The 64,320-nt window shown below is 31.1% G+C and overlaps 3 protein-coding genes and 4 long non-coding RNA genes across 9 annotated transcripts; 3 read left to right on the forward strand and 4 right to left on the reverse strand.

Moving 5' to 3' along the window:
- Positions 1-10,787: 10,787 nt before the first annotated feature.
- On the reverse strand, positions 10,788-17,614 carry LOC129914806 (IQ and ubiquitin-like domain-containing protein). Its single transcript, XM_055994210.1, has 11 exons — positions 17,203-17,614; positions 16,977-17,119; positions 16,802-16,914; positions 16,483-16,700; positions 16,226-16,382; positions 15,964-16,156; positions 15,670-15,833; positions 11,725-11,857; positions 11,528-11,640; positions 11,202-11,386; positions 10,788-11,132 (listed from the first exon to the last, which is right to left on the reverse strand). Exons 1-11 carry the CDS (start codon positions 17,547-17,549, stop codon positions 10,886-10,888), a joined length of 2,013 nt encoding a protein of 670 aa, XP_055850185.1. The 5' UTR covers positions 17,550-17,614; the 3' UTR covers positions 10,788-10,885.
- An 850-nt stretch (positions 17,615-18,464) lies between these two features.
- LOC129916995 (uncharacterized) lies at positions 18,465-19,999 on the forward strand. The gene is made up of 5 exons (XR_008772575.1): positions 18,465-18,802; positions 18,857-19,139; positions 19,195-19,602; positions 19,661-19,820; positions 19,882-19,999. It is a non-coding gene; the product is annotated as an uncharacterized LOC129916995 (long non-coding RNA).
- Positions 18,844-21,944, reverse strand: LOC129916994 (uncharacterized). Its single transcript, XR_008772574.1, has 5 exons — positions 21,711-21,944; positions 21,554-21,624; positions 20,909-21,502; positions 20,109-20,850; positions 18,844-20,000 (listed from the first exon to the last, which is right to left on the reverse strand). It is a non-coding gene; the product is annotated as an uncharacterized LOC129916994 (long non-coding RNA).
- Positions 21,945-25,727: 3,783 nt separating this feature from the next.
- On the reverse strand, positions 25,728-32,316 carry LOC129916996 (FAST kinase domain-containing protein 4). Of its 2 annotated transcripts, none has more exons than XM_055997296.1 (7): positions 32,228-32,316; positions 31,869-32,024; positions 31,038-31,805; positions 26,637-26,886; positions 26,289-26,563; positions 26,167-26,236; positions 25,728-26,103 (listed from the first exon to the last, which is right to left on the reverse strand). In XM_055997296.1, exons 2-7 carry the CDS (start codon positions 32,020-32,022, stop codon positions 25,890-25,892), a joined length of 1,731 nt encoding a protein of 576 aa, XP_055853271.1. In that variant the 5' UTR covers positions 32,023-32,024; positions 32,228-32,316; the 3' UTR covers positions 25,728-25,889. The 2 variants fall into 2 exon arrangements, with proteins under 2 accessions (XP_055853271.1, XP_055853270.1); XM_055997295.1 differs by having other exon boundaries at positions 32,266-32,284.
- A 3,806-nt stretch (positions 32,317-36,122) lies between these two features.
- Positions 36,123-36,573, reverse strand: LOC129916998 (uncharacterized). Its single transcript, XR_008772577.1, has 3 exons — positions 36,500-36,573; positions 36,329-36,418; positions 36,123-36,230 (listed from the first exon to the last, which is right to left on the reverse strand). It is a non-coding gene; the product is annotated as an uncharacterized LOC129916998 (long non-coding RNA).
- LOC129916997 (uncharacterized) lies at positions 36,136-36,772 on the forward strand. Its single transcript, XR_008772576.1, has 2 exons — positions 36,136-36,554; positions 36,620-36,772. It is a non-coding gene; the product is annotated as an uncharacterized LOC129916997 (long non-coding RNA).
- A 5,045-nt stretch (positions 36,773-41,817) lies between these two features.
- On the forward strand, positions 41,818-60,055 carry LOC129916999 (uncharacterized). Of its 2 annotated transcripts, none has more exons than XM_055997297.1 (7): positions 41,818-42,106; positions 53,410-53,611; positions 53,679-53,828; positions 53,895-54,102; positions 54,166-54,259; positions 54,323-55,074; positions 57,210-60,054. In XM_055997297.1, exons 1-7 carry the CDS (start codon positions 42,054-42,056, stop codon positions 59,942-59,944), a joined length of 4,194 nt encoding a protein of 1,397 aa, XP_055853272.1. In that variant the 5' UTR covers positions 41,818-42,053; the 3' UTR covers positions 59,945-60,054. The 2 variants fall into 2 exon arrangements, with proteins under 2 accessions (XP_055853272.1, XP_055853273.1); XM_055997298.1 differs by lacking the exon at positions 41,818-42,106 and adding an exon at positions 51,435-51,546 and having other exon boundaries at positions 57,210-60,055.
- Positions 60,056-64,320: the final 4,265 nt, after the last annotated feature.

Consider the following 64,320-nt stretch of genomic DNA (forward strand, 5'->3'; position numbering starts at 1 on the left):
TAAAAAAAGTGAATTAAATCATTTTCAAACTAAATAAGGCCGAATTAAAAATTTGGCTTAATTTGGTTAGGCCTTATTTTAAGTAATATTTTTTTATTCACTGGAGCCAATATTCAATTAAGATTTTTGGCAAAACTTTATTAAAATTCATCTAGGATCTATTGAATGGACATTCTCTAAAAATTATTGCACGGTGCAGTCAACTATATAATTATTTGCTATTTTCTAAAAGGAATTAAGTCCACTAAGTTTTGTTGCTTCACTTTCAGTTGAAATTATTGAGAGATTGAGTATTTTAATATTGATGATATTGTTAAATTTAGTTGAACAACTTGAATACAACTTTTAATTTTAAAGAGTTAAAAAATCAACAATTAATTTTTTTTAAATAAATCACTTAAACTCAATTTTTGACTTATTAATTTGTTAATAACAAAAACTTCCACTTACTTTTAAATAAACAAATAAAACTAAAATAAAATAAGAAATTCACTTTTAAAATTAATAACAAAATTTATAAAAAAAAATTAACAACTTTTTTAAAACGATCAGTCGAAAATCTTCAACGCGCGCTCCTTAAGACAATATAAACGTGCAACTTATATGCAGCTGCGACCAACTGCGAACACCTCGAACTTCGTCAAATAAATGATAGCACTGCTCTGCATTTTCATTTTTTACCAAACAAAACAAAAAATCTTTCAAAATCATCATCTCCTCCTCTCGATACTTCCGAGAGTCTGTAGTAAAAAAATACAAAAAAAAATTCAAAACAACAACAAAAAATAAGATTCAAAACCCCAACAGCAGCTCCATCTGAAGAAGGTGACTCTTGTAATGCTGCTCACCTTTCTTCTATTTGGTTTCTTTTTTTTTTCCATTTTTATTCATTAAGTTTTTTTTTTTTTGTTATAACTCTTCATTATTGTTTTTTTTTTTTTTTAGCATTAAGTCGTACAGACGCGAATTTTAAGCTTAGAGTGACGAACGGTTTGGTTTTGTTAGTTTGGCTGGCTTTGCTGGTACCATCTCTGAACTTGAATGGGGAAAAGATACATTTGCCTTTGTGTGATGATGATGATGGCGGAATGCCTGGTATGTATATTTGCGGTCGACCGATTATCACACATGAGCAAATCTACAGCACTCTGCTGCAAATGCACTGCAATGCACTGCACTGATTCCGGAAAGAGAGTTATCATCATGTATATGGCTGCCAATGCTTGTATACAGTATACGATCGACAGTCCTCCCCTGGTGGCCCCCAAAAGATCATAAGGGTAGACGCCTGAAGGGCATATTGTGTCCGAATTGCCCGCGCACTTGGGCAGCATCTTATTTTACTCTGAAGGTTGGTCATTGGGCCGGCTAATAGCAGACTATTGCTACCGCTATGTAAGTTGGTAGGAATACGGTTGGTAGAGTTGTCATCTCAGTTACTTAACGTAGGCAGAGGTTCTTGACAGCCAACGCGAAATATTATACTCGTAGTGTAGAGAGCTGTCAGTATGATATATAGCTATTTACTCTTTCGACTGATGCAACTGTCGATGGTTATTATGATGATGATGATTAGCTAACTATGACGAGTTAAACCAAGTGGTTAACCTGTCTTGTTGTTTATAGCTGCTTGTGGTTTTTTCAAGGTGTTTTAGACATTTTGCTTTTTTTTTTTTTGCTAAAAAAGAACAGCTTTAGGTGTAAACAAATTTTTAACTGTTTAAAATTCCATGTGTGCACTTTATCTTTCAATTATTTTGCTTTTCGGTACAAGATTCATTTCGCAAGTCGCACTCAAAGAAAATGAAAGAAGAAATATATTTATGCTAGGGACTTCACACAGTGTATTCCGTGCCATTTTTCTGAATGGATTATGATTGACAGTGACTCTCAACAGAAACTGAACAGTTTTACCAAAATTTCTTTTAAGTTAAAAGTTTATTTGAGTTCGATTCAGTTCTTTCAGTTTAGTTTATGCATTTCAATTCAGTCCAATTCCAGTATTACTTCAATAATCAGCTCAGCCCTCAATTAATTTCTTAGTTAAGCATCAGTTCACTTGTTTCCTGTTCAGTTCTTAATTTAGTTCTCAGTTCACTTCGCAGTTCAGTACACAGTTCAGTACTTATTTCAGTTCTCAATTAAGTTCAGTTCCTAGTTCAATTTCAAGTTCAGTTCCAGTTTAGTTCTTATTTCAGTTCACAGTTCAGTTCTTTCAGTTCATTAATCAGTTCAGGTCTTTGTTTAATTTTAACTTCTGCTTTTAATTCAGTACTTATTTGAGTTCTTTATCAGTTCACAGTTCAGTTCTTCAGTTCATTAATCAGTTCAGTTCTTTGTTCATTTTTAACTTCTGTTTTTAAATCAGTACTCATTTCAGTTCTTATGTCAGCTTTCAGTTCATTTCTCAATTCATGTATCAGCTGACTTCAGTTCTCAACTCAGTTCTCAGTTCAGTTCTCAGTTCAGTTCTTAGTTCAGTTCTCAGTTCAGCTCTCAGTTCAGTTCTCAGTTCAGTTCTCAGTTCAGTTTGGAGTTCAGTTCTCAGTTCAGTTCTCAGTTCAGTCCCCAGTTCAATTCTCAGTTCAGTTTTCAGTTCAGTTCTCAGTTCAGTTTTCAGTTCAGTTCTCAGTTCATTTCGCAGCTCAGTTCTCAGTTCGCAGTTTCAAGCTCAGTTCTCAATTCCCAGGTCAGTTTTTTATTTTAGTTCTCAGTTCAGTTGGTCAGTTCGCTATTCAGTTCAGTTTTCGCTTCTGCTTTCAATTGAATTCTCATTTTAGTTCACTTGTCAGTTTAGTTCTCACAAAAGTTTTCAGTTCAGTTCTCAGTTCATTTCGCAGGTCAGTTCTCAGTTCAGTTCATTCAAGTAGAGCTCAATTTGTGTGTTAATTTTCTTTTGTTGACGACTGTATCCAAATTTATATTAAAAATAAAATACTACTAAATTAGCCTTGAATATTCATTTATAAAAAAAATTCAAAAAACTGTAGGTATAAGCCCCTGACGGAAATTCAATTAGTGAAAACAATTGCGCTAACAGCAACAACATTTGTCATCTTCCCTATATGAGCGTATATTATGCATAAATTTAAACTTCTAACGTTTTATAGAAGATTATTTAAACTAGTGGCCCAGAGGCAACATCTGCTTGCAGTTGTTGAACATCAAGGTCTAGAATTGAAAAGTTTAAAAATAAACATAAGCAATATTTTGTTTCATGTTATTTTGTTTGTACATTTCAAAACATTAAAGTATTGTGTGTCAAATATAATGTTGTATTTTTGAACTTGACGATACTATTCATTGAATTAGTAGTATAATCAAGTATTTTGTAATAAATCATAATGTTTTGTTACTGCCAGATGGTTTATGACTACCTAAATAGCACAGCATGATGTCTTACATGTTATTTTATTTTTTTTTAGACAGACATTTGAGTAAATGATAGTTGATATTATAATTAAAGAACATTGCGCTTAAAATTAAAATCTTAAAGACTTAACTTAATCTCTTGGTACATGGAATTTATAAAATAAATGTTCTTGTATTTTTGTATGTATGAAATATTGGTTCATGTTACTGAAGCTTTTTTGTAGCCAACGGGTATAAGAACTATAAAGAGCAGTGTCTTAGATTACATGAATATCCATGTATTGAGAGTCAAGTGTCGTGTCTAAATGATACTTTAATGCTTAGCCATATATTTCTAATTCCTCACACCAAGTTCGTTGGAGATAATACCTTTAACCTGATCATGCTTACCAATTTAAGGTACATATTTCAAGCCTGGCTTAAAAAAAACTTTGCTTCAATCAATCACTCTACATGTTTCATTCACTAGACTCTATAATATTAACATGTAGGGGAAGTGGGGGCAAGACCGCCCCTTTTGTGTTTAATTGTCTTCAAAACCAATAAAAAACAACTTTTAATTAAAATAAAGTCTTTAATCATTAAGTTAATTGCTAGTGTAGGAACTCTCATCATTATAAAAAAAAAACGAAAAATATTAAACAAAAGATAATAAGTTTTGAAAAAACATCTAACAAAAAAAAAACGGCCCTACCCCCACGTGGCGGTAAAAGACCGCCCTATCAAATTTTGTTCGTAGAAAGACCGTTACTTTTGTTTTAAATGCAGTCTATTTGCAATAATAACACGCATATGGTATATTTTCATTAGTTTTCACTCAAGCACAAGCTTTATGGTGCCATTTGGTACACATTTTCCACTTAATTCAACAATATTTTGAATTGGATCTAGAAAACATTTGCAGGTAGAAGGTGCGAATACAGTCAAAGCAAAGTCCTTTTCTTAGCTTTTTGGAAGATTTAACGGTAAATTTCTTTTTTCACTTTTTTTAAGCTACCAGAGCTTCCAATTTCGCCCATGGGCGGTCTTGCCCCAGTCATATCATATCTGGTGTTCTGGATTTTTTTTTTTTTTTAATTTATCTATATGACTACTTCTTTCGCAGAAAATGCTTTTGAATGTTCACTTTCTATAATAAAAAAAGAAAAAGTTAAAAATTTTAATTTTTTCAGTGTTAAAAATACAGCTGGCTTTTCACATGAACGATAACAATTTGATGAAAAATCAAAAAATGTATCGTAACTCTTCGACGTCTCAACTGAACTTGCTAAAACTTACGGAAGTGATCGATCATGTCGATTGTTGTCATACAAAATAGTACAAAAACGGTCTTGTCCCCACTTCCCCTACAGTCTTACTTGAAACATGAAGTCTGATTTCTGTAACCCTTACAGAGGGAAGTCAAGAAGTTATAGCAGTGGCTAAGATATGAAATGAGTGCATAAATACTTCTATGAATCAAGATTCGTAATTCAAAGGGTGTTGGCTCCCATGTTATAGTTTTTGTATAGAAAGTTTATTGGCGCATTATACAAACAAAACAAAAACTTAACACCTTTAGGTATTCCAGATATTATTTTTTAAGAGCAATAATAGATAATCATTGACAGGATTGAGTTTTTTTACAGATCATCGCAACAATCATCAAATATCTATTGGCAATAGATTAGAACCTTCAGTTTCAACCTAAATTTATTTTGGAATACAAAATATGTGTTGAAGTATTCATTTACTTTTTCCCATATTAATTAATCATAAGATAGTTAAAAATATTAATAGATTTTGGTTATAAACTAGCCTTGACAAATATTCACTTTATTTATCAAAGAAAAGCTCATTAATCATCAAAAGATCATTAAAATGTAACGTTATAAGTTATAACTTAAACAAATACATAATAAATACTTGATTTTTTATAAGTAATAAAAGAACTTTGAGAATTAAAGAAAACCCTGAAATAATGTTAAAACAAATTTTATTGGCATAATTTCATTGTCCATCTTCTGAATGTTATAATGATTAATATATTTGATCACATGTTTTAATGATCACTTTGTTCTTGTGACAAGCTATAAGAATTAATAAAAAAAAGTTAAATATTCGGCCTTAAAACAAAGGTTTCTTAAAATTATTGTTGGAGTCATAAAAGCAAGTTCATATGTCTAGTAAATTGCTACTGTATTCTAATAACATTGTATCAATAAATCAAATAGGTAATTAAAAGTTATTCTTATTTTTTGACTACTGTACTTCTTTCAGAAAATTTTAAGTATTAGATTATTTTTTGTTAACCAAGCAAGTACAAAGTAATTACATATATTTCAAATACTGTATTCTGTATATGCAAAATATTCACCTTTGGCATTTATTTAAATAATATTCTTCCTATAATCCACAGAGTTACGAAGTGTTTCATTCGGAAAATTAGTCACTACAGTTTTACTACAGCCATAGGTACAATACTAGACCGCCATTTAAGAGCTTCGAAAAATTGGCGTTAGGGTTGGATTTGGAAAACTGAAAAAAAAATGATAAAAATGATCAATAGTGTATGGGGCATTCTATCGTAACGTACCAGAAATTCGTACATTGTTTTTTGTGTTTGGTGTTTGCAACTGATTTTATTTTAAGTGCCGTTACAGTTAATAGATCAATTTAGACATTTAGAAATAATCTTAAACCGTCCCTTCTATGTGATGAAGCGTTCACAAGTCTCAGTTGACAAATATAGTTACTGTCAATCTTAACTTTATTAGATGCATATGTTGCGTCACGTGCCCGACATTTAAGCAATCACGTTTAAGCGTTTGTATTTAGTTAAATAGTTCTTGAGAAATAGTTACTTGGCTCAAAAGAAGTTTTAGATAGCAAAAAAAAAACATCTATTACTCTTTTTTACTGACTTCCAAAAAAGAGGAGGTATTCAATTCGTCTGTATTTTTTTTTTTTTTTTTTTTTATGTTTGTTACCTCATCACTTTGGACGGAGCGAACCAATTTTGATAATTCTTTTTGTATTGGAAAGCTGGTGCCTGCAGTGTGGCATTTTTCATTTTCATTTTTGACTATAGGAACTATGAGAAAAACCAATAAACCCAGTTTTCGTACATGGAAGTCGGTTTTGTTTTTTTTTGATAAAAATGATTATTCCTTTAAATAAGGAATTACCACCTACAAATTGTTTCTTAACCAGGTAAAAGAAGTAGTATTAAATGTTTACTGGACTATTTTTTTAAGTGTACACCTAGGCGTATGCTTACTTTTTATTTAAGGCAACTTTTATGTCTAATTTTTCATTTCTCTCGAAAAAAAAACTTTTTTCACCTTGGATTTTTAAATAAAATCTTTAGGTTCTTGATATCTAAGCAACTGCGGCAAACTCTCAGGTATTGCATTTCAGTCATAAGGTATTGCGCTTTAACTTCCAAATCCTCCTTTCACTCAAGAAACGTCTTCTCACGTGAAAACACTATTTTACGTTTTCAACTGAATAATACCTATACCTGTTGCATTTGTCGCACTTGTCACATTTGTTGCAATTGAAGCATTTCGCTGGCTGAGAATTATAAATTTGTATATACAAATTACAAAAAATTAGTTTTATACACCAAAATTTTTGTAATTTCAACGGCTTTGAGGATAAATTTAAAAAATTAATGGCGACGATACTGGTAAAAAACTCATACAACTTTCATGATTTCACACAAATTTATTAATATAATAAGATTGCATGTTATTCAAATTGCAGCAACAACCCTTTTACTGATTTTTTTAATAAAATCAAAGCCTACCTTTTTTCACGATGAAAGTCACTTTTTTCGATATAAAATCCATTTATTACATGTGTAAGCTCTTTATAGCATAATTTTTAACAAACTTTTTCATAAAAAGGTTCTATGTGATTTATTTTAAATGCTCATAGAATCCTTTTTTGTAGTGAAATTAATGTTTTTCTCATGGTTTCATGACTTGTTTTTTTAACATAGTTTTATGACTTTATAAGATAGCATCAATACTTTACTACCGTATAACTATTTTATCCAAAAACATGCCTTAAAAAACTTTGAGATCGATTTTCTCAAAACTAAGGTGAGTTGACATACAATACTATTATTCTCAGCCAGCGATTTGTCGCATGTGTCTTACTTGTTAGATAGGAGCTAGGGTCGGAAAAAATAATTCAAGAATATTGATGATTAAAGTGTTCGCAGAATTTTACTATCTATAGCAGGTTCAAAGCCCCGTTAAATCCCCTTTTTGGGTTTTTTTGAAAACCGCATACAAAGTTTTTGAGGTTATGACACATTATTTGAACATATTTTTTAATGGTAAATTGAATGAGACCAATGATATACCGAGATGAATCATTTTTCAGTTAAACAAGTATAATTTAAGCGAAAAACTGTTAAAATACTGGCACGCTTATACAATTTTGCCCTGTGATTATATTTGTAGATAATTTGCCATTTCGTTTCGAGGACTAAGTAAAATTCCAAAACTATCGAATGACATTCTTGTTCTCTTGCAAAAAAGTTTCCCAATTTCAATAATTTTTTGACTACTTCTAAATTCTGAGATATAATTCTTAATGCAAGTTATTTTAACGTAAAAACAAAACAAAACTTTTCCTTGTACGAAAATTAAGCATTTAATCAGTTAAAAATCATTTCAATTACTCAATACTGATATCTACTCTGGGCAATAAAGTCTCAATATCTTCTTCTATCCATCAGCTTTTGGCAAAAAAAAAGTTAATTAAATCATTCACCTAGTTTCGACTATAAAAATGTTAATCGATCGATACAGATAAAACAAATAAATTAGATAATGAGAATTCAGAAAAGGCGAAAGTTAAAATATATAGCAGATCTCTCTCCGGAGTCTGGGATCACCATATAAGATTGTGCCAGTCAATCTTATGCCTGCTTCCGATAAAATAAAAACTACATTATTCCCATCAAGCATTTTTGTCATTAGTCACTATCATCTTTATTAGAATCTGCATAAAATAAAATTCACATCATCTCTGTTATAGATTTGATTCATTCGCAAAACTATAAAAGTAAAAAGTGAGAGTCTAATACATATTTATGCTGAATTGATGACGGCAGTAGCGGCGGTGCTTGAAGTGACACTGACTTTGAAGGGATAAGTAATAAAACTTTAAGTTTGCTCATTTAATGGAGTCATAAATTATTATGAAGACCAACAATGGAAAATTCAGCTCAAAGGTGACATAGCCTTTACAGCAGTGGTGTCGGTGTTTTAGGTTCAACAAACTGCAAAAAGCTAATTATAAATTCTTTTATTTAATTCAGATGAGTAACATGTAGTCAGCGGAGGGGCTCTTGGAAGCTTAGTCCCTCACAAAAATATAGTTCTTTCTCAATATAATTTTTTTCATTTATGTTAAATTTTTCTAAAATAAAATTTTTTGAAATTTTTGTGAATTTGAAACCAACCTTAACCAGAATTAAGTTAATTGGTTTAGTTGCTGTCGATTTTGGTTCATTATGGGTTATTTAGTTCAATCTCATTCTCAACATTCAAATAAACTAAGTTTCAGATCAATGCAATGGTTTAGTTATAAAAATACCTCGAGATATCTACGGCCCTGTGTACCTAAATATTTCTCGATTAAGCATTTATGTTTCAATATGTGTATTAACCAACACACACATTTTTTTGCCAAGCCGGAGGCTGATTTAATAGCTTTAAGTTATATAAATAAATTTTAAGTTTATTAAGAATTTATTGTTGCACTTTGTGTGATTCAGATTTTAGTTTTATTGATATAAAAATTAGGATTATAAAAGTTTATTGTCTGGTATTATTCTTGAATATGAAAGGAACATTTTTGTACAGAATTTTGTATTTTACTCTTCATTCTTGGGGTATTCCATGAGAAATTGAACCACAAAAATTTGTGCGTGATTTTTAAACTTAAAATCATTTACTTACGATAAGATTGCTCGAATAATTCCAACTTAACTAACCATGGTAAAATTCAAAGCCATAAAAATTGGAGGAGGAAGGGGGATTCGTAATATTAAAGCTGACACATATTCGAACATATTGAAAATTGAAGCGATCACCGTGAAAATCGGAAGACAGTTATTGAAACCATTTTTGTCTGTTTTGTCCAAAAGTTCTTTATGACAGTAAATAAAAAAAATAACAATTAAAGTATAGAAATGTTGTTGAGACGACGCCATATCAGTACTTTTTGTTTTAAGAGAGCAAAACAAGTTCAAAGTTTCAAACGACTCATCTCTGACTCGGTGATTGTCATTAAAAAATAAAAACAATTTTCTAAATTTTTTATTTTTTTTGTTATAAGAAAATTATTTTAAAACTGAAAAAAAATTATAAAGTTTAGAAAAAAAATTAAATATTATTTATTTTTAACATTATGGTCAGTACAAAATTTCGTTCAAATTGGCTTAGTCATTTACGAAAAAGTCAGAAATCTAGAAAACGGTTCCAATTTAGATAGCTAGTCAAACCTTTCCTTTTAGGTGATACAATAAGTTCCTCCCGTTAGTTTTAGTCAAATAAACAATTTTCCTTCTAGATAATCATTCAAAACTATTAAATACCAAGTTTGAGTTTTGACTCTTCATTAGTTTTGACTGCAGCTCGAAATAGAATTGCGAGCCCAACTTTGTTCGCATTCTCTATATTTTCATATTGATTCTTATATCGAATTAAAAATTGTAAATTAAACAGCAAAATTATTTGGAGACTTCATGATATTTTTTTGCTTGATAAAAAAAATGTTTCACATACGCCACAGTGACCCTACTAGTTTAAATGTAAAATTGATTCGAACAAATTCTATCGCTGATCAAATATTGTTGATATCGTCAGTTATGGTATAATATTCTCGTAGACCGGGAGCCCGAATGATGGTGTCGTTTCGTTGAATTTTTTTTTTTTTTTTATAAAGCAGTTCGTTTAGTTGAACACATTTCAAAGGAGAGTACAATTCATTGGTTTTTAAAAATTATTTTCGTCAAGATTTCGGATAAAGACAACCATGTTACACTCATTAACTTTGAGAAAAGTCACACATTTGACTGAAAGAATGACACAGTTCCCATGAAATTTGAAAACAGCAACACTAACGAATGTCATTTTTTGAATGGACTAATTCATAACCTATAATATAAGACTAACTTAGAAAAATAATGAACTTAGCTTCCCACACCAAATATAGAATATAGTTTGGTGGGTTCCACACTTTGTCTATTTTCTTTATAAATATTCATTTTGAAGCGGAGCGGGGGATACAAAAAATTGACTTACAATCATATCAAAATTGATAATCTGATCATTAAATGTGTTACGATCGTTACTAGAGGAATAATAGACAATAAAAAAGAAACACAGTTAAAAAAAACCCGTTGGTAGGAGTTTTATTTTATGATTCACACTTTATTAATTTAAAAGTTTATATCTAACTAAAAATGACACAACATTTCTCATTTGGACCATCAGAGTTAAATTTTGGTTCATACAACCTTATTCTTGATACCAACTTCCCACCATTGACCGCTTTCAACGAAATCATTTTCCACATCTTGAAGCTTCTTAAATGCGTTCTTAGCCAACATATGCCTATTTGTTATGTCCAGCATCATTTTTTCATCATAAACAGTTCGTAAGTCCTTCAAAGTGTTGTGATTTCTGGCTTCAGTTTCAGTCAAACATATACAATTCCATGGAGACCAATCATCGCTTTTAATCCATCTTGGTAGCCTTTTAATGAATCACATGATACCTATATAAGCTTAAAATTCTTTGAAGTATATTTTTAAATATACAAACCTCAAGTAATTAATGTCATTCTCTTTACTAAGGAACGAATGACGATGCCAAATTTTATCGACAATAAATCGAACATCATCTTCTTGAAGGATAAATGCATACGAAGCCAGTGATCGGTGTTTGCGTTCTTCACGTTGAATTGAACGTAAAATGGCCTTATAAACTGTGTTGTCAGCAACTGCAGTCTTAAGCAAAAAATAAAATCAGTTTAATTATATCTTTTTCTATATTTATAACAAAAAAACTAATAACAACCAATGACTAACGGTCTTGTGGAATGTTTTAAATTCATAATAAAATAAGAAGAAAAGTTGGTTTTTGCTTACCTTGAGAGAAAAACACAATTGACATGTGTCGACTGCATTTTGTCTGGTCCTCAGAGCAAATTCCGAAATTGATTTGACTTGCTTGCAACAATCGCACATACGCTTCTGAGCTTCTGGATTAAATTATGAGTGATAAATTAAGATTGTGAGTCATTATAAAATAATAAATGACGAGATTAAGAAGAAGGGGCTCTTACTTGCAGTTTTGCCTTCTTTGTTGAATTTAATTAAATCCAAGAAGATAATGAGAAAACGTTGTCTTAAAATACTCACATCGCAGTGTTTGGTGAATATCAGGAGGTTCTTTTCGCGGTCAATAAGGTCATGTAACTGAAAGAAAAAAAAAGATACCTCTTATATAATCTTAGAAATTAAAACTAAATCCTTAATTTTGAACGTGCAAAGGATTTGTTTTTCTATATTGTCTATTACTAGTACTACACTATTTGAGCGGGCCATCAAAGTATATATTATCAGAAATTGTTGTACAAAAATAACCAAGACTTTTCCGAAAATAACAGTTACTGACACTTTGAAGAAGACTTTATAATTTGCATTTTTCAAACGCTCCCAATCAAAAAATTCTAAGAATATCGTTCGTTTTCGTTTTATTCCCTTTTCGTTAAAAACGGATGCAATTTTCTCACAAATTGACTTCAAACATAAAAAAAATATTTGAACCGAAAGTTAAGACTTACAATTTTAAGATATTAATTTTTAATAAGCTACAAGTAAATTAAATAAATGGTGCTAACAATTTTGAAAAAAAAAATTAAGTAAAAAAATGTACCTACCTATCTGCCTTTTTTCAAAATTTTTCGGAATAAAATATTAATTTGTCTCTCTAACGGCCAATTTTTCAATTGTCAGTTAAACAGTCAGTTAGTACTTATTCCTAAGGATAGAGAAAAAATCAATTTTTCAAGAAGCAGATATATAGCTTATTCCTAAGAATAAAACTATCTGCTTCTTTCAGAGACAAATAAAAATTATTCTAAGGAATAATCTGAACAAAAATATTGTGTCAGTTGTCAAAGCTGTTTTGAAAGAATTTTGAAAAAAATACAGTGGACAACAAGAAAATAAAAACAATCATGAATAAAAATGACGTTCAATTTTAAAATTTTTGAATTTAACAATTTTTTTTTGTTATTCTGTAGAATAAATTATTCTTGATTGAAAACTTCAATGTTTTTATCTGATTGTTTATGAGCCTAATTACTTTATTCATCGAACAGTTAACTGACTGTTTATTAGAAGATTGAAAAATTGGCTCAGAGAAATAAAACTATCTGCTTCTTTCAGAGACGAATAAAAATTATTCTGAGGAATAATCTCAACAAAAATATTGTGTCAATAATTGTCAAAGCTGTTTTGAAGAAAATATCGATAAACAATACAACGGAACACAAGAAAATAAAAACAATTATGACGTTTAATTTTGAATTTGACATTTTTTTTTTGTTATTCTGTAGAATAGATTTTTCTTGATTGAAAAATTCAATGTTGTTATCTGATTGCTTATGAGCCTAATAACTTTATTCGTCGAACAGTTAACTGACTGTTTATTAGAAGATTGAAAAATCGGCACTAAAATAAATTGTTGACCAAATTTGTTGTTAGTTAAATTCAGAAGAAGAAAAAGTAAGATTTTAAAAAGTTTATTTGATTTTCTCTTGAACTTTAACAAATTAGATCTTTTCAACTTTTTGTATTCAACATTATTCAATTAAGACTATTGAATGGAGAAAAAATAACTTTCTAATTCAAATACACTAGCCCGGAAAAATTAAAGGAACAACAAATTCATGATTTTTTAGTGATTTTCGATATATGTACTTTCAGTGAAAAATGATTGTATTATGAAAAATACAAAAAGAATCACATTCTTTTATTCATACTATTTTAGTACCAAAATTCAAATTATGTTGATTTTTCAACATTTTATTAATAAATATTGCTTAAATTTTACATCAACCAAAGAAAAATTTAAAAATATTCAAAATTAGGCAAAATATATTTAAAAAAATATATATAAACAAATTTAGAAGAAGATTCAAACAAAAATAAACTTGAATCTTAATAAAAAATCTTTTTAAAAATACAAATCATTTTATCGGTACCTAAACATTTTCCCACTTCTAATGAAGGAAATTTAAAAAAATTTAAAATTTTGGTTTTGGGATATTTCTAATGCTTAAACAATTACGTCATTTAAAAAAAAGTAGTGTAAGAATGGAGTAAGAATCTAGCTTTCCCATGCTTTTTGTTCTATCGTTATTTTGTACAGCCTATCAAAAAATAACCTTTATAAAACTTTGGAAAAAAGTAAGTTTAAATAAAAAAAATTTATTTGAAAATGATTTTTTTTGTATAAAGTTTGAGGATATTTTTTTTATATGTACTTCATTCAATTAATTGATTTTAATTTTACAGAAGGAGAAGGGATATCACAAGAGTGTGGGTGTTGCCGTTCTGTTCAATTTTTTTTATGTTTATGATGGATAACTATCCCTCACTCACATTATAATTATTTGATTTATGATATAATTTAATTTATGAAACTTATGTCGTTTTCGATTGGAATCACTCAAGGATTCACTCATTCTGAAATCCAATAAAACAGTTTGAATCGCTTCCACTCAATTCTGTTTTTTTTTTTTTGTTTGTGTTTGTTTTTCTGTGAAATTTTAAATGTCAAACATGGCATACGACTTGGAAAATAATTAATATTTAAAGAAAATTGTACCTAATTTAAACCAATTAATGTCGAATTCGTTTTGGAAAATATTTTAAAAGCATAATTTATTTGTTTGAAAATAAATTAACAAATTAATTGCAGAAAACAAAAAAAATTTAATGAAAAACAGAAATAACAATGATTGAGTGTTTCTTTGACATGTAGTATAAATGTATTAGGGCTTCTTGATTTGATTCTGATTTGAAATCGAGAAGAGAATTTCTCTTCTAAGAAGCGTTCCAGCTGTCATTTTCAATCCAATAAAACGGTTTCAGAAGACTTCTGAATGCTTCCGGACGCTTCTGGACGTCCAATCGAAAACGACATTAGAAAAAGTTTTTAATTTTTTTTTTATTTTAAAAGTCGCGGTTGCCATAGGAGTATATAGGAGCTACATATCGTCGGCGTAAATCAAAATTGTTCTAAGTCCTTAAGAAATCCAATTTTGCTTTACGCCGACGATATATGTATTAAGTATGTTCAACTAGGATTTTTCTAGATCAGAACAGGACAGGACAGCACAGTTTCGTGAGAAACTTCAGAACAAGTTAGAACAGTCATTTAAAAGTCAGTTGTCAGAATAAATAAAAAATAAACAAATTGTAAATTATACGAATTTTTTGTTTATCGTTTCTCGTTTATTTTTTCTATTTTTTGTAATTTTACTGTGAAAAATATAATTAAAAATTATTTATTAGTTACAAAAACCACGAGCACCCGAGAAATATTAGCACAAATCAAAACAAAAACAAAAAATGACAGCTTTGATTTTGACACTTCTCACGAATCTGTTCTAACCTGATCTGATTCAAAAGCAAGAACAGGAAATCCTGTTCTAAATTGTTCTAGATTTGTCAATGAACAGCATACTAGAAGAGTTCAGCACAGAAAAAACCTCAATGAACAGCAAAAAGCTGTACTTTTCTGCCTAGAACAGTCCAGCACAGCGTCAGTGAACAGAGCTATTGTATATACCATTTTCGGGTGTTCGACTCATATAAAGTGTCTGACATGTTTTGAGTGATTACTACAAAGCCCAAAACAAATAAAAATATATATGATTTTTTTTTTGGATGATCGATGAATTTCAACTTGCTTTTTTTTCATATTCAATGACAAAATAGTTTGGTAATTTTATCTACAGGGAAAATTGAACACCAAAAATATTTGAAATTCTTTCTAAATAGTGGTTCACAATCGAGATTTTGGGAGTTTTTTAATCCATCAGAATAGAATAATCATTTTCCAATTCACCAAAATTCAATTTATTTCAATTCAATTATTTTTTAAATTGAACAAAATCCCGTTAATATTAACCTACTATGTTTTTGACTTACAAACAAAAAGTCAATATCCCAAGACAACATGGAACAAAAACCAAATCTTTATAATGATAACTTACCTCTGATACTTGCGGAAAATCTTTTTCGTCTTCCAAAAGCTTATCCACGGAATTAAGAAGACTTAACCTTTTCTCCTTTGGTAGATCTTTCTTGAGGTCTTTCAAAACCTCGGCTAAAAATCGAACACGTTGTGTACGTATAAGATCCATTTCAATAACTTTATCTGAAATTGATAGACATAAATTTACTAAACAAAAATCATAATAACAAATTGGTGTTTGGTTTTATGTTTGATGGCTTTTTTCTCTTCGAAGATTTAAAGATTATTGTAAAAATAAACAATAATTTAATACCTTTATACCCAATCCACTTAATAGGTTCCCCCATTTTTTGTAACAATTGATTTTCTCTAAAATCTTTCATTGCCTTCCTCACAACCGTGCGTTGTCGTTCGATGCCATTCAATAATTGAATTTCTTTATCCAATAATATATTAACCTCTGCCAGCCTTGGTGCACCTGAATACATTTTTGCAATTCGTTTCATCTATTTTAAATAAAAAAAAAATAAATAAACACCTCAAAGAAAACAACAAAAAGAAATTATATCTTTAACCTCTGCTTGCTTCCATTTCTCTACATGAGCATACAACAAACCAAAGTCTTCTTTGGTATGCGGAAAATTTTTCACTGCATTTTCACGGTAGATACGTTTTTTGACTTCGGTTTCGTTGAACTTCCGTTCCACTTCCAAGCGATCAGTGACAATACTCCTGAAAAAAATAAATAAATACAAATTTCAAGTTCGTTGCTCAGCTCTTTTGTTTTGCTTTTTTTAAATTGACTTCCAGCACGAATGAATCTACTTCTTACCGGTATTCAGCTGCACATCGCTTAATATAACGCCACAAAAGGTATCTGCGGAAATTCTTTTGAATTAATACAATTTTTGCCAATCGATCTTCACGTTTTATTTTTTGTGCATAAGTCTGATATTTTCTTGGAATTATTACAAAGTCTGTTGCTGCAGATACAAATATAATATTAGTAGCATCACCAAATGATTGTGTTGATTGATCAGCCGTTGTATCCTATAGAAAAGTGCATTGGTAGATTACATTGTTGCATATCGTCCTTGGATCATGAATCGATTGGATAGAATCGAATAAAGCTGAGTGCACCTGTTACTTACATTTAATTTCACTTTCAGTTCCCTGGTCTGTGTTATTCGTGTCGCTAGATCGTTGATTTTAAACTTCTGAAAGTTGGGCCCTGTGAGTGTGAATGCATCGTGGTATTCTATGCCTGAAATCATTTTATTAATTAAATCTGATTTAATGATGAATGCGATTACAGATTAGGGCTACCGGTTCGCTTGTCTCTATAACCACCGATGAATGGCTTCGTTATGGCTTGGTTTTCAATTTCTACAACAATATCTTTGCTGTTGCCATCGCTAGTATCCTCGGCTGGGATGTGCACGGTTATAAAATCAGGTAGTCGTGATTTGCTGTGGTGTATTTATTTTTATTGAGTATTGGAAATATGCAAATGGTACCCTCTTTTTTCACAAAAAAAAAAAAAATCACTTACTTATAATAAATGTCCAAATTTAAAATAGGTGTGTTCTCTTTGGCGTCTTTAATTTCATTTATACCCAAAGTCAATTCATATATTCCATAATCATTTCTTTCAGCATCATAAAGTTTTGAATCGTCGTTGAGAACTTTTCCACATTGGCAAATGATGAGTAATTTTGGATCAACTTCAAATTTTCTAGCAATATCTTTTTTAACTTCTTCAATTGTCATACAATTGGGATAAATTTGTGCGACAACTTGTGCATCGGAGATACTTAATTTAACAGTTATATTTTCAAATTCCACAATTTCATCCTCGCAACCACTTAAATGTGAGTCACAGTCTTTAGATGAAGTCATTTTACTTTATTTTTTTCGCACAATGATTTGACAAAACTTTTTAAATATGTATTTTCTTTTTAATTTTATTTGTTAAAATTTAGAAACTTTTTGATAGAGTTAAAGAATTTGAGCTGTGGTATTTTCTTCTTATTCTGTATATGTGTTATTTTTTCTAATAACTGAAATGCGTATCCTTGAGGATATTGATTTTATGCAAGAAATGCAAGGAAACACAAATTAGATACGGGTTAGGGAATAAACAACCGGTTTCTATGTTGCAATAAAAGAAGAAAGCACTCGAGTGAAAGAAGTAATAGAAATGCAAATGGGTGTGTGCTTGATATTTATAAGCGTTTTGAAAAGAAAATGTTTTAGGTCAAATAGAATATAGTGTAGTTAAATTAGCGAAAAGTTTTGTGGTGTTATTTTATGACTAAATTTGCAATTTTGCATAAGATGCTACGATATGCTTAACCCAAAAATAAAAATCTTTGCAATTTTTCACTAGCGGCTTCATGCAATTGTATATCAAATGTTATTCGATCTGAACTTTATTGACATTACTGCTTTAAGTCTTTAACTGATAAAGTGCCCGCTTTGTTTGATGAAAAGTATTTAATACTATAAGAGGCATCAATCGATCAATATAAAAACATTTTTTTTTTTTTAACTTTATAATCAACTCAATTTCTTAAAATTAAATTTGATAAGAAAATTTTTTGAATTTCTTATCAAATGATAAAAAAAAAAAGTTTTTATATTTTGAAATTTCGATGATTGAAAACGTCTTTTTCAAGACATTTTCCTTTTTTGAATTTTGAAATGTTTGAACATAACCAAGAAAACAAACAAGAATAAAAAGAAATCCATTAATAGGTGTGTTTTTTTGTTTATCTATATAGATTTTGTGCAAAAAAACGACATCGAGATTTTTGAAATGCGTGTAAAAGTTTGGCAGCACCGAACAAACTTTATTAGCTGTCTGTCAAAAAGTTTGCTTTTGCTTTTTTATTTAAAAAATTAAAAGTTAATAAAACAATAAAAAGCTCTAATAAAAATGAGAGAAAAAACAAACAAAAAAAATCGAATTGTTCCTGTTTTACCTATGATACCCAAGGAGATGACGAAGAGAGATCGCTGCCACACATCGACCACGGTTTCCATTCCAAACTACCACCAGGAATTGTACCACATAGTTTGTCCACTGGAAGGAAGGTGCATCAGCCATGACACCACTTGAACACAAAAAAAAACCTGAAGAGAAAAATAGAGTAAGTGAATTTTTTCTCTCTTCTCTTTACATCAATTAACATTTGTGCTTTCAGAACGGAAGAACAAAAACAGATGATCATCTTGTCGGAGGATTTTTAAAGGTTTGTTTTACGCGCTGGACGTGTCATCGAAAGGGCTCTATTTGAGAATGTCGACATTTACACAGACTACATATTGGAGGTGGTGATAATGAAGAGTCAAACGATGAGAGGACACAGGTTGCCATTGAATTGAGCTTTCTACGAAGACCGATGGTCTAAAAATCGATGCATCACTGCAATGGATTGGTCAACACATTTTCCTAAACTGGTTGTTGCTTCATATCCAAATAATGAGGTTTGCAATTGTATTTTTTCTACGATTCTATCTTAAACCCACTTACTTTTTTAAGGAGAGTCCCAATGAACAAGATAGTATTGTAATGGCCTGGAACACAAAATATAAAAAACAAACACCCGAAGATGAATTCCATTGTCAGAGTGCCGTTATGTCAACATGCTTTGCTAAATTCAATCAGAATATTATACTCGGTGGAACGTATTCCGGTCAGATTGTATTATGGGATAATCGAGTGTAAAAGCGCACACCCATCCAGAGGACAATTCTAAGTGCAACTTCACATACGCATCCAGTGTACTGTTTGCAAATGGTTGGCACACAGAATGCAGACAATATCGATCTCATCCGATGGCCGCAAGATACACTGAAATTGCAGCAACGGCAATCACTTGCATGTCCTTTCCATCTAATGAGATTTACAATCTGGTTATGGGTAGTGAAGATGGCAGTGTTTATTATTGTAAAAGTTTCTTGTGATTTTACATTTGCTTATAAATAAATTGTTGTTTCTACTCAAGCTTATCGACATGGAATACGGTCGGGTGTGTCTGAAGTCTATGAGAAGCATTTGGGTCCTATGACGGGAATATCAACTCATCCAAATCAATCTACACCAGATTTTGGTGATTCGTTACTTACATCGTCCATTGATTGGACAATTAAGTTATGGAGTCTTAGGTGAAATTTAATATCTACTCTAACGACCAATGTGTATAACATTTTTTGTATTTATTTGTAGAACACTTAACCATTATTTTCATTTGAAGATAATTCACCCCGACTTGTTCGCTTCTGTCGACGGCAGTGGTCGCCTTGATTTATGGAATTTTAATCAGGATACCGAAGTGCCCTCAGCATCTGTGATTGTTTTTGTGATTGTATGATAATGAAAATAAGAAAAAAAATATTTATATTTAAATTAGTAACTACTTATAAAAAAAAAATGTTAAATAAATATATAGTTACCTTGAATTTTGTCAAAAGCTGAGTATTTATTTCTTTGATTACCTATGTTGTTTATTTCTAAAAATTAATACAAAGTTATGTGTTGAATTTTTTATGGAAACATTTTGTAAGTCCGATGTAAAAGAACAGTTCTGAGATTATGCAGTGAGGCGCGAACAAATTTGTATTTAATTTTCATATCGGATTGGAAACTGGTTAGATAAATCTTAATGAAAAAAAGCAAACCGGATTACGTTTTAAATTTGAAATTTTGGTTTATTGAACTTGCTATTTACAATTGACTTAAAATAACTTATTTCTAAGACACATTTAAAATTTAATGGCACAAAGAGGTCTAACGTTAAATAATGGTTTGGGTTGGAAAATGTATTTTCCGTCGGCTTTTTTGGTCGTTTTAAAATACATTTTCCAACCCAAACTATTAAATACAAATTGGTCAACAAAATAAAAGTTATAAAATATAAAAAATATAATACATGGATAAACTTAATTTAAAAAGTCTGCTGTCTAGGTTGTCCTCGAGGTGCTCAGACCCGGATTTCAATTGTAGGGTTGGTTGTGTTGGGAATCCATTTGTATTGCTTTAATTCCTCCCGCTGCATAACTGTTTAGGAGGGGAAAGTAATTGCGAAGAAGATTCATGCAGATATCATTTTCTCGGGATCTCGATTAGGGCTTTAAACCCATTTCTAGAAGACATCTCCTACAGAAACAGGACGACATCAGTGCAGGCAGAGTACATCTGAAGAAGGAATAAGGAATATATCGAACCAAAAAAGGAGAATCAATAAAAATATTACCTGCAACCAATTGGGAAGCTAAATGATGCTTTGAAACAATTACCATTTTCAAGATGCCATTGTTTCCACACTTCACTTTACATGCACATGTCGTACAAGTTTGTAGGCAGTGAAGCGATCATCTTCTTAAATGGCTTTTCATCAACAGGTCTTGATTCTGATTCCATTTATATAAAGTAAGGGCGATTTTAGGGAGCTGAAGGATTTGGGTGTTGAATGAGCTGCATAATGCAATGTTAGGATTGTCTTGCTTGTTGCTGTGTGCTGTTTGGGATGAAAAGTATATCCTGGGGGAATATTTTTCGGAAGGTATGTTTGTATTTGCTTTTCTTCGCAGCGCACATACATGACGTGTATCATTTTTAAAATGTATGAGATTGTTTTTGTGGTGGGCATTCTAATGAGGCAATTGACTAACATCAAGAGCTTTGTTAACATTTATCCATGTTTATCGTCAAAGAATAGACGTTTTCGCAAACGATCGGGCATTCCAAGAGCATTTTACATTACATTTTGGCTGTGAGGGTTGAAGGTATCGACACGATTAAGACACAAGGGCACAGTACACAGAATTCTTCTTTTGTGAAATAATTCCTAGAAAAAAAGATAAATATGCTAGCTCATTGTAAGAATAAATTGATTTACTTTCCATCTCCTTTTCAGGTTTTTTTCTTTAATTTTGCGGAAGATATCGCACTCTTGCAAAAACGCGAATCCTAAAATTATTAAATTAAATTAAAAAAAACAAAGTTTATGGTACAATTTTCATCTTTTTCCAAAAAATATGCTTATATGTACTTACATTGATTTGTGTTGTTTGTTATTCTTAATTGAATTCAATTTTAAATATTAAATTTTTTTGTCATATATCTGTCAACTGCAGCTGTCGCTTAATGGAATCTGACATTTAATAAGTGTTATGTACATTGGCAGCACTGTTTTCTATCGAGAGAAAGTAAAATCTGGATAATTATCTGGATTTTTCAAAAATCTATACAGATAAAGTTTTTGTTGTAATTAACACGTAAATTGTTTTGATTTCAAATATCTCGATGTCGTTTTTTTGCACAAAATCTATATAGATAAACAAAAAAACACACCTAATATAAAAACTTGAAGATAAGTATAAATTTTATTTATAGGCGTGTTTTTTCTATTACTCAGTAGCTACTCATTTTTTATTTTATTCGCAAAACAATAATAAAAATTACACAAGTGAGTATTTGTTTTTATTGTTTTTCGAATAAAATAAAAAAAATGAGTAGCTACTGAGTTGTAGAAAAAAACACGCCTTATATTAGCAATTTTTAGAAATATTTTTCTTAGATCCTGAAGAAGATTGTAACCACAATCGAAACGTCGATAGAGAAGTAGGTAAAAAATATATATTCAAATCAGACCTGTAGCCGACGAAAAAGAACAAAATATCTTATTTGTTTATGTCTCAACGTCAAAAAAACCGGGCTGTTTCCAGTACTTTTCAACTTTGTTTCTTGGCATGTATTAAATGTCCACTGACACTCTCTTCATCATCTTTTCCAATTCTCTGCTTTCTTTGGCCGTTCAGCGTTCATACGCACGGACGCACAGAACGACGGACATCATGGCGAAACCTGCTTTTTTGGACTTCTCTATCATCGTAATGTTAGTTTTGATTAAAACCTCGAATTTTTTTGACACGAAACCAATAGGTACCTACATACTTGCCCTATAGATAGAGCAAGTAAAAAATATGTATGGTATGGGAAGCTTTAGTTATTCGGAATTATTTGCGTTTTAAATAAAAATTGAAATGATCAGCCCTACCGACGTATCCTTTCGGAGAAATTTTTTTTTTTCCGATCTATTCGAAATCGGAGAATTTTCTATCGAGGTATTCGTTCCGACTGAGATTTTGGAAAATCTTCCGATGAAATATGGCGCCCATCAACGCATTGCGATGAAGTGTGTTCAGCAAAGACTTTTTGACAGTTGTGCTTTGAATTTCATCGAAAATCGAATATTTTCATAGATGCTACATTTCACAGAAAAAAAATATAAAAATGTAAATATAATTTTGATTTTTTAGTGTAGTTTAATAAAAAAACAGAGACAAAGCCTCAGCAAGAGAGGTTGGTTGAAATTAAGAAGACTTGAGCATCACGGGGATATTTATTTATTGAATAAATCACGCTGACACATGTGTACGTACTTGCTCTTATGCTTAAAGTAACTATAATGTTAAAGCTTTTTATTCAAGAAATTTAAAATTTGATATTTTGAAGAAATTTCATAAGTAGTATAAAAAAATTAAATCTGTTTTTATAATTAATTAAACTCCGTTTTAAATTATCTTAAAAAAAAAAACAAATATGCCATTTTATTTCTTGTATAAAAAGCTATTTTTAGAAAAAAATTTTCGAAAATTGTAGGAGCCGTTTTTTAAAAAAATAATTTTTTATGTATAAAAATTTTTTAACATTTTTCAAAAAAAAAGTTGGTATGCCATTTTGAAGAAATAATTAATTTACACATAAAAACTAAATTTCAAAATTTTTCATTGATCCGTTTTCAAAAAATTGATTTTTCAAAAAAAAATTTTGAAATATTTTTTAAAAATCCAAAATTGCGTTTTTTGAAAATTTTCTAAATTTTTAATATTATCTTTACTTACACACGTTTGTATAAAAATTTTCATTTAAATCGGGTTAATGTTGTACGAGATATTCAGAAACGAAAAAAACCGTTCTATGATAGGTACCGTTAATAACGGTACAAAAAATATTTTTTTTTTTTTAAATTGGCTCTTATGTGTAGTACTACACACAAAAATTTTAATCAAAATCGTTAGAGCCGTTTTTGAAAAAAATTAACTTTTCTATTTCCGTTATATGGCAGGTACCGTTAGTTTTGGTCATAAAAAAAAATTTCAATTTCCCTCTAGGGAATCACCAAAAACTGCTAACTACCAAGTTTGAAGAAAATCACTTCACTCGTGTAGGCTGCAGCTCCAGATAGAGACAGACACACAGACAGACAGACAGACAGACAGAATTGCCGGACCCACTTTTTTGGCATTCTCCATCATCGTAATGTCATGTAAAATTGTTATCTCGAGTTCGATTTTTTTTACGAATCCTAAACTTGCCCTATAGTACCTATATCGCAAGTAAAAATCCAAAGGTATCCTTAAAATTTCTGGATTCTCGTGTATCTTATAGGAGATTTGAAGAACAGCTGATTCGTGTTCACAAACGTATCGGATACTTATGTAGGTATCTTGGATAGGGTATCTGTGCGTACGTGAACGCACCCAATGCAATTGTAACTTTATTTTTTTTGTTCAGAAGTAGATACCTTGAAAGAAATGTAAGTTTCGATCGGAACGGGCTATCGTTTCGGAACTTTCTCCGAACGGATACCTCGATAGGGCTGGATAATAATGATAAATGATATAAGATTGGCTCAGAAGAATTATTTCTTTCTTTTTAATTAGTTCAGTAAACGAAAATTTCAGTACCCACATTTTCAAAAACTTTGGTTACGTTTCAAACCTATTGAATTTCATGTCAAGCGTATTTTATTAATAAAATATGCATTATTATTTTGATGATAGTGTTTCTTATAGTGTGTATCTATGCAACAACATTCCTTCATCATTGTTTTAAAAATAAACTTAAATTTTTCAAAATTTTGTGATTGAATTTTTTTTTTTTTTCAAAAATTATATATTTTAAAGAATAGACAAACATGTGATACATTTTATGTTATTCAGTGCTCTCCCGCCTGAGAAGAGCCCAAAAGACTCCCCACCCCCCAATAATTTTTCTTTTAACATTTAATACCGTGGTTGTTGTTTCATAAGCATATAAATTTAAACTCCTGTTTTACTCGTTTTTTTTTTTTCGTTCAATGAGGGATGCATACAGAGTACCTGGTAATGCTTTTTAAGAAAAAGTTTATTTCCATTTTATTACTATTACATATTACCAAAAATAGTTTATACCGTAACTTGTTATTTCTCTTGCAAAATAGTGTTGAAAGCTCAAATAGTCTTATTATCAGATAATTTATAAAGATCATCTTTAAAACCACCATAATCACGTTCTTCTTAGAAATATTTACCAAAAATTTACAAATATTTTATTTGTTATTTGAATATTTTCAGTAGGAGCATTTTTCACTTATTTACATTCTCTCAAAAATCACTTTAAAAAAATCGAAATTATGTTTGACCTTTCCATTTTATAAGTATTTACTAGTTATATGCATATTACATATCCACCATTGACAGAAGGATATATAAATGCAAATAACGATATCTCCTAAACAATCAGTAGGAGGAAGAAAACCATCGAATAAATTTTTGTAGAGAATTGTATTAAGTATCTAAAATTTTTAAAATACTTTTCCGTTCAAAAAATTATATCGTCCCCCTCAAGCCATAACCATGAATGTGCAAATTAATTTTTTTTTTTTGCATTGCTTCCTTCATTGGTAAATAATTCGCCAATCTCTGTTGTTCAACCAACTTTTGGGTACGTATCCCTTATTGCAAAATAATCACAATTGGAACTACAATCAAAACCTTTACTTGCATTCGTTCCGCAGCATGGCACCTTTTTGTGCATTTTGCTTGAGATAAAAAGCATTTCTGTAACTCATTTCTAGGATTTCTCGTAGGGTCTTTAAATATTTGTTCAGCATAGGCTCGTGCGAATCTTTAGATAACAGTTTTCCATATTGGACTTTTTTACAACGAACACATACGGCACCATAAAGACAGCGACTAAAATCAAGATAAGAAAAATTAGCGAATTTCACCTAAATAATCAACAAAGAAAAAAGGAACTTTTTTGATTCTGTTTTGGTTTATGTTTTCAAAATTTAACATTACATTAAAAATAATTACAATAAGTTGTTAGTTTTGTTTTTTGTGTATGTCGCCTCCAGGTCCACTGACCTTTTGTTTGTTCTCTCACCAACAACACTCTCAATTGTTTCAATTTGTTACTCTTATAATTGATTTAAATTTGCCTTCCAAATACTGCACTCGCTTCAGGAGTTTGTCACTTATACTAAATTCATTGTATGGTACAGGTAGCACCTTGTGACCACTTTTTTCTAGCAAATCAAAGCTCAGCTTTGTAATGCCACTCACTGATCGATGTGGTCCATGGCAGATGTCATGAAAATCAACCGACATTATAGCAACTCTGAAAAAAAAAAACAAAAAGGTTTAAAATTTTGATAAAGAATCTTAATTAAGGGATACGTACTTAATGGCATTTGGATTTTCTTTATCCAAAGGCAGTGGATTCCTTTTAGCATCGAATGCACACAGAGCATCTAAGATAGAGTATATTTATTATCCGAATTGAAGTTAAAAATTCCATCTTACCTATAAGGAAACCCATTTTCGTATTCACCAGAGGTTGCACATGATTACTCGATGGGATAAGACTCTTTAACGCATCCAACATTGCATTCAGTTGAATTTGTTTGGTTTTTGAATGAGCGATATTTAAATCAAATACAGAACTGACTTCTTTCAAGCCAGCGACTTGTTTGTTATCTGTGAGGATCTTGGCAATGCTATTCAAGTTGAGAAGCTTCATTTTAGCATTTGGCGTTAGACCGGACATTTCAGATGATAACTGTTCGATGAACTGTTCACTACAAGTTAGTTAAATAAATATATTGATTTGGGGAAGGGTTCTTTTATTTGTATGGCTTATTTGATTTTTACCTTAAAACCGAATCAAGATGAGTTGAATCGGCATAGTTAAGTAATCCCAACGCCCAAACATGATTAAGCCAATCAAATTTTTTGGTGAAATCTTCTTTGACTAGGCTTTTGAGAAGTTTTGAACGTACTTCATCGGCTGCACTACTTTGAAAGTTAAGAATTGCTGATGTAATAAAGTACGCACTTAAGTCCTGTGGCCGGCATATTTCACAATTTTTCAGTACCCATTGCGTGAGGACTTCTAAGACATCTGTAATGATCAAGAACATTTTTGTTAATTCTTCACACTTCACACAAACAAAATATAAAGATCAAGACTTGTAATCAGTTATTTTTTGTTTAAATGATTTCTTAGTCAAGCTTGTCTCGTACAGAATGTTTGGTCGATCGTTAGTTTAATTAGGCTTTAAAAAAAAAAAAATTAAGGCGTTTAGAAAAATAAAATGCACGACTGGGTCGCACGTACTTGCTCTTGTAGTTCACAGTATATTTATCTTAAATATCTATTGGAAATTAAAGATTTTGTTTAGTGTCGAGAAAAAAAAATCAAAAAACAAAATCGAAAGTTTAAAAATAAAATTCAATTTTTTTTTTTTTCAAAAATGTTTTTAAGAATATTTTTTTTTTTTATATTTTATACTTCAAAATTATGTCTGTAATGGCGTTTTCGATTGGCAGTCCGGAAGCGTCCGGAATCATTCTGAAAGCGTTTTATTCGTACAAAACTGACAGTTTTGTGTGAATAAAATTTTTTCAGAATGATTCCGGACGCTTCCGGACTGCCAATCGAAAACGCCATAAATTTTTAATAAAATTGACTTATGCTGTGATGAAATTTATGAACTTAAAATATATGTCAATTTTTGAAAAACGGCAACGCCATATTTCCGTTCTCCGCATTTTTTGAGAAAAACTAAAAACGCAGTTTTGTTAGAATCAATAAGTCTATTACGTATACCAAATTTGATCAAAATCGTTAGAGCCGTTTTCGAGAAAGTTGCAATACCTCGAAAACGTTATATGGGAGATATGCGTTAAAAAGGCGATATTAAAAAAATAAAAAACGGGTCTAGGGAATAGCGTAAAAAGCATCTGTACCAAGTTTCAAGCAAATCCATCCATCCGTTTAGGCCCTAGCTCGATGTACAGATGGACGCACACACGCACAGACCGACGGACGGCATGACGAAAACCACTTTTTTGATATTCTCCATCATCGTAATGTTGGTTTTGATTAAAACCTCAATTTTTTTTCTGTACGAAACCAATACTTGCCCTATAGAGCAAGTAAAAAAAATACTGTGGCGTATACGTATTAAATTATCCCACGCCTCTTTCCCCCCCAGATACCGCACGCGCTGGGGTCCATTTACACCGAGTATGATGGCACTTGCGGTGGCTAGTCATATCGGCACTTAAATTAGAGTTTTTTGAAGAAAAAAATAAACACGAGATAAGAGCGGGGCTGCTTATTACAAGCAGATACAAAATGTAAAAATAAATATGTAACTATATGGGAGCATGGGGAAACATACAACCATATAGAAAAAAAATTAAAATAAGGTATTAAAAAAAATTTAAAAATAAGTAAAAAAATTAAAAAAGTGTAGAAAAAAAAACAATAAATAAAATAAAAAAGCATGCTTAAGCACTTGTTAGATCAGTAAAAAAAATAAAAAGTCCAGTTTCAGTTTCTCTTTTACTATTTCACTATTTACTAATCTTTAGGTCCAAGAGGGCTATGAGATACCATATAGTAGGTTTTTTTGTGTGATCTTGCTGTTATTACAATCAAAAATATTACAATTTTTATTAACATTCCTTAACATTCTCGTAATCGGTTCATTTTTGCCATAATCAGTTCTATGAAGAGCTTGATGAAATTGCGGGGTCGTTCTGAGAGAATAGGAACTTACGTTAAAACTAATTTGCTCAAGGAGGGTGGAGTTTTCAATTACATTACATAAAATTTGGTGTATGAAAATAACATCGGCAACTTCGCGACGTTTTTTTAAAGATTGTAAGTTAACGTAACATTTATTAAAAACTTTTTTCGTTGAAAAAAATTAAAATAGGTAATTCTATTATCAAATAATTTTCTTTTAACGTGAATATTTTTCTTTACTTTTAATATGAATTGATAATTTCAAAGGGTCACAGCTCAGTCACTTTTTACATGATAGACTTCGAACGTATAGCAATTGAAAAAGGAAGATGCTTTACGGCATCATTGTCTTAAGGCTTGACAACACCGGAAAGGTATATGGTACGGCTAATTGTATGACAAAAAATTCCAAACCGAAATGTTTACGATCGAATGTTAAACTTTTTCCATACAATTATCCGTACCGCTACCGCATATCTTTCCGGTGTGGCCATACCTTTATAAGTTTCGCTTCATTATTTATGGTGTGATGCATCTTGGTTTTGGTAATTATTGAGTTATTCCGCATTTCTAAGGACTTAAAAATGCCTATCGTATAAATTTAAAAAAAAAAAAACATTTTTAATGATAATTTTAACTAAAGCATCGGTCGACATTGTACAGGGGAACAAATTAATATAAGTTTGAAAACATTGTGTTATGTACATTGTGGAAAAGGAGTTTTTGAAAAAAATAACTGTACAGTTGCGAATGATGATCCACAAGTAAGCAAATAATGAAAAAAAGCCAACTGGTATTATTATTTCCTCAAGATTAGAAAATTTTTAACAGATTTTCCACATTTTAAAAAAGGTCACCGTGGCGAATGAGTAACATATTTTATTAATATAACCTTTTTTTAAGTTGAGCAACTTTTTTACGTGAAGCCACTTTTGTGCAAAAAACTGCTGTAATTTTTGAGAGGACTAAGCTCTCTTTCCAAGAAAAAAATTGATTAGAAGATTGAAATTAATGACATTTGGTAGAAAAAATATATCGCTCAAGTTATCACCTCACGAGTATGTTATTAAGTTTATAGAATGAATTGTATCTAAATTCACTTAAAAAAAAAAACAAATTCACTTTTTACAAACAAGGAAGTTCTAGTCGTTATTGAAGAATATAAGACCATAGGAGCGCACGGAAATTGTTGTTGCCAACAATGCAAAATTTCCGGGGGAAAGTATGAGATGCTGTTAGCTTGACTCTTGTGGATTGTAAGAAAAAAACCAATCGCCACGGTAAATGATCCAAATTTATGCCGTAATTTATCCCCAGATTTCTCTAAGTTGTTGAATTTTCAATGACAATAATAAATAATTGATAGCATCGCTGTCGAATTGGACATATGTGTGAAGAAAATTTAATAAAATTGATTATTGAAAACAGTAGTTTACGGTGTATTGTTTCATGTAAAAGATGGATGAAAAGTGTGACGTATGCATTGAGGGAAAGCACTGAATTAAAAATCTTAACTTTTCGACTCATTTTTAACATTCAAGGCCCTGATAGAATACCAATGTGGAACAAATAAATCTCCAAGTGGCATTCCAAAAGAGTAAAGTTTCAAACAAATTCCTGCAAAAACTCCAAGGTCAAAAATACTGAATAATTGGTATGTGTTTTTTCCTTTTCTGGCGAGTACGTCAGCTTCACAGTTTCTAGGATGTTTATGTCCCGATACAAACAAAAAGGAAAATTGAAAATAAGAAGATCGACAACCGCAAGCGGATACGGACCCCAATGACTTGAGGGTGGCTTAGTTATCATAGAATATGTCTGAATTGAATATCAAGTTTTCTATAAGCCAAGATCAAATTTCTATGACCGCCAGCTATTTAAAGCACGCTACAGTGGTTGGGAAGACGGTAGGAGATACTAAGATTTAATCGTTGTAAGAGTAAATGCCGCCACTAAACCCATCTTCCATGTTTGAGCGATTTGTATATAAATTAATAGATTTATACTTCAAGGATTCGGCGTCATCCCATTTTGTTTTAAATCGGAAAGTGACCGTAAAATTATTTCCAAATACCAAGTAAAGAGTGGTTTATTCGGAGTGACTAGGGATTGATCCGAAAGAATTCTGAATAGAAGTATGACCAATGAAGTTATTAGTTCATTGAGAAATAGCTCCGAGTTTGTTTACGAAAATATTCGATAAGTTAAGTTGAGAAGTATGTATTGTACAACAGCAGAAGTCCAACGGAAATATAGTGGACTTTGTTGAGCCTATCACAAATTGCAACGCCTAAATGGGTATCCCTATTGTGACCGCTGCCTACAGTCAGTAAGTTTCTTAATGGATTTTTTCTAGAGAATAGGGCTGTTGTGGTTTCGTTCAGTTCTGTAAAAATAAGTGGAACCCCTTGATTGAGGAAAGTCTAAATTAAAACTACCTTAGAGGGTTCTAAAGGCAAAGACTTCTGTAACTCTAAGGCTTATAAAATATTTCAAAAATAGAAAAGAAAACTCACCCAAATCTCTGTATTTCAAAATTCCCAAACTAGTCAGTATCGAACCAACAACAGCTGATTTATCTGTCTTCGGAAGTGCAACTTGAATATCCGAACAAATCTTTGCCGCCAACACAGAATCCTGAAAATTCAAGCTAGCCATAGCGAATAAAACATCAGCACTCTGCTTAATATCCAATTGCTCCGTACTGCTACTTATATTATAAGCAAGAGATCTTAATAAAGGTGTGCTTCGTCGCTTTCGCTGTGCCAAAGTACTCATCACTTTAACCATTTGTGGCACACTTATACTAGCAATTAACTTTGCCGCTTCATCATCTCCAGCCACACCTAAAACTGTATTCAAATCATCTGTCCGGAAACCGGATATACGTTTGTTTCCGTTGTTATTGTTGTTATTTTTGTTATTATTAACTGCAGCATTTGCTGCACCAAAACCATTTCCATTTCGTGGAAAAGTTTTCCCCAATATTTTACAAACTTTGATAAACCTGGAATCATTTTCAAATTCTGACAATCGTACACGATTTGCCGAACTCCATTCAGCCAAAATTGAGACAATTTTCAAAGCATGTTTTCTGGAAATTGTCGACGTATTTTCTGATACAGATAACAAACCATTTACAGTTTTTGCATTCAATATTCGTTCATCGATATTATTTGATTTTGGAGAGGAGCTGGAAGCTGCTCCAGAGGAAGCAGCAGCTTCACCAGATTGATTAGTGTCATCTTCTTTTAATGACTGAAAAGCTGCCGCAACAATTCGACCTATCAAATAATAACAAATCCTTGAGAAAATCTCAATCAAATGGAGCCCATTTTTTAACTTACTTTTTGGAGTCTTATCATTTGATTCTGCGCTAACTGACTGCTCTGAAACTGTCGTTGTTGTGGAGCCAATTGTAGCCGTTTTAATAGATGAACTATAGGTACGTCTTAGCCAATGGGTGGTGAATCCACTAGCAATTCTTTGGAGCCCCAACATTTCTATTAAAAAAAAAAGATACAAATCAAATGTGTGTAATGCCGCAAGTTTACATAACCTTTTGTCAGAGAAATTATTCTTATTTATTTAAAAATACAATTTGATATAAAAGAAAGATGTTATTTATTTTGTAGATTTATGTTATATGTTTCATTTTTTGTATTTATTTAATAGAATCAAATGAAATTATTGTGAAATAATTTACTTTAATTTAAAAAAAAAATATATCCAATATGAGCTCACGGGAAAGATGTCAAAAATTTGTGAAGAAAAACTAGACTACACATATTTGACAAGTATGACAGGAGATATGTCAAAGTGGCGCATGTTTATTTCGAAAAAATTGGGAAATGTGTTCCGGGGTTTGGAAAAAAAAATGTATTATTGAATTTTATGTTCGAAAATATAATTATGGCTAATGTCGAATTCCTTTCAATTTTTTGAATCGCCTCAAAAAAATCGAATTTTTGGTGTTAAAAAGGAACATGAAAACAGACCGAATTCTTTTTGCGATTGTATGTGTGTCATTTGACAACAATTTTTACACGAACGTCAAGCTGAAACCAAAACAATTTCTGCAAAATAAAACCAGAGATTCCTTTGATCAATAATTTTGTTTATTTTCTTCGGTAATATAGATTTATTTTAATCAGAATCAAAGGGAAATTGCAGTTATTATTAAGATCTGAGTGAAGATGAAGTAGAAGGTTATTATTTTGGTCGTATGCTGTGGTTTTACAGAGAAAAAATTTTCTGACGACAATTACGAGAAGAAAAGTCACAGTAATTTTACTTTTTCACAAGAAATATGCCAGGAAAAAATATATTTTGATCGCACATTGTTTTTTTTTATTTATTTCATATTTTTCCGCAATAAAAATACGATATTGAATTAAAATTTACTCTTTATTTGAAGTTGGTGTTCTCAAATCAACAAATAACACGAAGAAAACTTTCAGCTTGACGTTTGAGAAATGTCAAATGTTACAAGTGTGTGTGCAAATCCGTGTAAATCTCTCAAAAAAGAGGGATTAAAAAAAATTCGAATTCTGCTTCGTTTGAGGCGAATTTTTTTTCTATGGAACATGATTTTCAGAAAAAATTCGCTTCGAGATCGCCGAAAATTCGATTTTTTAATTGAAAGGAATTCGACATAAAACAGATGTGCGGCACATCTGCACGCATCGCTGCACCCAAAATACATGTGCATCACTTTTTAAATTATTTATGCCGATTTCTGTCAAAAAAAAATTGATAACCTTGATTTCTTTTATAATTTTTTTTTGTAAGAAAACGATAAAAATGAATGAATAAGCGGTTAAAATGGAAGAAATAATTAAATTTATAAAACAAAACAAGATGGTTAAGTTTTTTTTTATGAATTCTATTAGTTCTTCCATTTTAAGAAAATCAAAACGAGCGTCATTTGAATTTTTGAACGATAGATTGTGTCAACTGCCAATATCAGTAATTTTTTTTTTTTTTTTTTTTACACTTCAGAAATTTCTGATGTAGTAGCTTAGAGCAAGCTACGATCTACAATCAGAGGCTCATCATAAGTGCATGTGTTAGTGGTTAGTAAACAACACATGCACAAAAAATATATACTACGATACAAACTAACAATAAACAAATATTACATTAAAAATTACTACAGACATCAAAAAAGAATTACGAAAGTGGAGCACTGGTCCGAAAACTTGTTTTCAATCCCACCTTACTTATGGTTAAGTCGATATAAGACGTATTTAAGTTGAAAAGTTTACACATACGATTAAGAGGTTCATGTATGCCATAGTTTGTTCTATGAAAGTCAACGTGTAAAAGTTCAAATCTTCGAAGGTGGTGAGACCCTCCGCGATAATTAATCCCGATACAGGCTAACAAGATTGGAGCGTCAATGTGTCCATTAAGAAGTTGATGGAGAAATATTAGATCATTATTAACTCGCCTTTCATATAGAGTTTGAATCTGAAGAAGTTGGATCCTTTGTTCATATATGGAGGCAGGTTATAGGGATCAGACCAAGGAAGTCCCTTTAGTGCGAATCGTATGAAATTATGTTGAATTGATTCAATACGACTTTTATGAATTTCATAAAATGGAGTCCATAATTGGGAAGCATATTCGAGATGGGGTCGTACGTAACAATTATATAAAGAAAGTGTAACATAGGGGTCGTTAAATTCCTTTGCCCAACGTTTTATAAAACCGAGCATAGAGTTCGCTTTATTTATTATGTAGTTGATGTGTTCAGTGAATTCTAAATTTGAGCTAAAGTGAACACCCAAGTCCCTGAAACGGTCAACCCGACAAAGTTGCTGTTGCAAAATGCAATAATCAAAAACACTCGGTATTCGTTTCCTAGAAAAAGTAATTGTCTGGCATTTACCTAAGTGATAGACCACTTTTTCCACACCAAACAGTAATGCCAAATAGGAAGTATTTTGTATTTTTGTTGAAACTTGGCATGGAATTTAGAAAAAGAGACATATGATGCAGCTCTGCGCTGCATGCAGATTTTTCTCCCATAAGAGCCCGTGTTATTTTATTTTGCCGCAGGGAAAAACTGCACGTCTGTTTTGACCATTATTTTGTTTCGGAGCAGGGAAAAAAACTGCACGTCTGTTTTGGCCAGACGCTATTACTACTTTTTATAAAGCTTGTATTTAATTTGCTTCAGAATTTTATTGCTTAAAGCCATACAAAATTTCGTTAACGAAATCTTGAACGAAATTAAATTTGTTTTGTTTTTGCTTTAAAACTTATTTTTGGATGTTTTTTCTTGAGTTTTTTTATTTTTTTTTTTCATAATTTTTACTTTGCTATAATACCTGATGGTATTTTTTTTGTTAACATGAGCGCTGTTGACTTTGGAGACTTGAAAATTTTTTAAATGAAATTTTCCATACAAAAATTCGATAACGAAATCTTGAACGAAAAATTTCGTTTTGCTTTTCGTTTTTCAGTACGCAGCTCTAGCGAAAAATCGGAGAGCTTTCACTCATTTGTCACTTACTTTTTACTGTCCTATGCATTCTTCTTGACTCCAAGAGCAGTGTTGACGGTTTTTTTTTTTACTTTTAATTCATTTATTTCTTAAAAATGGATTGAATCGAATATCTTTCATAAATCATTTTCAGGCAGCTCTAAAAGTAATTGCTTCGGCCATGATATTCGCAAATTTGATTCAAAAGCTTATCACTGTGGTTTGAAGGCAATAAAAAAGCGGACGAATTGACTCGGCACGGATCGGTGGAAAATCGTTAGTGGAAAGAGTAAACATTCCCATAGGAGCCATGAAGACAATATCTTTTCAAATCATTTAAAAAAGACAACAAATATGAGCCGCCACAGATTGACTAACATCCAGAACAAATGATTTGTCCTTTAGACCTAAGCAAGATCTAGAAAGGATTGTTACGGTGTCAACAGGACATTGGCCGATACCACACAATACTAACTATATTGCGTAGTTGTTTGGACCAGTGAGTTAAAGTGAGTTCCTAGTTTTCAGGGGAGTTGTTTAGGACCATTTTTTTTTTTATTTTTAACATTACTTAATCATACAAATTAACTTATTACTCAAAGGTTTCATCAGTTTTGTTATCAAAATGGCGAGCGTGCGGTGCTATCCGCCCTAACTGGGTAATCAAGCGAATGGACTACAAACTGCATTCTCTATTTTAAGTGAGCCAATTAATAACAATGTATTGTACTAAAAAAAAATACATGGTCCTGGGAAATACTATGTTATAAATAAAATTTTAAACCTTAAACTTAAACTTAATAGGCTCAAGAATTTCAAAAATTCAGTTTTTCTCTTCTAAAGTTTGACTAAGATACTTACTTACATACATAAAATATGTTTATTTCCAAATTCCAAAGTTATTAACCTAAGCTGAAAAGATCAATACAAAATAGAAAAACAGAAAAATATCCTCCAAAAAGTTAAAAAAAAAGACATTTTGTTTGCTGGAATTAAAAACTCGAAAAGGTGTTGTTTTATTTAACGCAAAAATCTGTAAAATAAAAGAAAATTAATTAATAAAATATTATATATAAATAAATTAATAAATAGTTAAGCCAATAAATAGGCATATCGAACAAACGATAGCTATTATTGACTTTTTGTCCATTTTTCGCTTCAATATCCGCTGAAATTTCCAAAATTTAGTTTTTACCCACTGTAAAAACAGATTGAATTTCTGAAATTAAAAAAAAACATAGCAATCAATAATTGTCAAATAAATAAAAAATATTATTAAAAAAATTAAATATCAAAATTCAATATTTATATATTTACCGAAAAATGGACCCTCCTGCGAATCCTGACCACCCTCGTCCTGGTCACAATGACATTTTGCTGCGGGAAATATATTATTCCTAAGTTCGGCTTGAAAAAAAAAGAAAAATAAGAACATATTTCAAGATTTTCAAGAAATAAAATTTAACAAATATCAAAATAGTGGCTTACCAGGACATGTGGCCCATCCCCGATTATTTCGATGGGCTGCAATGGTATCGGCATGGTAATTTGTTCCTAAATATAATAAATTTCATAAATTTTTAACAATTTATTTTATATATTATTCAGCTTACCAAATTATTGGGCCTATCAAACCAGGTCCTTGGATTGGACCACTCCCTGCCGCGGAACTGAATTAAAAATAAAATATAATTAAAAACCATTGTTTTAACATTACAAATAATTAAACTTACATGTCTTATAAAAGCTCTTTCCATTAAATTTTCCATTCTTTTATTTCGATTTCTTTTTTTTTCAATTTATTTTTAACTATCGATTTTTTTTTTTTTAGCTGTATTTATCGATTTTCACTTTTTCGTCCGATGACACTGAAAATATTCATCAAAATTGCTGCTTAGGTACAACTTTTGGCAATAAGTGGATGTGAATTGTAAGATTTAAAAAAACAAAAAATCGATTTACCAAAATTAGGTTTGGGTCTTTACTAAACAAAATACCGATATATTTTTTTGGTAATCGATTTCGTATGGATGATTAAAGAATTGTTGGACTGCCTTAAGAGTTAACTGTAAAAGAAATATTGGCAAATTGTTAAGAGACATCAACTGCACTTTTCCCATTTATTGAGACTTAAGTTGAGTTAAAAGCTAAAGTGCAATGGGCATCAAAGTGGTAAAAATGCATTAGATGCACTTTTTTCAAAAATGTTCAAAACAGCTAAACGGTAATTCTTTCGTTGAGTTAGGAACAAAAATGCAATGGCATTGCATCAGAAATGGTAAAAATGCATTAGATGCTCTTTTTTTCAAAAATGTTCAAAACAGCTCAACGGCAATTCTTTCGTTGAGTTAGGAACAAAAATGCAATGGCATTGCATCAGAAATGGTAAAAATGCATTAGATGCTCTTTTTTTCAAAAATGTTCAAAACAGCTCAACGGTAATTCTTTCGTTGAGTTAGGAGCAAAAATCCAATGGCATTGCATCAAAAATGGTAAAAATGCATTAGATGCACTTTTTTTCAAAAATGTTCAAAACAGCTCAACGGTAATTCTTTCGTTGAGTTAGGAGCAAAAATGCAATGGCATTGCATCAAAAATGGTAAAAATGCATTAGATGCACTTTTTTTCAAAAATGTTCAAAACAGCTCAACGGCAATTCTTTCGTTGAGTTAGGAGCAAAAATGCAATGGCATTGCATCAAAAATGGTAAAAATGCATTAGATGCACTTTTTTCAAAAATGTTCAAAACAGCTCAACGGTAATTCTTTCGTTGAGTTAGGAGCAAAAATGCAATGGCATTGCATCAGAAATGGTAAAAATGCATTAGATGCACTTTTTTTCAAAAATGTTCAAAACAGCTCAACGGTAATTCTTTCGTTGAGTTAGAAGCAAAAATGCAATGGCATTGCATCAGAAATGGTAAAAATGCATTAGATGCTCTTTTTTTCAAAAATGTTCAAAACAGCTCAACGGTAATTCTTTCGTTGAGTTAGGAGCAAAAATCCAATGCCATTGCATCAAAAATGGTAAAAATGCATTAGATGCACTTTTTTTCAAAAATGTTCAAAACAGCTCAACGGTAATTCTTTCGTTGAGTTAGGAGCAAAAATGCAATGGCATTGCATCAGAAATGGTAAAAATGCATTAGATGCACTTTCTTTCAAAAATGTTCAAAACAGCTCAATGGTAATTCTTTCCTTGAGTTAGGAACAAAAATGCAATGGCATTGCATCAGAAATGGTAAAAATGCATTAGATGCACTTTTTTTTCAAAAATTTTCAAAACAGCTCAACGGTAATTCTTTCGTTGAGTTAATGGTAAAAATGCATTAGATGCACTTTTTTTTCAAAAATGTTCAAAATAGCTCAACGGTAATTCTTTCGTTGAGTTAGGAGCAAAAATGCAATGACGTTGCATCAGAAATGGTGTAAAAATGCATTCACGACAGACAATTTTAGTTCTATAAAGCTTTACAGATGCAATTGTTGCTTCTGTAAAGCATTATAGAAGCAAAATGGTGCCCTTAATTATGAAAGTGGACTAAGTCACTCCTAAAAATGGCATCAAATCTAGACTAAAAATAATTATTATTTAAGGGGTAAAGTTTATTTGAAAGCGAAATTACAGTAAATAAACATCTTTATTGCTCCTCTAGTGATTTCATAAAAAAATTAAATTAAATCGTTATAAGAAAATTATTATGTAAGTTTTTCTTTAAACAATGCAAAAAGTGACTTAGTCCACTTTCATAATCAAGGGCACAATTGTTAGTAGGGTTTGATGCACTTTTTTTCAAAAATGTTCAAAACGGTAACTCCTTCTTTGAGTTAAAAGCAGAAATGCAATGACGTTGCATCAGAAATGGTAAAAATGCATTAGATGCACTTTTTTCAAAAATGATCAGAACAGACCAACGGTAATTCTATCGTTGAGTTAGGAGCAAAAATGCAATAGTGTTGCATCAGAAATGGTAAAACTGCATTAGATGTCCAAAAGAGCAAAAGTACAATGGCGTTGCATCAGAAATGGTAAGAATGCATTTGATGCACTTTTTTTTGAAAATTTTCAAAATCGTTAAACAGAAAATCTTTTGTTGAGTTAAGAGCAGTTAATTATATAATTATTGAACCAAAATAAACATCTTACAGAAATTGTACCAATATAATGTATTTTTAATTATACATATTTTGTACTTCGTTCATGAGTTTAGTTCAATTTATCACATGTCCCAAAAATTATAAGGGGTATTCACGATCTGGTGCAACAGGCCTAGTAAAAATGTAAAATTTTATTTTTTTACAATAGATCGTGAACGCCCCTCTTCTTATCTATAGTAAATATTGAAGCATGAATGATGTTTTTTTTCCTCCGCCGTTGCTTCTTCTTTTTTTCCATTTTTTATAATTTAATTCTTTGTTTTGTTCGGGTTAATTAATTTTCACTAATTATTTTACATCAAAAGAAACTAAATTACGGGACAAACATTATAAACAGAATAAAAAAGATAAACTGTTTATCATGGGCGACGCCAGATGCCATCTGTCAAAAATAATTTTACTCTATTGTATTTTTATTTTGGAATAGGGTTAGGGTAGGTATAGCAAAAGTGCAAGACCATTGTAAAATTTCAATCCATATATTTTGTTGTTGTAGTGTTGTAAGATTTTACACTTTTGCACTTTTGCAATGATACTAGACCAGTTGCATCGGATCGTGAATACCCCTATAAATTTAATATTTTAGTATTGTGATGAGCATCAGTTTTTCTTGTTAAATCGAGTTTCCAAATAATCTAAACCTTGAAGTCGTGTTAAAACTGTGAAAGGAGTATTTTAGTAACAATTAAGTAGAGTTTAGGAAATTATCCCCTTTCTTCTCCCCTTCCTCTCTATAGCCTCATTTTATTGGTATTATTATTACTTTTTAAATCTTTTGTTCATTTTTCTCTTTTATCGTCACTAAATAGCTAGAGCGTAATAAGCAAGAGTATCACCTCCATTTAAGTCACGATTAGATTCCCACAGGGATTTGGCAAATTTCCCTCCCAAATTCACAGAGGTTGCCGTACAATTGACCCCAGACGTAAGTATTTTTTAAGGTTTATTGTTTGCTTGTTTTTCAATTTGTTATATGTATTTTGCTTTTCTTAATGAATGAAAAATTTTAATATAACATAAAGCTTCAAAAGGCTTTAAGCTTTGACGTATGTGAATTGTTTTTTATTAATTTTATTTTTCAAAAATTCTCTGTAATACGTTTGTGCCTGGCTACATGGTGATTTTTCAATCGCCTAAGCAGTGAGTTTGTAGGCAAAAGGCATGAGGAGTGAAGGGGGAAGATGCTCACGAAGGGAACTGAATTTTCTAAGAAGAGGTCAGTTTTATTGCTAAATTTTTCCTCTTTTTGACGTTTGTTCCTAGAAAATGTAAAAGTGGAACGATTGAAAAATCACTGTGTAGCCAGGCACTTTAACGAAGCTGTAATGTTAAGGCTTGGCCACACCGAAGGGTATATGCGGTAGCGGTACGGGTAAATGTATGAAAAAAAAAATGCCATACACGTAAACAGTGCTCAAATTTCAATTGTCCTTAACCTAACTGATATTAGGTGTGTTTTTTTGTTTATCTATATAGATTTTGTGCAAAAAAAACGACATCGAGATTTTTGAAATCAAAACAATTTACGTGTTAAAAACAACAAAAACTTTATCTGTATAGATTTTTGAAAAATCCAGATAATTATCCAGATTTTACTTTCTCTCTATAAAAACAGTAGTGCCAAGGTAGTTTATTTGTTGTGTTCATACAGAAATATCTGAAAATATTAACAAAAAAAAGCGGAGAAAACGAGGTTTGAAAAAAACTCTCATAGAAAAAAATAATCAAAAATTTGTTTGACATATGGTTAAATGTTAATATCTCGAGATATACGCAATGCACTTTTCAGATAAAAGTCTTAAATGGATCCTGATAAGATTGTTGAACAGATATGTATATAAAATTACCAAAGTTTTTTCGAAAAATTAGAAATAAAAATAAAAAATTTTTCACATTTGATTTTTAAAAAATAGAAAAAAAAATCAATATGGCTACCTTCAAACGCTCATGGTCTTAAAATGTAGCCAAGAATATACAGATAATTTTTGGTTTTTTGTGAAAAAAATTTTTTTTTGAATCCAACATGGATGCCATGGCCATATGAAAATTTTTGTTTGCATCCAACATGGATGTAATGGCCTTCCCACTTCGGAGTTAAAATAAAAAAAAAAAAACAAAAGCAACATTTTTGACAGACAGCTGCCAAAGTATATGTACAGTGATGCCAAATGTTTGCATGGATTTCAAAAATCCCGATGTCGTTTTTTTGCACAAAATCTATATAGATAAACAAAAAAACACACCTATTCTATAAAAATAATTCACTTTTTTATTCTAAAGCCTTAACTACATTGGCTCAAAAAGTGAAAAAGTACAAAAGTGAAAATTTTCAAACTCAATTTTGAACAGTTTTTCGGAGTGGGAAATTAAAACAAATGGTGCAGGAAGCTTGTTTTTGGCCTAAAAATCAATTTTTATACTCTTTATCACAACAAAATTGCGCTAGCCAGAAAAAAAATATTTTCACTTTTGTACTTTTTCAAAAAGTGTTGTATGTAGTTAAGCCTTAATGTAAACGTTCTATTATATTTTGTGGAACCCAAGTCTAGTCAACCCTCAATTCCATCGACAAAAAAACTCCCACATTCCACATGTGTTACCACCTTAATGACATTTCGCCCAAAAATTCCATCCAAATCCCAACCAACTTCACATCACTCAATCACTTTTTTTTTGGTTTTTTAAATGGTGACGGCAGCCAAATCATCACTAAAAAAGTTTTTCGTTTTTATGTGAAGGAATTTTTTTCTGTTTTTTTCCCCCCAACAAAAGTTTTCAACTCTTTAAATTTATAATAACTCTGTGCTAAATAAAAACCCAAATAAAATAAAATTCAACAAATTTGTGTTTTTTAAATTAAAAAGAAGAAAAGAACAAGTGGAAAAATGGTTGACAAATTCATAAGTATGTGGAAAGTGCGTGAATTGGCTGACAAAGTGTAAGTGTGAAAATGAAAATTGAAAAAAAAAAATATTGATAATTTATTAAAAACTTTCTCTTCATGATTTTTATTGGAAAAATAATTATTTATTTGTCTAAATGATAAATGCAACCAAAAAAAAGTACCAAACAACTTTCCTACCCCAAAAATAATTTTATTGGACTATTTTGTCGATTCAAAAAAAAAAAAAAAAAACCTGTGACAGCAGAAACACCAGCAGCATCCACTCAATACAACCAAAAATAAAGACATGAAAAAATCTCCATGGTCATGTTTCAATTCGAGTTTTTTTTTGTCCCTCTATTTTTTTTTTCTTCTAAAAAAAATTGCATCACTACAAACAAAAAAAAAACCTCAGTTTAAATTTAATTAGAGCGAAAGAAGAAATGCTTTTGTTTATGTTGCAAGCAGCATTTTTCTTCTTCAATTGTCGTCGTCGTTGTCCGTGATTATGGGTGTGAGGTGGGTGCTTTTTTTTTTTGTAACCAAAACGAGCCTCAAGTAGAGCACTCTCCATTTGGCACAACTGAATTGGTGCTCGTGCACTTGATCTATGCGAATAGAGAAAAAAAAAACGAAAGCAATTTTTTTTTTGTATTTCTTGGTTCATAAAACCTTGAAAAAAACAACAAAAAAGCTTGGATGGATGGAAAAAAATGAATCTCAAGCTCGACAAAGAAAAAAAAAAAGACGTTGAACGTGAGTGATGAAGTGACGACGACGACGACTATACAACAAAAACAATAACCACGACGACGACTACGACGATGAACACAAGAGAAAAATTCAAAATAATAATTGTGCAACCATTTACCACTTGATGGTGATTTTTTTGTTGTTATTTCTTTCACTTTTGCCACTAAAATTCAATTCAAGTGGTTGATAGTGATAAAAAAAAAGTAAAATTCGATGGAAATGAGGTTGAGGTGGGTTGAAAGAGGGCGGCGTACAGTGGGGCAGAACGACTCCATTGGTGGCAATAAATCAGCATATAAAGCTAGGAACCTGATAATTTCTGAAAATGTTTATAGAATCAATCTATTGATATTTCTAAGCTTAACATTGAATACGCCCCATTTTTTTGTACTTAGGCCGTGTGTGAATTGCGTTAAATAGTTGACACCGAGTAAAATTTTTGACACTATTGAGGTGAATAAAAAATTTTCAGTTGTTAACAATTTATTGGGCTCTGGGACCTTGTTAAATTTGAGTTAAATTTATTTTGCAGATGGTTTCGTTTTGTTTTTTATTAAAAAGGAGTTTCATGGCAGAAAATAGGCAGAGAAAAATATTAAACAATTTGAAATTTTTTTATTCACCCCAATAGTGTCAAAAATTTTACACGGTGTTAACTATTTAAGGCCGTGTGCGAATTGCGTTAAAATGTTGGTTAAAATTTCTACCACGATTAAAATTTGACGTTTGGTTAAAAAAGAGATCAAATTTATTTTTTTGCTGTGCGAATTGGGTTAAAATGTATTAAATGGGACTTTTTTCTTGGTACTACTTTGAATAAAATTCCCTCAAGATAAAACAAAATTACCCTCAAAAATGGTTTTTCTTATATTCAATTATGTAACTATTTTTTTTTTAACAAAACCCAGTTGAAAATATATCAAGTTAAATATTCTAGTATGAAAATGTAAGAAATTCTCAATTTCACATACTTTTTTTTTATTTTATCGATAAATTCCCATTTCATTATGATCAAAAAGAAATTTATTAATTCAGTCTTCTAACACTAATCCGTAGTTCACCAGCTGCCAACAAAATAGAAATATAAAAAATAAAAAACAAACAAACAATTAGTAGATTTTCAATTTTTCAAGATGAATATCAATTTGAGGAAGTACTTTGTATTAATACTTTTAACATTTCTTAAAATATCAACGCATTATAACAAAAATAATTTCAAATCTATCTTGATCTTTCTATCCTGAGAAACGTCAAATTTTAACCACTAGTGTCAAATTTTACCCTGCTCCGCAGCTGGGTAAATTTTAACCCATTTTATTCACCATGCTAGTGTCAAATTTTAACCAAACGTCATATTTTAACCAACATTTTAACGCAATTCGCACACGGCCTTAAAAAAAAAGTTGAATAATTTATATACCGACGTTTTTCACTGTACCTATCAAAATTTAGGATTTTCAAAATTGGCAATAAATAGCGAACGATTAGGCTGCGGCCACGTCCTGAGCGGCTGAGCGGCAATTATGAGCGACGAGGTGGCCACGTCCTGAGCGGCAATTTCAAAATCCTACAAGTGCAAAAATATCGATGAGTATTCGGCTCACACGCGGGAGTCCCAGGTTCGATTCACAGAAGTGCCTATTTTTTTTATTTTATAATTCTCAATAAAATATAGTTGGTATGCCATATTGTAATTAATATAAATCAACATTTAAAACCAAAATTTCAAAAGAATCTAATGATTTGCTTTGGAAAATTTAATTAAAAAAAAAAATCAACATTTTTTCAAAAATCCAAAAAATGCATTTCTTCAAAATTTTATTTTGACTATATAAATGCTTTTGTATACAAAATTTTAATAAAATTTAATAAGACGTTTGAGAGAAATTCAGAGTTTAAGAAAACGGTTCTATGACAGGTACCCTTAATAATAACTTTCGAAAAAATCTTTTTTTTGTTTTTTTATTTAATCGTTTAAAGAGTTTTTGAGAAATTTATACTTTTCTAGGATTTGTGCATCACAGGTATGGTGATGGTTAGAGAAGGTTCTAAAAAAATTAATTCCATAGAATCATCTGCACAATCTGAGCGATCTTTTTTTGTAGCTGCTATACGATTGTGGAATGGTCTTCCATTCGATATGCAGCGAATTACCTCACCAACCATTTTTAGGAAGAAGTTTTTCGTATACCTTTCAAATCAAAATTAGTTTTTATAATTTTCTCTCTTTTTTACTATTAATTTTTCATCTCTTGTTTTATTTATTTCAAAATTTTTAATTTCTCATAAATGTTCTTATTGAATTGTACATAATTTATATTTATATTTTTATTTCTTTTTGATCATAATTAAATAAATAACAAAACATGTAAATCTTATTGTATCATGTAAAAATTATTCAAATACAAATACAAATACACAATCCCCAAAAACTGCTACATACCAAGTTTGAAGAGAATTGATCCATCCGTTTAGGCTGTAGCTTCTTAAACAGACAAAGATTCGAGTCCCAGGTTCGATTCCTGTCGGTGCCCATTTATTTTTTATTTAAAATGAAAATTTATGTTTTAAATTAATAATTTTTCTTCACAAGCAACCATAATTTAGGAGACAAACTAAAATATTCGTATTAATTTAGAATATAATGTAGTTCGCCGCTCAGGATTTCAAAAAAAAAAAAAATAGAACAGACCTGAGCGGCTGAGCTACGTCGCGACGTCGCTCAGGGTGTATTTGGCCACCCCCATACATTTTCATACGTTCTAATTTAGTTTTGCCGATTTCTAATTTAGTTTGGACGATTGTTGACTAATTGTTCATTGGAAAATGTTCTTGTTATAAAAAAATTGTCCAATTTTAAGTTGGGAAATAATTTTTTATCCGTTTTTGAGAAATAATTTAAAAATGAGGATTTTTTTTTAGTTTCTTGAAAACGACAAATTATTTTCGCATCCGGTTTTCTGTTTCTGAAAACAACGTTAATGCTCAATTACATAAAATAAACATTTTTGTTTGTAATTTAAAAATAAATTTTTCAAGATTCCTTAAAACAGCTTTATTTAAAAATAATATAAAGGAAAAATGTATTGGCTTTGCTAAAACGTGTACATAGTTGTAAATGAAATTTTTAATACGGATTCCCATACGATTTTTACTTGCTCAATAGGGCAAGTATTGGTTTCGTGTCAAAAAAAAATTTCGAGGTTTTAATCAAAACTAACATTACGATGATGGAGAAGTATAAAAAAGTGGGTTTCGCCATGACGTCCGTCGGTCTGTGCGTCGGTGCGTCCATCTGTACAAGTAGCTACAGCCTAAACGGGTGAACGAATTTTCTTGAAATTTGGTATAGATGATTTTTTCGTAATTTCCAAGGTTGGTTTTTTTTTTTGTTTTTTAATATCTCGCTTAGAACGTATAGCTCCGATACAAAATTTTTGAGTTATTGCACTTTTCTCGAAAACGGCTCTAACGATTTTGATTAAATTTAACACACATAATACTGTACAAAGTTCCAACAAAACTGCGTTTTTAGTTTTTCTCTAAAAATACGGATAATAGAAATATGGTATTTCCTTTTTTTTTAATCACTAATGTCGGCTCTTCCCTTAAATCTTTAATTAGTTATTGCAATTTTCTCGAAAACGGCTCTAACGATTTTGATTAATTTTTCAATACGTAATATTCTAAGCAATTACAATAAAACTGCATTTTTAGTTTTTCTCAAAAAAGTCAAATAACAAAAAAAAAATTTATTTAACAAATTTTAGTTTCCATGTCGGCTCTTCCTATACATAAACCAAATTTCTTAAAAATATACATATATAGAGGAAGCTCTTATAATCTACAAGTAGACTAACATAAAAGTGCTTTGAACTGCAAGAGCAAGTACGTGCGACCCCAGTCGTGCATTTTATTTTTTCTGTCTCAATTCAAATTCTAAATAAAGTTTCATATTCTCGCGCTACTGCCAAGAAAATTGTCTTCCAATGCAATTTTTTGGTCTCAAAAGTCATCCAACCATGTTAACAGACAATTTTTAATTGGATGACAAAAAACTGGCGGCAGAAATGTCAGTTGATTTCTTCCAATGATTTGTCTATTTTTTTTTTTTTGATAAAGTGATCCTATCGTATAAAGCGACAATTTTCACTTGGTAGAAAATTGACAATTGGCAGCTCACTGGTTGCTATTGGAAGACTTTTCACAATACGTCCAATATTTTAATACAATAAAATACATAATAAATTGAGTTTTCATTATAGCTCAGTCATTTGAGGCATTTCAAACCCCAATCTGCCGAATAAATATAATACAAATACGCGAAACCACCTTATTTTTGCAATTTTATCTATTTCTCTTTTGCTGAAATAGCCGCCTTCATAGTTAAGGCCACACTAATCATGATCTAATTTGTATTGGGAGAATAACTAAATTTTTTTTTCGAAAATTAAGGTTTTTTAATAAAAACTTTATATTTTTTTTTTTCAAAGATTCCAATACATATTTTTTCCACATAGATTTTAACCGGTCTTGCAACATGTGGCCGAGGGTTCTCATGATGAAATATTATTCCCTCGTGTCTGGTGGTATATTCTGGCCGTTTTTCGTCGATGGCTATGTTCAAATAGTTCAATTGTATTGGGCAAACGTCCCCTGTTATCGTCTGACATAATTTCAACAGCTCATAATAGAGCACACCCTTTTTTTTTTGGCTGATCTGGACGTTTATCTTCCACATCCACATCAAAATCACTTTTGAATCGTCGAAATCAGTCAGGGCAGGTCAGTTCGGATAGAGCATAATTTTCGTAGGCTTCCACCAAGAAACGATGACTGTTGGGAGCAGTTTTCTTGAAATTGAAGTAAAAAAGTATAGCTTTTTTTTTTGTTATCAGCTCAGACACTTTCGACGCAATAAAAATCTGCGTTGTTTTCAATTTGACCAAATGAAACATACTTATTCTTATAGCCCTTTAACAGCGCTTTCTCATAAATACATTGATAATATATTTGCAATGGAATTATTACTTACATCTGGCGTAAAACAATTCAAATTAAGTTTTACACCCAATAGTTTTGAGATTGTTATGTTAAATGGTTTTCTGACACTTTTCTCGTGAGAAGCACTATATTACACTATTAGAGCTTAACAAATACCAGAACTTGAAGGCCCTATTCCAAAAAATTTAATATTAAATAATCTCTTTAATTTCTCTACTTCAAAAAATTGGCCATATGCAGGCATTTTTATTTCTCGATTTATTGCCCACCGATTAGGCCGTTCTGCCCCACTGTGCGGAGCGTCGTCGTTGTCGGGTGGAAATGAAGATGAAGAGAAAGGTGACAAATTGGTTTAAGTTTTTCTTCTTCTTTTTCTTCTCGAAAAAGAGGTGGATAAGGGACTGGGGGTTTTATTTTAAACGGAAACGAAGAAGAATACTACATCCGGACGAATGGATGGATGAATTGTCGGATTGACAGAGTGGATCAAAGGAGCATGATTAAAATTTATAATTATTTAGGAAGAAAAAGATTGACAGCGGAAGTAGGATGTGTGGTGTTGTATTTTTTTGTTCTTTCTTTTTGTTTTGCAAAGGAAATTAGCTAGCCAGCCTGAAATCACGTATTATTGCAAGTGAAGTGTACCTTTATGTGACCCTGTTCCTATATCATAGAAGAGGAAACTCATGAAAGTAGCTCATACATACGAGGCAATTAGGAAATAATTGAGGGTTTAATTATTGAACTTAAAAAAAAAAAAAAAAACACTAGGAAGGTATGTGGTGGGCGTTAGTTTTTAATGAAGTCATTAAAAATGTATTTGAAGTTTTTTTTTGTATTGATCGGTGGCCCAAATTTGTGTCAATTAGAAAAACTAAAATAGAAAACGAAGTTGATGTTTTTTTTCAACAGGTTTTCCTGCAGTGTATCATACAAAAATATCAATTAAAATTGAATGTTGAAATGTTTTGAGTAAAACAAAAACAGTATGTGTGACCTGCAAAGATTTTATAAGTCGAGTTGTTGAAAGAAAAGAGGATTTGGATAATTGCCCTTGATGTGGTGATAGTCCGTTTGCTATAAGTTATTCCAGAAAATATTTTTTTATTTTATTTATATTGGCCTCGTTTGGGTTTTATTTTTTAAGCAGAGATATATTAGGTTAAGATCCTCCTTATTCGAACAAACTGATTGCGAAACATTGCCAACCGAGTCTTCTCCCACATTTTTCAAATACTTCATAGACTAATTTCTACCTCATTCGTTTTTGTGGTTGTTGTCCTGTTAACCTTGGATTACAAGGTCAACGCTTTGGCACTCTTACGTTACAAAAACATTATCTTAACTCTCTCATTGTATCCGTCAACACGTTCACATCATGTTTTGTGGACGATTGCACAACATGACACTTTTGAGAAAGATTTCGACGTAATTTTTATGTTTACTCAATTTTTATTTTTACAAAAAACTGAAATTTCAAGACTCAGGGCCCTATTATAATTTTCGAATCGCTAGAAAAATCTGTCCAATAAAAGATATAGAGCCTTTACTTAGAGTTTTTTTTTTTTGAACATTTTGTTGTCATTTAAGCCTTTGTGGGATTTATAAATTTAAGCTAATGATCTCGCTATAACTATGTCAAGCTGAGAACGTTTCATCTTGCCCTCGTATTTATTACAAAAGCAATAGCTGCCAGGGCTTATAGCTTTATATTAAAGCAATACGTAAAGTTAAAATATAAATAGCGGAAGAAATGCAACAACCTAAAATTCGAACTGACCTCATTTGGTGTTTTTCAAAAATTCACATTTCAAAACGCTACGCTTATGAAAAAAATCCGTATTAGACCCGTAATTTTTTTTACTTGTGATATTTTATTAACTTTCCATTGGTATAATTCAAATATCTGTAAAAAATTTCCCCTATCCATAATAACCGCTTTGTCGAAGATTTACCTCATGTTTTTGTTTAAAAAAACCCTTCATAACTTGATTTAGAATTTTTTTTAGAATTTTTTCAATACCTTTGTCAGCCTTACAATACATTTTTTTATCAATTAAAAGAAAATTCTTTCTACGTCGCGACGTCGCAATGTCGTTTTACCCCTATTTACCCTATTTGATGATTGAATTTTTAAAAGCCCTTTATTGGTATTAACCTTTAGGTTAATAATCTTTCAAATAAGCTATAGCAGATTTTTGTATCTCTAATATTTTGTTTTTTAATTTTGATTTGCAATATATTACCACAATGCTAAAAGCCTCAGGTTTAACGGGAAAAAATGGCGTCACTTTTTCGTGGTTGCAGCCATGGTTAATCGATTTATAAGACGTTATCACGTAAAAAGCTAGAACTATTTTAGCATTTACTCTATATTTTTTTGTACCACCTTATTTAATCTGATTAAATGAAATGAAAATATTTATTTTGTTGAAGAATAAGTTTGTAGGAAGTTTCAATTTTTGAAAAAGCAAAATAAAACAAATTCTGCACCTAAATATTTTTTCTCTAAATCAATTATATTCCAAAATCCAATACTTTGAGTTCTCACCAAGAAAAAAAATAACAGATAACGTGTCAAAAGTAATTTTGTTATCAAAAAGCACTTGAAAGTTTATGCAGATAATGATCAAATACAATCAAGTTAACTCTAGGTTCACCTATCCGGCCGCTAACACCTGAGTTTATCACACACATATTCCCAAGAACATTATTACTTGACACAAGCCAATCCAATCTTTATAAAATATAACCCAATTCGTAGACTTTAACACTCCATACATCACGATGACTTTTATTTAGAACTTATTTTTGTTTTAAAATGTTTCTACAATCAAAGTGAAGATAAGATAAAGTAAATGATATCTATTTGATTGCTATTGACGGCTATGACTACAACCGATGAACGGTGTCGAAGGAGGGTATACAACCAGCTAATTAATTGTTTTAGCAAGTTTTTTGTGTGTGTTTTTTTTTTTTCTTTTTCCATTTAAGTCTCAGATCTTACACCTGCACCTCCCGCATCTTGTTTGGTTTGTCTCACTACATCGTGATGTTTATTTGTACAACTCTCTCTTTCTAGCTGTATCACAATATTACAGTTGTTGTATTGGAAATATTGAAAATGTGCCAATTGTGACTTCAAACAAGTGGAATAATTTCTCTGTTTTCACCTTCGTTCGTTAAAGCAGTCAGAGTTATTGATGTCATATGCTTCTTAACTGGTGCTAAGGTCGTTTACATACCATAATTATTTTTGATAAACCTGAATAGTACGTGGAATGAATATCTGGAAAAATAGAAATACCTTTTTTCTATATTATGTACCTATAACTAATTAACTTAGATAATATACTTATCAGCTGCATGACCAAGTTATTTCAATGCACACACATATATTAAATAGAAAATACAATTTAATGTTTATTATTTTATTTTTGCTATTTTTATCATGACTCTAGGATCTAAAAGCAAACTGTAAATGCTTTGCATGTGTGAAGCAGAAACATTTTGTTTGTTATGGTTATGGTCAATTCACAAATAATTAGTTGTTCAAAGTATGCAATGACATGCTAAAGTAAACTGGTAGCGGTGGCTATGAAATTTCATTCCATAGCATGAATTTCGGAAATATTTTAATATTTGACATGCACTTGTGGTTTATTTTGTTGATAGGTTGGAAAAATGTTTTGGTTGTTGAGCGGAAAAATTGTTGATTGCTACGGGATGTAATTTAGGTAGGAAGTTGTTTATTATTTTTGACGTGAACACGTTTTTAAATTTGGGTATTTGAGCTGGTATTCACATAATTTATTGGTATTAAATGTATAGATAAATAGAAAAAATACAATTCTTTTAAATTTGAAAAAATAAATCTTGGAGCAGATAGGATTAAAATGGTATATTTTGATACCTATGTTCTTTACGCTATCCTCATCGTTTTACAATTAAATTTCAATGCCCTGCAATTCAATTAGACTCAAAGGTGCATACTGCCAATCAAGTCATCGCCTGCAGCTTTAAACAGCTTGGGATCAATACCGTCAGGTTTAGATCTGGTTTCATCAACGTAATGTTGGTCTTATTGTCCAAATTGAATGCTGCAAACTGCCTGGGAGCGGAGTTGCGTTCATCATTTCCATTGTCATTGTAAACATTGCAGAAACTATTGGCCCTATTCTGCTATTCGATTCACGTGAAAGTCTAAAAGGAGGGTAACAAAAAGATGAATTAGTGTTAATTGATTGCATCCAAAAATAAAGATCATTAAAGCCCAAATAAAACAAAAAACTTTAAAGTTCGAAGAGAAGAGTTTAAATGGGGGTTAAAATTAAAATTAAGCAAATTTGTTTTCTTTAGAACTTCTTAAACAGACGGAAACAACGCTGTTTTCGAAAGTTAGAGATTTTTAAAAAGCCATGATAAAGGAAGGAAATCTTTCGATTCACATGAATAGGGCATCGAATCAAATCAACATCGCTGCGCCTCCACTTCGTTTTTAATTTCTGGTAGAATTTTCGAAGCCGATAGACTTTCTGTTTAGCTGCATGTGGCTGTCGGAACTCATCATCATAATAGAACGTCAGACTCCGTCTTCAGACGTTGTGACGTTTAAAACCGGCCAAGGCAATTTCAATACCATAACATGGCATCTAGTCGAATGTTATTTCTAGGAGTTCGAAAAAACTGTTGATATCATATTTTTCCCAAGAGGTTTTTGTGTGTCTTTTTCTTACTTGCAGTGATGCTGCTTGTGTAATCAATTTATATTAAAGATTTTGATCCTTGACCAAAAACAACTTGTGTGTGTTAACACTATGTAGATAGGCTGGAGTTAAAGCTACTTCACGGGGACCAATCCGATCATCATTTCTTTCCTTCGGTGTGTTATGTGGTATGTTGGGGAATTTAGCCTTGAAGCGTAGGGTGTTTGCTCACGCAATTGAAACTAAAGGCATTTTGTTTAAGTTTGGTTAGAACTATAAATCCACATCCAAATGAATTCAAATATTCTTTTCGCCACAGTGTTTGTTTTAAGTTTTCTTCTGTGCGGTCTTTCTCATTGTTTTTCTTGGTCTGAGGGCCTAAGGTCGCTGGATACTATTTGACTGCACGTTGTCTATTAAACCACCCAAAATTCCACTTGTAAATGGTAAATTCAGTGTCTTTATTTCGTGCTCAGGGTCCGCCATGGCCTTATAAGGTGCTCAGTACGTACTTCAACCTGATGCGAATCGTAAACGACAGAGTTGATTCAAATTCTTCTGCTGTTTCCAATTGGGCTAATCAGATCGTTATCCTCTTATGAGCACCACCTAATATGAGGTCCCCCTCTGTCATGTTTCCCATCTGGGTTGGTTAGAAAGATTTTTCAGACAGTCAATCTGTCAATCAATTATTTTGGGCCCTTTTATGATTCGCGAGTCATAATTAGAATCAAGTCAAAAATTGGGAAACACTCATTCAGAATAAAGAAAATAATTTTCCTAAATAACGTCAAATCTCTTTAAAGGCTTAATAACTTTGATTCCTCTTTCATAACATTTAATATTTTTTTTTTCAATGAAAAATAATTGTTTTCTTTAAATTACTACTTTTAGCACCAATGTCGTCATGAACTACACAGAAATCGAAGGTAAAGTGCGTGAGGCAACCAACGATGATCCGTGGGGACCAACTGGACCACTTATGCAGGAATTAGCCCATGCAACTTTTACATATGAAAGTTTTCCCGAAGTAATGTCAATGTTATGGAAACGAATGCTTCAAGACAATAAAACTAACTGGCGAAGAACATATAAAGTGAGACTTTTTTGCTGCCAAATTAAACAAAACATTAATTTAAACATATTTTTTTATTATCTTCCAGAGTTTACTTCTGCTAAACTATTTAGTGCGAAATGGCTCCGAAAGAGTAGTAACCTCATCTAGAGAACACATTTATGATCTACGATCACTCGAAAACTATACATTTACTGATGAGGGTGGAAAAGATCAAGGAATTAATGTTAGACATAAGGTTTGTTAACAACTATCTAATTGACTTGTAGATTTGTTTCTTTAAACTTTCTATTTCATTTTAAAGGTTAGAGAACTTATAGACTTCATTCAAGATGACGATCGTCTGAGAGACGAACGAAAAAAGGCCAAGAAAAATAAAGACAAATACATTGGAATGAGTAGCGATGCCATGGGTATGCGAAGCTTTGCTACTGGAGGAGGAGGAGGTGGTGGCGGATCAGGAAGCAACGATGGATGGAAAACTTCACGTACTGATCATGGAGAAAACTGGTGTAAGTTAAGCAATGTGTAAAATCGTACTATAATTCAAATTAAAAATGTTATATTTTTAATAGACTCCGATGCTCGACCTGGTGATCGATATGACGAAGATGAGAATCCCTATGAAGGAGAAAAAGAACTTTCGGACAGCGACACACCAAGTCCAAGGTAAATAAAAATTCATCAACGTGTGTATTCAGTTTCGCTTTACGACTTTACATATTTTTGTAGGACATATCGCTATAACGACAGAGCGAGTCCAGCTGACGTTGCCACCGAAGTAAAGCCTAACATGAACATTCGTACCAACAAACCAGTAACAACAATCACCAAACAGCCACAAACAAAAGCGACAATAGTAACAAACAAAAAAATCGACATGGGTGCAGCAGCGAACTTTGGCAAATCGAAAACTCCCGGTATCCATTCACCAACACATCGTGATACCCCGCCTGAAGATATTGCCACAAATAGCAACAACACAAACAATAACCTAATTGATGACTTATTCAAAACATGTTCACCAACCAACGAAAGTAAGCCTACATCTTCTGCTGCTGCTGGTGCCAAATCAAATGATTTTGATGATTTCAATCCACGTGCCGATGACACACATGAGTTTGGTGATTTTGCAAGTGCATTTGGTAGTTCGGAGGCATCCAACAAACCAACAGCAACAATTCCAGTAGCCAAAATTGCGCCAGTTAATGCTGCAAAAGGAGATGACTTTGCTGACTTTACTGCATTCCAAGGAGAGGTTGTACCATCCAATCATGCTATGCCACGTGCTAGTGTTCCGATTGGTAATATGTTTGGTAGTGGATTAGTCAATAATGCTGCAGCCAATGGAAGTGCGTCGATGGATTTATTTGCAACTTCTCCAGTACAGACGAATATAATGTCAACAGGAGGCGGTAGCAGTGCTGCTTCAGATTTACTCTCAGGATTTGGAGATTTGTCAATTAGCCAAGGAATGCCAATGGGTAAGTCGTTTAACTTATTTATTTTTGTTTTCGAAGACAAGTAAAACTTGCTTAGTAAGAGGATTCATTCTGTTAAATAATTTTCATTATGTCAGAGAGAATACTCGGTTGACCTAGAAACACGATATTAACAACTGCACATGCTGCATTGATATTTTCTTTTGTTATCAAAACAAGAAGCTTTTTTTTGTTTTCGTGAATAAAATAGGTACAAGTAATCATTTTGTCTGATTCTTTGACTCTGTTTGCTGGCATACATATTTAATATTACATCAAAGTAAAAAAAAAAAGAATATTTTATTTTGTATGGTGCCTTTTTGATAACAATCTTAAACATACAAGATATGTGACGGAGACTAGCACAAATAATTTGTCGGTAATTTTGTTTAAAGAAACAGTTGATGGTCTTATTACATAATAAGCTTACAAAGTCATTTTAATTACTCAAAAGGAGTTTTTTTTTTGTTCCGGTAATGAAAATTTAGGAATCTAACTTTGAATGAGTTATTGACTTCTTTATTTGCTTTTGACTGATACTGAAAGTTAATATGACGAGGCTGATACTAATATGTTGAAATAATAAGTGGAAATTTAAACCAAAACATTCTCGCTTTATAGTACAGTGATTTACTTATGTACTTATGATTTTGATACAGTTTTTTAAATAATGGTCCAATAAATGTCCTTTGTTTATTCACACGAGTGTCAAACGCATCGTTGTCAAAAATACCCGAATTTTTCAGTTTGTTGATTTTAGCTCTTAAAAAGTCTTAAAACTCGTGAAATTTCAAGTGATTTGAGTCTAGAGTCATCTTTGTGGGATTAATAGTTTCCAAGATATTGTGTTTCAAATTTTGTCAATTCTGACAAAATGATATACTTTTCAATACTGTTTTTAGTACTGTCAGTGGTGAATTTTATTAAAACTGCAATTTTTCGACATTGAAAGAGGGTTCGATCCAAAGTCAAACAGCCTTATTCTGCTATTCTTCGGGAAGATTTTATTTTTTAATTTTTACTCATCACTATTCTGCTATTCATTCTAAATGAATAAGTCGGTATCATCCGTAATATTGTTTCTTACAATGGGCACTTTCAGAAAACATTAGGGACTAGAAATTTTGTCAACATCATTTTTTGAACGGGTAGACGAGTAAATCGAGGTAGGAAGATTTTTGTTGCCTTAGTTTCCAGTCAACTTTACAATTGCCTAAATTGAACAATCGGAGGCCGGAAAATTGAATAAATATTTAGTCCCTGTTCGTGAACCTGTTCTATTTCAATCCGCATATAAAATGATGTGGGTTTGTTCTTTGTGTTTGAAGCAGTTAATTCGCTATCCTTAAAATTGGGAAAAACAAATTTTTGTATACATTTATACTCGAACCCATTCTCGTCTAATCATAAGATACACTTTTGTGCAGAAAATCTTTAAGATGCAGCTTTAAGTCTTAGGTTTGTGTTGACGCTTGCAGAACTGTTTCTTCTTAAAACAGCCCTTGTAAACATTACGTTTTTAGTATCGAAAAAGATACGGCGACAGCGTATCGAGGAATATTTTTATTTTTCGAGGAAAGTTTATGACAGCAGGTATCCTATAAGGCTCAAAAGACTCAAAGTTTCTTAGCAAAATCAAACTGGTAAGAACAAACAGCTACCTGAAATTGGGCACGTTTTTATTATTTTTTTTTTTTGAATAGAGGACAAAATAACAAAAAATGGCCACTATGTATGTATAAGATTTTTTGAGATTTTTGTAAGAATTCGTTTTTTCTTCTTCTGTTTTAAATTGCCCTCTTTTAACATTAAAATACGACTCGCTTTTTTAAATGCATCTGAAAATTAAATGAAAATTTTCAATTTTTGTTTTTATTTTGTAAGCTTTCTGGTGAACATTGAAACAATCATAATATTAACCGGTTCGTAAATTGTTTTGTATAGACATTTGGGTCTCAATTGCCTTAAAATTTGCTAGATTGTAAAGTCTATGCAGCTCCTTATAGAAGTAGACTAAGTATTGAATTTGAAAGTGCTTTTGTAAATCATATAAAACAACTATTTTGAAAAATAAACATCCTTCACTAAAAACCAAAACAAAACACATTCCAATTGGATGCAACAATTTTCCTTTTCAGCTTCGACAACAACTACAACCTGCTTCAAATTGGACATTGAACTGCAAAAACTTTTACAACAATTAAAAACTATACAAAAAGTTCAATCAGCAAGTGATGTTCAGCATATCGAAGATATAATCTCAACTTTACAACACAATCATTTGCCAGGAAATGCAACACCGGAAAAACTCAACGGTACCGATCAAGATTTCGATACAAATTGGAAAGAATTTGCAACAACAATCTATCCGGAGATGTTATCGAGTATTACCAAACATTTTTCATATCAATGGCCAATCGATGAAGAACGATGTCCATCAAAAATCATCGTCAACTTTTTAAAAATTGATCATAATTTTAATTTTGTCTTTGAGACATTCTTTGCTTTGAATAAGGAACTTAGCCGTTGGCCTTTAACTGCTTCAGAAATGTTTAAAATACTTTTAGTCGATGAACATTACATGAGCGCAACTTTTATCAACATTGCAAGACAAACCTTTGGAATTAGTTATGAAGAAACCAAAGTCCATGAATTCCTACAAATACTAATATCATTACCAAATAGAGTTGCCAATGTGTTGCATGGAAAAATGGATGAAATATTTCAACCAGCTAACTTTGCTCATCTCCTTCTGGTACACTTCACACGAGCTCTTCATTTTATCATCAAAATCAATGTCGACAATTCGCCAGCGGAAATGTTCAACTTGAATTTCATGAGTCGGCTGCTAAGTCGAATAATCACCACATTTGGAAATGATGCAACCGAAAGCTTGACTACATTTGCAAAGATTCTAGTGGAAGTCTGTAAAATAGGCAAGTATCGTCCTTTCGTCAATGAATTTCTTCTTAAACTCGAAAGAAATGCTATACAATCGTTTGCCATGATCATTTTGAATGAGAATTTGAATCTCTATTTGTTAATTGACAACGCTGTACTCACTTCGGAGGAATGGAATTTCTGTCTATTGAATAAGATTCCTTTGATGAAGATGTTGTCAAACGATGAAGCTATCAACACACTTGTGAATTACATAACAATTGTAGATGAATCCAATCCAAAAACCGATTTAAATGGTAAAATTTTATGGAAGCTTTTACAAGATCTATTACCCATATGGTCAAATCGAAATGCAAGCTTGAAAATGACCCCAGCTCAGCATATTTACATAACCAAGTTTATTATTCTAACCAGCCAGTATATCTTTAGAAATGAAACAATCTTCAAAATTGGAGATATGCAAAGGAATGATATTCGTCGGCGTTTGTATGAAGGAAATAAAAATCATTTGACATCGGTTGACCCGATATTTCGTCACATCGGTATGATAGCTGCTGAATTAATTCTAGGAATGCTCGAAACTGATCCAAAAGCTGAAAAGCTTCAATTTGATTATTCATATGTAATGCAGCTGCCTCAAGGTGAAATTATACAAACTTTAAGAGATTTACCTGAGAAAATGAAAACTATTAAACGAGTTGAGCTTTTAACTTGCGAAGTGGATGACGAAGCTTTGGAGGAGCTTTCCAAAGAATTTTTCGAATTGAAAAAGAAATCTTTGAAAAGTGACAGAATTGATGATAATATCGAAGAAATTGAAGAAATCCCTCGACGGGCTGAAGATGAACCAATGATATCCGAAATCATAGAAGATGTCAAGCCCGAACTAGACTCGGATGATGATGATTGTGTTCCATATGATATGTCAAACGATACTCCTGCCATAGCAGACAAACGACCAAAATTCCTTCTCGATCTGAAAGATGCACTCATGGCTAATGATGATTATGAAACATTTCAAAGTGCTATGGAAGTATCTGAGAAGCTTATTCGCACTCAGTTGCCAGATAATGATGCCCAACAAGCAATTGAATTATTACAAATCTTCATAAGTCTCGATATGAAATTCTATTTTGAAAATTTCGAAGAAATTAAATTCAAAAATTGTGTAGCCATTTGTGTGTGTCATCCAAAGCAATGTGCTGAATACATTTGTGCACAATTTCACACTGACAACACATCGTATAATGTTAGTTTGAGAATTCTAATGCTTCAGGTATTGACTGCTTCGGCCAAATCACTAAGCGAAAGCACCAAAAAAGATGAAGATGGAATTCTTTCATCGAAAATCATGGAAGTAAGTCCACACCCGAGGAAACTTAAAATACCAAATGAACACAATACACGTTTATTGGAATCTGAGAAAATCATTCGAGCTCGTTTGAAAGAGAAAACTAAACGATTCTTTGCCAAAGCTAAATCAGAACCAGTTGGAACAGTAAATCGTTTTTCATCAGTTGCTGGATCATTTTTATTTCCATTGGTCCGAGGTGAACGCACACGACAAATGGTATTTGCCAAGTTTGGCAAAATAACACATGACATTGATACTTATTTACTTGCGAATTTCTTAAACACTTTGACTGTTGTGGTTATCGCTTCTCAAAATAGTCCACTTTTACCAAAAATGGCGAGAGAAATATTTGATTTATATTCATTCATTCGATTTAGCAGTGAACCAAAAGTTAGAATGAATACTTTACAATTGATTGGAGCAACACTGGTGACAGTTCCTCGTTTTGTGCTATTCAATGAGTTTTCAGATAAGCTGTTTGAAATTAAAGAATGGCTTGAGGATTGTTCAAAAAGCCCACTAATTGGTGGAGAAGCATCTGAAGATTGTCGAGAAGTTGCTGCTCAAGTGATGTCGGTTTGTTATGGATTGATTGCAGATAGAAATAAAGATTTTTGAAAGATTTTTTTTTATGTTTTAGTAAAACTTTCTTTTAAACAAGCCATCAAGTTCAAAATTGATTCAATATCTTGCATTAAATTTTAATTCATGTTTTTTTTCTTACATATACTAATTTAAAGTTTGTTTAAGATTGCATTGAAAATAAATTTTATTGCCGTAAATTTCATTCATTAGGTAATGTAATTTTTTTATCTTAATTTCTGTGAAACTGAATTCATAATAAATATTTTTTGAAATAAAAACTTTTGTAGTTTAATATTGTGGATTCTTAACATTCTGTTATATATTTTATAGGTTATCGATTCTTATAATCATGATAAATTGGTAAGTTTTTCAGTGAATTAAAAAAGTTTACATTTTTAGTTAAAGATTAAAATGTACTGAATGAAAAACGTCAGTTTAAAGAGTCAGCAGTTCAAAGTTTTAAACTGTTACAATTTGTCTTTTGTACCATAGGTCCAAGGTTCGAATCCAAACGCAGCCCAATACTTTTCTTATAAATTATTTTAATTTTTGTTTTAACTAAATTTTTCGCTTTTGTGCAATAAAAAGATATTGGTGAACCGTGAGCTGAAATTGAAAATACTCGAAGATTCTTATATTCCAGATTTTTATATGCAGAAATATTCTTTGGGATTCCAATAGCATGAAAATGCTTTTTTAAATGCTGTGTCAGCTATTTGCTTTTGCGGGCTATATAAGTTGACACATGACCCTTTTTAATCACGTTTTAATAAAATTTATATGATATGAAAATAAGGAAAATTTGCAATCGTTTAGCCTTTAGCCACTAAAGTGGGCGTGGCAGAGGGCGGAAAGGGTCAAAACTATTTATATTTTTTTAAATCATCTCGATAATCAAATTTCCTAAATTTGGTGCAAATGGTGCAAACCGTTTTTAAGGTACATATAAACAATCATATACAAAAGTAGGTGTGGCAAGGGGCGGAAAGGGTCGAAACTTTTTTTTTAGTTTTAAACTCATCTAGATCATCAAATTTCCTAAATTTGGTTCAAATTTTAAAATTTTTCTTTATTATACAACATTTTTTCTTTGCAAAACCAATTACTTTTTGGAAGATTGATTTTTGTCCACCATCTCCATACAATCGCCGCACTGTGCAGTGCATCGTCCAGAAAAATAGATCTTCCACTCGGGTCGTTTATTTTTGGCCTCCCTGAACCTTTCTTTCTACTTGTAGTCAGTTACGACAGTTTTTTTAAATTCCATGCCAGAATTAGTTGAACAACATTCAATCTTAGAAATTTCACTCGTTGTTAAGTCAAATGAATATTTTATTCATAATAACATCGCCGCGAAATTTTAACTGATTTATTAAAATGCTAGAGGCATTTTAGTAAATTATTAAGTTAAAAATCGGTCTGCTTTTTCACTTAGTGACTCAGTAATGGCAAGAATTGTGTCTGAAAATGGTATTAAAATTGCTTGACCAAAAGTTTTCGAACAGCACTGTTTGTAAGTTGTTATTGTTATGAATATGCGTAACTTGTAAAAACAATCCTAAAATAAAAACTATTACGCGTGTGGCTCTATTTTTAAACCTAAAATCCAAGAAAAAATAAAACACTTAAATAAATATTTGTTTTTCTTAAAAAAATGTAGTTATAACAATATTTATTGTTCTAACAAAAACATTTGAAAAAATTCAATTAATTATTATAAACTTCCTATAAAAGGTGTAACTTTTAAATCTATTCACGCATTCAACAAATTAAATTTTGATCATCAACATAAAGTTCCAATCTTTTGCCGTCGTTGGAACCTTAGTTCTGTTTGTAAAGTTTTTTTTTCTAAAAAAGTAGAAGAACCAATATGTCTAAGTAAAATTTTGTGCACTTTTGAATACCACCATTTCTGTGGAAAACTTAATGGAGTAGAAGAATGGTTTCCAAATGAGTGTATGATGAAATTGACAAATGCTTGTAAACCAATTGAACAACGTAAGTTACTATTAAAAAATTTGATGATATGTGTTTGGGCAATTTGGTGAAAATATTTTTTTATTCTATAGAATAATGAAACACCAGAATCTGAGAACATCGATAATCCTGCTATAGAATCTGATATTCTTCTTGATATTGAAGCACCTGACGAAAATCCCATTATTGAAGAAGACTAAATTTAGAATTAAAAATATTAGTATTTCCATAACACTTCATTGACAAAATTAAAAAAAAAAAATTGAAAACATAGAAAAATAAAATGTTTTTCAAAAAAAAAAGTGATCTTTCTTGGAAAGTATCGATACATAAGGGATTGGGGTCCAAATCCCGAAACACACAAAATCCCGAAAACCCAAAATCCCGAAAACCTAAAATCCCGAAAAACCAGAATCCCGAAAACCCAAAATCCGGAATGGGATCCCGAAAGATTATATAAAATGAAAAATTTGGTCAAATTTTTCATTTTATATAATTTCTGGATTTCGGTTTCGAAAACAATCATAGGTATGAAATTAAGGTGTTAACACGTAAAAAACAGTATACGTGTATGATTCCGTTAATATCTCTTTTTTACATGATTTCAAGTTCTCATTGGGCTTTTAGCAGTGTTTTGTTGTGATTGAGTTAAGTTGGAAAAATCGTTGAACTAAAATCAAAAGAATTATGAGTTTTACAAAAATAATTAAAGATTTGTAAAAACAAAAAACTATCTATGACCAGGGTTAAATTTGATTAAATACTCACCGACGTTTTTTAGGAGCTCAAATTTATGTAAGAAGTTGTTTTATTTCCTTTGAAAATTGAATTTTTGGTATATTAAATCACCCACCTTAAAACTCAGATTCAGCTCTTCTTATGTACATATCTAATATATTTTATTCCCAAAACTGAAAACGAACTTTGAAGAGAAAAATAATTTACCGCCGATGAACAGTTGAAGAGCTTGAAGAAAAAATTTTTAAATTCATTAGTCTCGAGAGATTATATTGTAAAAGAATATAAAAACATGTTAATTTAATCATTTTAATAATTTTTTTATTTTAAGCTTTTTTAAAATGTTTTTTTTTTTAATCATTAATAATTTAAGAAATTTTATAAAAAAAAAACAACAACTTTAAAATTAAAATCGGAATAGTAGTGTAACCGTCGATTTTCTTTCACTGCTAACTGCTTTTGTAATTTCATTATTCGGTAATTTCAATTTTTAATTCTTACATGAACCCCGATTATTTTTTTTCTCTTTATTATTTCGGTTCTTTTAGAATAAAATCAATTTTCTCTTTTGTTTTCAGATAATATCATGTTTCCAAGCAATGATCTACTTCAACCAATAAGTGCAAACAACAATAACAATTACACAAATCAGCAACAACAATTTGCATCCACAAATGCTGCTCCTACACCAGCCGACCTAGCTATCGGTGCGACGTGGTCAAACTCAGGCAATCTAAAAATCGATCTTGACAATCTGCTGTCGAGTAAAAATTTGAAATCAAATGCTCCTGCTCCATCTATGAATGCTCTCAAAGTTCAAAGTCCTGTAAAGCAACCCCTATCAGTGCAAACACCAACCGTATATAATGCTGGCATTGGTGTCATACCATCGCCACTTCAAAGCCCGCTGCAGCGTTCACCAGTTTCAGCTGGTTTTCCAACAAAAACAAATGCAATGTTGCCCAATCAACCTCAGTTAAATCAAACACCAATGTTTGCCAATTTCAGTAATATGCAAAATGCAATCAATCCAAATAATGCAAACAACAATCTCAATGCACAACAACAATTCAATTTGTTTCAATGATACATAGCCAATTGAATTTAGTTGATGTTTATTATCTATTGAGTTTTGTTTTGTTTTTTTTTTTCTGTTTTCTTCTTTAAACCTTTTAAATTAATTTTTTTGGTTTCCTTTATCAAAATTTATTATTCATTTAAGCAAAAAACAAAATATAAGAGAAACTATCAGAGAAGAAAAGAAGTTTAAAATATATCACATTATTAATTAATAAAGCAATATTTGAATGTATAATGTATATAAATATTAAAATGTAGCAATTTGATTTGATATCATTAGATTTATTTAAAAAGATTTATATATTATATAATTATTATATGAATGTATGTCATGTAGGTGTTATTATTATAATTATTGTAAAATTATGTTAATCGTCAAGTTGTTTATATATTATATACAAAACTAAACAAAAAACATACACACTTTACATAGAATGCTTAACATTGTTAATGTTTTTATTTCTTCTTAGTTTTTTTTTTTTTCTCTTTAATTATTGTATAGATTTTTACACTTGAGGGTTGTTTTCCTAATGATCTACACATTTTTTTGTTTGTATTTGTTGTAATTATAAAATAATTTAAACTACAACAAATCGTAATGAGACTGGCATCTG

Source organism: Episyrphus balteatus, chromosome 3 (genome assembly GCF_945859705.1).
Source record: "Episyrphus balteatus chromosome 3, idEpiBalt1.1, whole genome shotgun sequence".
Lineage (NCBI taxonomy): Eukaryota > Metazoa > Arthropoda > Insecta > Diptera > Syrphidae > Episyrphus > Episyrphus balteatus.

Coding starts and splice junctions, on each gene's coding strand:
- LOC129914806 (XM_055994210.1), bottom strand. CDS start 17,549: ATGACTTCATCTAAAGACTGTGACTCACATTTAAGTGGTTGCGAGGAT. Junction 16,383..16,482: donor CGATGTGCAGCTGAATACCG/GTAAGAAGTAGA, acceptor TATTTTTTTCAG/GAGTATTGTCACTGATCGCT. Junction 11,641..11,724: donor CAAAGAAGGCAAAACTGCAA/GTAAGAGCCCCT, acceptor AATTTAATCCAG/AAGCTCAGAAGCGTATGTGC.
- LOC129916996 (XM_055997296.1), bottom strand. CDS start 32,022: ATGTTGGGGCTCCAAAGAATTGCTAGTGGATTCACCACCCATTGGCTA. Junction 31,806..31,868: donor AAATGATAAGACTCCAAAAA/GTAAGTTAAAAA, acceptor ATTATTTGATAG/GTCGAATTGTTGCGGCAGCT. Junction 26,104..26,166: donor GAAAATCCAAATGCCATTAA/GTACGTATCCCT, acceptor TTTTTTTTTCAG/AGTTGCTATAATGTCGGTTG.
- LOC129916999 (XM_055997297.1), top strand. CDS start 42,054: ATGGTTGACAAATTCATAAGTATGTGGAAAGTGCGTGAATTGGCTGAC. Junction 42,107..53,409: donor CGTGAATTGGCTGACAAAGT/GTAAGTGTGAAA, acceptor TACTACTTTTAG/CACCAATGTCGTCATGAACT. Junction 54,260..54,322: donor AGCGACACACCAAGTCCAAG/GTAAATAAAAAT, acceptor ATATTTTTGTAG/GACATATCGCTATAACGACA.